At 39.7% G+C, this 72,089-nt stretch overlaps 1 protein-coding gene across 1 annotated transcript; it reads right to left on the reverse strand.

Annotated features, from left to right (window-relative positions):
• Window positions 1–27,837: 27,837 nt before the first annotated feature.
• On the reverse strand, window positions 27,838–41,096 carry Rab32 (RAB32, member RAS oncogene family). Its single transcript, XM_021174226.3, has 3 exons — window positions 40,706–41,096; window positions 33,489–33,766; window positions 27,838–29,494 (listed from the first exon to the last, which is right to left on the reverse strand). The coding sequence occupies exons 1-3, from the start codon at window positions 40,947–40,949 to the stop codon at window positions 29,345–29,347; spliced, it is 672 nt and encodes a 223-aa protein (XP_021029885.1). The 5' UTR covers window positions 40,950–41,096; the 3' UTR covers window positions 27,838–29,344.
• Between the last annotated feature and the right edge of the window lie 30,993 nt (window positions 41,097–72,089).

Here is a 72,089-nt window from a genome sequence, read left to right on the forward strand (position 1 = left end):
TAGTTCCATCCATTTACCTGCAAATTTCATGACATCCTTGTTTTGAGTAGCTAAGTAGTATACCATTGTGTAAATGAAGCACATTTTCTTTATCCATTCTTCAGGTGAGGGACATCCAGGTTGTTTCCAGTTTCTGGCTATTATGAGTAAAGCTGCTATGAATATAGTTGAGCAACTGTCCTTGGGGTATGGTGGAGCATCTTTTGTGTATATGCCTAGGAGTGGTAAAGCTGAGTCTTGAGTTAGAATTATTCCCAATTTTTTGAGAAACAGCCAAGTTGATTTTCAAAGCGGTTGTATAAGTTTTCGATCCCATCAGCAATGGAGGAGTGTTCCCCTTGCTCCACAACCTTTCTAGCATGTGCTGTCAGTTGTGTTTTAATTTTAACCATTTTGACTGGTGTAAAATGGAACTTCAGAGTCATTTTGTTTTGCACTTACCATATGACTAAGGACTTTGAACATTTCTTTTCATGCTTATTGACCATTCCAAGTTCCTCTATTGAGAATTCTCTGTCTAGCTCTGTACTACATTTTTTAATTGGATTATTTGGTTTGGTGGTATCTAACTTCTTGAGTTCTTTATATATATCAGATATTAGTTCTCTGTTGGATGTAATGTTGGTGAAGATCCTTTACCATTCTGTAGGCTACCATTTTGTCCTAATGACAGTGCCTTTGCCTTACAGAAGCTTTTTAGTTTCACGAGGTCCCATTTAGTAATTGTTGACATTAGTCTTTGTAATTGGTGTCCTATTCAAGAAATTGTCTCCTTTACCAAAGCCTACAAGGCTAGTTTCTCTTTTATTATAATCAGTGTACCAGGTTTTATGTCAAGGTCTTTCATAAGCTTGGACTTGAGTTTTGTTCATGGTGATAAAGATGAATAAATTTGCATTCATCTACATGCAGACATCCAGTTAGACCCGCATGATTTGTTGGAGATGGTTTCTTTTTTCTGTTGTATGGTTTTGGTTTCTTTGTCAAAAACAGGTTCTGTAGGTATCTGGATTTATTTCTGGTTTTTCTATTTTATTCCATTGATCAACCTGTGTGTTTTTATGCCAATACCATGTGGTATTTATTAATATTACTCTGTCATACAGCTACTGTACTCTTTCTGTTTTTATTGAGGTATGCATGTCTTTTTGTTCTGTATTAATATAGTGTACTGATTATATTGATATTTTTAAAAAATGGTTTGTTAGTTTTTAAGGGATTTGCATTGTTATTTCATCTAGCTTTTATTTCGTGTGATACCTTTGTCATTGACATTGAGAATACTGTCTTTAAAATGAATTAGAAAGTATTTTTACTTCCTGTGTTCTGGGAAAGTTGGTCCAGTGTTGGAATTAATTATTCCTTGATGGTTGGCATAATTCATCAATGAACACATGGGTCTTGTTCATAAATTTAATCATTAGTTAAATTAATTATTAATAAGTTCAACCCTTTTATATCTTATAGGACTACTAATGTTTTACTATTTATTCTTAAAATTTAATAAATCCAATTGAATACAAAGCTTTCTTCTATATCTCTGACATTCAGTTTTTATGTGGTTATTATTCAAAGTTACATTTTGTGTCCATTTACAGAGAGTTAAAACTCTTCACTTGAGTAGTTGTATTTACATTTTTTACATTTTTCCCCTCCAAGAAGGAAGAGTTATTTCTTTATACTACAAGGCCATGTCTGCAACAAATGATTTTATTCTTTATTAACACCCATCTTCTATTTTTATCTCCTGTTTCCAGACTTGTTTTTTTTAATACTTGAAATATTTATTGATTGATTGATAGTTTTAATCCATTAAAGAGGGCTACACTCAGAATCTTTGAGCCTCTGTGTCCTCACTGAGATCTGGTCACTGTTGTCAAAAAATGCGTTGGGGAGATTTTTACACCTCTTTGGTTAATATCCAATGTTTCCCCAAACTAAATTCTTGCAGTGTTACCATCTTTTGTTTTGGGATGGGGCACAACTTTAGTATGCCCTGCTCTTCCTTTTATTCAGTCAGGACATTGCTTTGATATCAGAATTTATATTTCACAAATTGACATAAATTTAATCTGAGTGTTATTTTCATAACAAAGGCATCTGCAGCCCAGAGTAATCTTGAACTTGGTTTGCAGTGGAGGATGAACTTGAATTTCTGATCCTCCTGGCCTCACTTCCTTGGTGAAAGATTACAGGAGTGAACCACCATATGGTTTTATATGGTGTTAAGAACAAATCTCAGGACCCTATGCATGGCAAGGGAAACACTCTGTTAACTGAGTCACACCCCCTGATCTTCATTCCTTTTCATTCAGCTCTTAAAAGGTTTTTCTTGATTGGTCTTTCTGGTGCCATGAGACTAGGCATGGTCCTTCTTATGTGTAGGATGCAATCCACATCCATATGATGCTGTGGATGTTCCTCCTCTCTATGGATAGCCATGAGTCTCAATGCCGTTGCAACTCTCCCAGGAGTATTTTCAGTTGTGCTGATACCTCTTGTAGAGAGTCTGCCTTTAACTCAATTGCTTTTCTGGTTCTCCATTATACAGCCATACATGGTACCTCCTGCAAAATGTTCTCCACCCTCTAAACAAAGTTTAGGTAACTCTGCCGGGTATCCAGGGAGGTTCTTAACTCCTTCAAGCATCCACCCGATAAAACTTGTGTAAAGCCTGGATGAAGGTACACATACAAAGAGATGCATCCACATTTATCTTACATTTATCTTGGCATCTAGGATGAACTGCTGGCTTGTACCTCTGGCCACACTGGCCACCCCACCTCTTGTTGGCATCCCCAGGGCCATGTGTGATTCATGCCCCCTTTTTGTCCATTTTAACTTTAGATTTTCTTTTTAATGTTGAAAGCTTTAACTATATATTTGAAGTCTCACAATTCTAATCTAGCAGAGAGAAGAGAAGACTCAACTGCCATTGCCTGGTTGTAAGAGAACACATGTGTCACTGACTATGATTTACTGACTCACAGCTGGGATTTACTGCTGTTGCTACTGAGCAAGTGTAGGGTGTATCTGCAGTGGGGCTCCTTTAGAGCATGGTTTGCTATGGAATGCAGTTACTTTGCTGCGAGGCAAAGCTAAAACGATGGTGGAGTCTGTCATTTAAAGGACAGCCACAATTTCTTTTGTTGTATCTACTACTAAATAAACAGTCATCACAAATACTTCATTGTACCAAAGAAAGGAAGGCACCCAGGTAATTCTTTGTTAACTGAAGCTGTAAGAATAGAAAACAAAATGTCTAACAGTGAGAGGCTGGAATATCAGGTTTTGAAAGATTATCATCAAGATATCAATTGTCAGTTTATCAATGCATACACTACAAATTTGCTAGAGTGTGAGATGGTACAATACATATATTGTGGAAGTAATTTGAGGGCTGTATCTATTATAGAAACATAAAAGAGTGATGCTTTACACTATCTCAATTTGATGGCATGCTATAATTAGTTATGCTGATTGCTTATTGGGTAGAGAATGTATGAATGAGTGGATCAGAACTGGCTTCATCACACAGAGTTGTTCTTGGCAAATAATTCAGGCATTAGACCCTCTGCCTTTTCAGTTCTAAGAATATTGATGCTATATACCCTAACAAGTATTAAGGGTAAAGTACACACAGACATACATACATAGATACACACACAGAGAGACACAAATGTACACGCGGATCATATAGTGCATTCTGAATGTGTTATCTCCCTTCTTTCTGACTGTGTAGCAATGGGCTTATAGTATTCACCAATTAACTTATTAACAATTATTGAATCATGTGTGTGCTTTTCTATTCAGTTTCAAAATGATTCAGTCTTGGCTGACACCCCAGTTAATAAGTACTGTTTTACAACAGCAAGAGAGACTACTTGGAAGTGTCGACCCTAGAGAGTCAGAGCCAGGAGTTTGTCTTTCCCAACTTCCTGATGTCATATGCATGCAGTTATCCTAAAGGTTTCGTGCCTCAGGTCTTTGTACACTTCTTTCTCAAAGTTAGGATCTGGTTTAGGGTTTCTTATCCCAGTATATGCTGAACTGACTGGAAAAAAAAAAGATCAACTCTTTGTTGAACAGAGGACTCTACAATAGTGCTCCTATCATCTGGCTTTTAACTTTCCAAGGTTATTGGTTTGGGGGCTATGCTTTTGGAAGGTGAATTAGTTAAGGGACAAAATATTCAGGATTACAATTGTCATGTCACTTCATTTGAGAGGTCCCTCCTGCTTCCACTGGCTCACGAGGACACACAGAGAAAACAGCTGTTAACCTGCCAAGACATTTGAATCTACTAAAGCCTGCATTGTGGACTTGCTAGCCTTCAGAGCTGTGAGAATAAATCTCTATTTTGTATAGGTCATTCAGTCTGTAAGAATTTGTTATGGTATGTTTGCCTTAAGACAATGTTATTTCTTTTGTATAGCTTGTATAGTAGGCTAGGACTTCAGTGACATTAGTCACCGTAATGCAGAAAGTAGCTATTGAGTGCAATATTCAAGATGATCCTTTTGTTTAGCATAGACCACAGTAACATCTTTTCTGTGAATTCAGAGACATACATCAAATAAGAAAGGTTTTGCTTCTAAAATGGAACACAAATGGCAGGTACTTTAGTGATCTGCTTTTAGAATAACCTGTCAAACTGTTATGTTCCTATTTAGAAAGGCTTTTTTTCTGCATAAATGCTTATCTCTGATTATGAAAATAGCACCACAGCAACATTCTGTTATTGACCCCTGAACTCCAAATTTCTGCCTTTGAAAGAATTACTGCAGGAAGCAACAGTATGTCCTGAGTTAAAGTTCTGTGTGGAAATATAAAGTAGTGTCTTCATATTTCCTTTACTTAGTGCTTACCTTAGTCAGTTAACTTTTACTGATCTGTGTGGGGTGGGGCCTGAGTGTCACTGTAGAGAAGAGGACAATATTTTGGATTCAGCCATATCCTGTTATTAAGTGAGTCTTGAACTTGTCATCAGCCTTGGTGGTAGGGACCTTTATGTGCCCTTCCCCCAGCATTGAGAAGGCTAAATAGACCGTAAGTGTTTGCCACAGTTGGTCTTCCGCTGACTTTGGTGCAGTATACCAACCTGGGTGGAGTCTTCTGCCTTGCTGCACCTGCAATTTCCCACAGGAGCAGACTGCCTGCTGAGCTTGCCTTGCAACATAATCCAGCTGAAACAAAGGATGGGTCTGTGGGCTCTCCCTATATAAATACAGTGCTAAATATTAAACTTGAGCCTTGAACAAAAACCTTTGTCTCTGCTTCATCCTTCTCTCACCTGCCTGCATTTTCATTTCCAGCCTCCCATTCAGATACCCAGTTCATCCATGGCTGCTGGACAGTTACACCTTTACCCAATGAGCCAACTTACCAGCCCTATATGTATTCTTCTGTACAGTATAAGAAATTGTATCTGAGGCCTTGTGGATGCTACACAAGTCTTTACCACTGAGCTATATCCCAGCACTGTAGTTTTAGCTGTGATAGATGTTTTTATATACATTTACATACATTACATAAATTATATACATTTTACTGGTTTCTTTTTTTTTTAAATATTGGCAACACAAGAGCCTGCTTTTTGGTTTGTTGTTGTTGTTGTTGTTTTGGTGTGTGTGTGTGTGTATGTTTTGTTTTGGTTTTGGTTTTTGGGTTTGGTTTTTTGAGACAGGGTTTCTCTGTGTAGCCCTGGCTGTCCTAGAACTCACTGTGTAGACCAGACTGGCCTTGCATGCCTCTGCCTCCCAAGTGCTAGGATTAAAGGCGTGCATCACCACTCCCTGGCTCATGAGAGGCTGTATTATCAATGTTTAGCAATTATGTATTTGTCCAACTGAACACAGGAGCATGCTATTTCAGTTTGGTTTTGAGCTTGGATTATTGAAAGCTTTATTATCTTTCCAGGTGTTAATTTGCCATTTGAATTTTCACTTTGATGAGCCATTCTTCACTCAATCTTCTGTTAAGCTTTTCCTTTGTTTCTTGGGAATTCCTTAAAATTATGAAATCTAAGTTTATCTATGAAATTGAATATGTTTTTTTCAGGATTACCTTTTAAGTTCATTTATGATGATGTTGAGCAAGAATTTATCTTCGCTTAGTTTAATAAATTTGATTTTACAGTCATTATTTGTTAAAAAAGTATTATGTTTTTATATTAAGAATTTAGGAAATATTTTTCATTTAAATTGTTATCTAAAACATATTTGTACAAATAATGATATTGGGAGATGTGGTGATTTCAATAATAATGGTACCCATAGACTCAAGTAGTTTAATGTTTAGTCATCAGGGAATGGAACTGTTTGAAAGGCTATTAAGGATTGGGAGGTGTGTCTGTTGGAGTAGGTGTGGCCTTGTTGAAGGAAATGTGTCACTGGGTGTCTCTGGCTTAGTGTTTTCAAAAGCCCATGCCAAGCTCAATAGCTCTCTCTTTTCTTGATACCTTCAGTTTAGGATGTAGAACTCTCATCTACTTCACTAGCAACATGTTTGCATGTGTTACACCATATTTCTTGTCCTGATGATAATGGTCTTTAAGCAAGCCCCAATTAAGTGCCTTCTTTTATAAAAGTTTCCTTGATCTTGCTGTTTCTTCAAAGCAATAGAACAGCGACTAAATCCAAAATCAATATATTTTCCTAGGTATATATCTAGTTACTGCAACTCGTTCTGATAAACAATCAACTTTTCTTTGTTGATTTGAAATAACATCCCATCATATGCTATATTTATAAATGGCTTCAGATTCATTTTTGGATTTTCTAACTCTGGTCTATGTTACTATTCTTATGCTGGCACCAAATAAATTTTAGTTTGGACCTATGTAGGATACTTACTATAGCACAATGTTGAATGATCCTAGCATACATCACCCCTATAGTAAGATCATTTGGTCTATGCACAAACACAAACTGTATTAACATTTTAATTGTCACAGCTGTTTTTAATCTTATTCATCCCTTCTTCATATACATTAACATTTTAGGCTGGCCTATAAACTAGTGATTTCCACAACAGCATTTTTAGAAGCCAAATCTCAGGAATTTGGCATTATATCACCAAGGAAAGGGTTCTCAGAACCTTCTGATGTTCTATTGTTCCTCTCCACTCTATTCTAATGCTAAATTGATAGTTCATGTTGACTAAGGTAGTGGAAGAGGTGAATGGTCTTTCAGCGAGTCTTCCACTGTAAGCTGTTTATGTTGTTGATGTTGCTCTTTCTGCTTTTTAGTATCAACTGGTGGACCTGCCTTCTTCACCAGCTTGCATCTACAAATGTCACCTCACATCCTGCCCAAAGAAGATGTTTCTAGAATAATTTTAGGTAGATTGTTGCCCTTAAGTAAAAGATTATTCCTAATATTGTTTTACATTTCTAGTTCATATTATTCTTTGAAGAAGATTCCTCTGGAAAATGCACACACACACACACAAATTGGGCAGTGAATACTGTTTCTTATGATAATAAAAGTGTCTTCTAACTTTCATCTGCATCTCAATTATGTGGATTCTGCAGTGGTGTCTGTGTTTGCCTCTGTGCTGTGTGATCAGATGATGTCTAATAATGCCCATTATCATGCAAGAACTAAGCACACTCCCAGGCATTTAGATCAAGTTCCTTTAACAGCAGCATTCAGTAAACTTGCTTCATCCTCCAGAAGCAATCATTGGTTTAGTAATGATGAAGGTCACACTTTACCAAATGATTCCAGGTCGTTCTAGTGTTCATTCAGATTTGTTTTTCACACAACAGCACCTACTTCACTCCAATTAAGTATCTCATGAATGTTCACAACGGGACATTCTAAAGTCTCTTCTATGTTATAGGGTCTTTGTCATTGACTAAGAAGAAGTGAAGACCTTGGCTTGTAATTCTCTGCTTCAGCCCAGTGAACCTCATTGAATTCTGCAGTGTAGTCACTTTCTGCATATAATACAGCCACACAAAATTGTCAATGTCACGAGGTCACCCCTTTGTTTTTCAGTAACATCTAGTTGAAGTCTTACCACAGTTCATAACTGGAAGAAACACACCTTTCTCTTCTTCAACTACAATAAAAATGGTAGGTAGCCCATAGCAATCTTTTCTGATTGACTTCTAAACTGTTAGGTGCCACAGAATCAGAAGTAGACAAGTGTCTTCTAGAACATTGTAGACAAGTGTTTTGTTTAGGCATGATTAATGGAGGCCTGTATTTGAATATGACACTTTTAAATAAAATTTGTTTTGGACCAGTGAGATGGCCCAGCACAGGAAGTCGTTTCTTGCCAAGCTTGACAATCTGACTTCTATCTGTAGGTCTGACATGGTGGAAGGAGATGACTGACTTCTGAAACTCATTGTCTGTCTTACATGCATACAACATTGCATCAACATGCATACAACAGTGCATACACTTTCATCATGTACATTTAATCAATGAAATCAACTAATACGTGTACTTTTTAAAAATATTTTACTTTTCTTATATAGATTCTTAAGCTTTTTATTTTATTTTATTTTTATTGGTTATTTTATTTATTTACATTTCAAATGTTATCCCCCTTCCTGGTTTCCCCTCCACAAACTCCCTCTCTCATCCCCTTTCCCCTGCTTCTGTGAGGGTACTCCCTGACCTACCCACCCACTCCTGCCTCACTGCCTGTGGGGAGCAGGTGTGGCAGTAGTCCCAAAATGGCATCTGGGACTGCAGCCAAGTCTTATGACTTGCACCTGACTTCCTCATACACCTGAAAATAAACCATGTCCATCGTGAGAGCTGCGCAAGCGCACCATGACACAAGAGCAGGCCATTTGACGAAGGCCAATGAACTGAGATTACATGGACTGGGCTGATGGGGCATGGTTGAGGGGTTATATAAGGGATTGAGATTGGGGGCTAGAGAGAGATTCCTGCTTGCATGTTGAAAGGTTCCTGAATAAACTGCATTGAGAAGAACGTTGTGTCATTGCTCTTTTCTGCTGGTCGGAGACAGAAGCGACAACTGCCCTAGCATTCCCCTATGCTGGGTCATCGAGCCTTCACAGGACCAAGGGCCTCTCCTACCATTGATGCTAGCTAGATAAGGCCATCTTCTGCTACAAATGCAGCTGGAGCCATGGGTACGCCCTGTATACTCTTTGGTTGGTGGTTTAGTCCCTGGGAGCTGTGGAGGGATCTGGTTTGTTGATATTGATGTTCTTCCTATGGAACTGCAAAACTCTTTTGCTCCTTCAGTCCTTCCCCTAACTCCTCCATAGGGGACCCTGTGCTCAGTCAGGCTCTGGCTGAGCCTCTCAGGGGATAGCTATATCAGGCTCCTGTCATCAAGCACTTCTTGGCATCAGCAATAGTGTCTGGGTTTGGTGTCTGCAGATGGGAGGGATCCCTAGGTTAAAATCATGTTTAAAATGTAGAGTGTGTGTGTGTGTGTGTGTCTGTGTGTGTGTGTGTAGATGGACACATGTGCCAAAGTATATCTATGGAGGTCAGAGAACTACTTGCAGAAATTGCTTCTTTCCTTCCACCATATGGATGGATCCTCGGGTTCAAACTCAGGCACCATTTGACTTCAGGTACCTTTACTCACTAAGCCCTTACTTAATACATAATTAATTATTACACAAAAATATTACGTAAAAATAGTTGCATAATGATTCCCCATTCTGTCTTGCTTGAAGAGTATCTATCACAAATGGTATTTTATCTGATTTTGGATTTTTTTTGTCCCTTTGATCCCACAAGGACTAAAGTTAACATTGTTGTTTTAATTTATTTATGAGAGGATCTTTCTCCTGAAGGTCCCTTATCCTAAATGGAATGTAAACAATTAGTCTATGACTGAAAAGAACCTTCCACTACTCATAGACTGTTCTTGGCCTCAGACAACCATGTGGCAGAGAGTTCATTCTGCATTAGGGTTAGGTGGCGTGAAGCAGGTTGTAGAACAGCCAACCATCAGGGTAGATGCTAAGGGGGTTGCTGTCACATCAATATTTCCCAGGAACAGTTTTCAGCTTCAAGGTCACTCCTACATGTGTTCCCAATTCCATGATCCTCTTGTTTCAGCCTCTTGAGTACCTTGGACCATAGGTCCAGTCTTTAAATGTGAGGTCGTGCTCCATTTTGTGTTCATAGCACATTTCCTTTGTCACCATTACCTATGGACATGTGACTTACTTGTATGCCTCGGCCATTTATGCTCATGCTGCAATGAGAGTACTTCAAGATTTAGATTCATATATGTGTAGAGGGGGACAGAGTGGTGAGTGTGTGTGTGTGAGTGTGTGTTTATGATATGCCTCAGAGTGTGTTTGGTGTGAGTGTATGGTGTGTGTATGTGTGTGTATCTATGTGTATATGTGTGATATACCTGAGAGTATGGTGTGTGAGTGTGTGGTATGGTATCATGTGTGTGGGTGTAATATAATACTGTGTGTATGTGTGTCTGTGTGTATATCTGTGTGTGTGTGTGTGTGTGTGTGTGTGTGTGAGAGAGAGAGAGAGAGAGAGAGAGAGAGACCTCTGAGTGTGTGTGTGATGTGGTATGTGTCGTGTGTGTGTGTGTGTGTCTGCTTTTCAGGTCTATTTTTATAGTTAAGAATGAATTATCTTTAAATACAGACATTTTTACCATTTTCACTCTCATTTAGATGCCTTGATTTCCTGCCTAGATGCTCTGGACGATGCTGAATAAAAGCATCAAGAGTTGGTATTCTGATTTCTTTTTTTCAAAAAAAAATTTATTCACTCTATACACTCTATAGTTTCTCTTCTTTCTCTCCTTCCAGTCCTGCCCTTACAAATCCCTGCCCCCTGTACTTCTTCTTCTTCTCCTCAGAAAAGGGTAAGCCACCACCCCATCATGGGATATCATCTAGTCCTAATAGGACTAGGAACATCAGTAAGGCCAGGTAGGGGAGGTCCAATGGCAGGCAACAGACTGAGGCAGTACCCCTCCCCCTCTCCAATTGTTAGGTGACCCACATAAAGACCAAGCTGCACATCTGCCATAAACATGTATGGGGCCTAGTTGGGCTGGCTGGAGGGATCAGGAACATCATAGAAAGACCTACAGAGTCAACTACCCTGGACCCAGTGTTGGGCTCACAGAGACTGAACCATCAAGCAAAGAGCATGCATAGACTGGACCTAGGCCTCCTACACATTTGCCAGTATCTTTGACTAAAAGCTTTCAAGTTACATTGTTCTGTGTCACACTAACTGTGTGGTGGTGTTCTCCATTACACAGGATGATTGGTGAAAGCAGAAGAGCCTTTGCAGAATGAGTTTAGTCTTCTCAGCAGCAGAATGGTCAGCAGAAGGACAGAAACCTGACAGCCTCCTAGAAGCTCTTTTTATTGTTACACAAAAGGCATCTTTAGCAAGTCAATTTCCACATACCAAAATGTCTTATCTGAGCTAGGGTTTCCAGAAAAGCATATCACTGAAGCAACTCTCTGCCAAAGGATACTTCCTAGTTTGCCAGGCCTGTCAAAGTTATATGAAGACTCTGAGAACCCTTCAAAAGAATAAAACCCCTAAAATCTCAGATAACAGTCTTTGTCAAAAGATTACCTCAAAGCTTAGATTCCATCACTCCAGATTCATGCCAGATACAACGGTTCTGCTAAAATCATACTACATCTGTGGGCTTGTTCTGTATCACCTTTATTAAGGAATTTGACATTTTTATGAAGGATTAATTCACCCATGAACTTGATTGTTGATTTTCAGATTTCAGTGTTTTCGTTTTGACACTATCTGAAGCTCAAAGGGCTGTGTGTGTGTGTGTGTGTGTGTGTGTGTGTGTGTGTATGTGTGTGTCTTAGATTGATCTTCTGTTATTTCACATTTGTTTGAAGAAGGTTTAATCAAAGTCTCATACAAATGTTTTTCTTCTAACACTTCATAGAGCTTCCCGTATTGGCATACAGACAATTCTGCTAGGCTCTGCATCCTAGCAACCTAGCAACAGCCTGCATCCTCCTCCTTTCCAAGGTGGAAGCTGGGTGTGGTAGCATATAAGAGGACTGCTTACTACCCTAATCCCCTTTCTTCTTCCACTTTTTCTGTTTTCCTAAGTGTTCATAGTTGGCCTCTCTTCTTCTTTCTCTCTTCCTCTCTCTTTCTTTCCTTCTCCCCCCTTTCTCTACCTCTATCCCTTCCCAGGTCCCTACCCTCTCCCCCGGCAATAAATCTTTTGTGTACTAGGTCTGTGGCATGGCTTGATTCTTCAGGCAGACCCCTTGGCATGGGCCCTCCAGGTATTGTGTTCCTCCCTCTGCATTATACTGCCTCTTACATCTCATGGCACTCAGAGTACTGATGCCTCTTAGAAGTCTGATATCCTTAGTGTGGATTCTTCTTTCTGTAATAAACCATTTTTCTTTGGTTTTATGATGCCTTTCCCCCTCAACTCCAACTTCCTTGATATTTTTGCTTGGTTTTAGTTGCCCAAACTGTGTCTTTGCCTCTCCTACTGTTATATGGGTCAAAAGCATTACTTTACTTTTAGTATGTACTGAAGGCACAGATGGCTTGATCTCAGTGCCTGCTCTTGAACACATCACGATTTGTTTTAGCACTTGTGTTTTCTCTGTCTATCCCTGTGGTTCCAGGCATCTATTCTCTTTTGTATTCCTTCCTCTGAGATCTTGGTCTTCTGATGCTTCTCCTTCGTTTTGTCCTCTTTGTCTAATGAAATGAAATGTCAAAGGAAATGAAGCCGCTGAGGTGGTGCCTTTAGTCAGTGCTCTGTTGCTGTGAGGAGACATCATGACCAGGGCAACTCTTATAAGAGAAATCATTTAAATGGTGGCTTACTTACAGTTTCAGAGGATGCTTTCATTACGATTATAGAGAAGAAGGAGACAGGTGTGGTGCTGAGCACTAACTGAGAGCTCTACAACCTGATTTAGAGCAGGAGACCGAGAGAGAGAGAGAGAGAGAGAGAGAGAGAGAGAGAGAGAGAGAGAGAGAGAGAGAGAGAGAGAGAGAGAGAGAGAGAGAGAGAGAGAGAAAGAGACCGAGACTGGTGTGAATCGTTGAAACACTGCCTGCAAGTGAGTAACACCTGCCTTCTAAAGTCCACAGCTCCTAATCATTCCCCACTGGCTAGCAGCTGGGACCCAAGGAGGCAGTTGTATGAGTCTATGGGGCATATTCTCATTGAAGCCACCACAAGAAGTAGCTCTTCATTTTCCAGTGCAACACTCACTTGGTGGTTTAAAACAATACAGTGGTACAGGGCTCTAAAGGCTGCAAAGCGAATATCAAGACTGTCACAAGTGACAATTGCTCCAGGACCTGTAGAGGAGTACTTCCTCACCCCTCACAGCATATGGAGATTTACTCACAATCGTTGGTGGGCCAGGCTTGGGGATGAAGTACCTCGTTGTCTTCACAGGGTCCTCACCTCCTCTGTGTTTCCATGTGGCCGCCATCCAGGCAACACTTCAGACAATCTTAATATTGCTGATGTCTTTGTATGAGTTCTACTCTAGTTGTAACTGACTCAGCTAGCACTGTGATTTCTCCTAACGATGAAAAGGATCTGGAAATAGAGAAAATGCTTCAAGAGTGTACAATGTGATTTTACTTTAGTAAACAGAATACTCATTTCCAATTTTGCTTCAAAGTTATCTTTAAACAGGAAACACTAACTTTTCCCCAATAGTACATAAAAATCTTGAATTAAATATAATGAATGTCAATAGTTTAGGTTGCTCCTAAAGTGAATATTAGAACAGAATTAAATGTCCATGCTATTCTAAAATATCAGGACTGTAGCAGAATAAAAGCTGTGTTTAAAGACAGAGTGTGTACTTCTCTGATAAAAGCAGGGTGGGTGTGTAGAGCTCCCAGGGAATTGACGCCTTTGGACAGACCCTGTTTCTTGTCCCTTCAAGTTCATCATCAGCCTTGGTTTGAAAAGACCAAGCTGACTTAAAAAATGAACTTACAAATATGTCATGAAATAAAAGTTAAAAGACAGACTCTTCATAATACATAGTTCTGAAAAAAATCTCTGCTGAAGATAGTCATAAGGAACTCTGTCCAACTCAAGAATAAGAAAAGAATGCATGATTTTCCTTCTTTATCTGATAAGTAAATTTCTTGCATGAGGACTCACAGTTTGGGACAGCCAACCTTGGTTAGGGTCTTTGGTTGCAAATATATGATCTACAGGCTGGAGAGATGGCTTAGCTGTTAAAAGCTCATATTCTTTCAGTTCCCAGCACCCATGTTGAGTAGCTTACAACTGCCTACATTTCCATCTCCAGGAGATACAGTTCCTTCTTCTGACCTCCTTGGGCATCTATGTGTGTATGTCTGTGTGTACATACATAAATAGAAATATATACATAAGTAAACATAAAACACACATTTACTATACAAATAATTTAATTAACCAATACATGATTTAGAAGCAAGACTACTGATTTGAGTAGATAGATGACAGTTGTTGTAGCAGACTTTGTCTGGCACTCACAAGTCAGGTCACCATGAGTGTTGAGCTAAAGGTGGAAAACAGAAGTTTATTCCATGTTTTGTTTCCCATCCAAGTACTAACTAGGCTCAACCCTGCTTAGTTTCACAGTGCACTGACACTACAGAGGATTTCATATTATTTATGCCCTTACTTTGTTTCATCTGAGAGCTTTTTGAAATCTATAGAGACTCTCTTCTTTGGTGACTTTCCCTAAATTGTGAAATGCCAAAGATAGTCTGCTACAGAGAGAAATATATATCTCATGTTCCTTCTATAGTTAAACAAGAATGTGAGATGTGAAATCATTGAAATAGACATTGTAATATTTAAATACATGAGTACTATTGGATCATAACACTTTGGATGCAGCAATGGTGACAATCAGGCTTCATCTTATGCTGCAGGATAAGGTGTTGGAATATTTGACCACAGTTGATTTTGGGTTAGCTGTTATCTCTGCTTTACAACACAGTATGCTTAGCCTTCTCTGTGCCTGAGAAATACCTCACTCTATCTCTTGGCATCAAAGTTCCATTTTATCTACAATTTGTTTCTACAGAAGGACACCATTCCCATATTGTGTATTGTTAGAAACATGCATCAAACTTATCAAACATCGCTTAATCATTATCGCCATGTTAAGTAGGAATGAATGTAAATATGTTCAAATAGTATTGCATGACACTGTAGAATAGCTGTTCTAGTTTAAAGATACAATACTTTAAAAACTTAGCCTCTGTTCCCCAAGATTAAAATCACTCTGAATCAAAGCTGCATAAAAGCTCTCTAGTACTTTATGGAACTAAATCTCTGCAGAAGGAAAGGTTTCAGATAGTATCTAAAAGCTTGTGATCAATAAAATGTGAGCTTGTGCCAACGATCAAAGAAAAGGAGGCCATGAATTTGAGAGAGAGCAGGTGGCAGGTCAGTACATGAGATTGATTAGAGGAAGAAAGAGAAGAAGGAAAAGGATGGGATTATTTTAATTACAAAATTTAAAAATTATCAGTTTGCAAAAGGACATAAAAATTAACCTTTATAGACAAGTGAAGCAGTATACTGAATTGAAATTGAAGCTACACTCAATCACCATCTCTATAAGATTCCATTTTAAGCAAATATATCTTTTTACAGCTCTATCAGCACCCAAACCATAACCTTAAAGCAGGACTTATACCATCCTCAAGTCTCAAAGAGAAAATTTTTATTAGTGTAAACTGTAAGTCTAATGTGGCCCAAAACTTCCACTACATTAGCAAGCCTCCAGAAGGCAGCATGCAATGTTGTCCATGTAATTCTACTTATTGCATTCAATACATAAGCCCTTAAGCTCTTAGAGCAAGTGTGGAAAGAGTTGGAGGGAGAAGGACAGTGGAAAAATACCATTGCAGCCGGGTGTGGTGGCGCACGCCTTTAATCCCAGCACTTGGGAGGCAGAGGCAGATGGATTTCTGAGTTTGAGGCCAGCCTGGTCTACAAAGTGAGTTCCAGGACAGCTAGGACATAAAAAGGCTATACATAGGCTATACAGAGAAACCCTGTCTTGAAAAACCAAAATAAAAAAAATTACAATTTTTTTAAAAAGTGGAATTTATTTTTTGAAATGCTGATGGGCTTGTAAGAGGGTACTAGGTAGTTTTCAAGTGCCTTCTTGAAGATGGTGGATTTAATTCATGATGTGTAGACAGGGCCAGTAATCTTTTACAGGTGTCTCAAGCCTCCATGGCACATACTTCAGTACCCTCCTCTCCTGTACATAAGATCTAAAGAATGTAGGAAGCTTCTCTCTCTCTCTCTCTCTCTCTCTCTCTCTCTCTCTCTCTCTCTCTCTCTCTCTCTCTCCCTCCTCACTCCCCCTCTCTTATGCATGTGCATGTGCCCGTGTGTGTACAGCTGAGTGTGTGTTTATAGGCATTGACATCAAGGCTTTATGTAGACAAACTGAATGTTGAATCACTAAACTACAGGCCCAGTCATAGCTTTTATAAATGTTCATCTTTCAAGACAGAATTTTACAGACATAGATAGTCCATATGATTTTATATATAAAGCCCCATTGAGATGCACAACTAGCTCTTCTTGAATATTTGTTAATGCAAGCAGTGATGACTATGTCATCAAATATATATTTACATGTTTACTTTGATCTGGACATGGCAGCTATTGGTCTTTAAGAAAGTTGACAGATTCCTGTGCACATTTGAATGCTTGTCTGGGGTTGATAGTGACGACAAACCATATTAAAAATGAAAGGCTTAATTCCTGTGTTGAAAATAAAGTGATTCTTCCTAAACCATTTTCTGAGACATTTGTATTAGGAAACTTCCAAGTTCCTTTGCTGTCTCTGAGGTTTGGGGAGTCCTTTTGTAACCAAAATAGTCTCTCACCAGCTTGCCCAAGCACCTAGGGACCATCTCTTTGAGATGTAATCATCATGAAACAAAAACAAAAACAAAAACAAAAACCCACCTTTGCCTCCCTGCTTCTGTGGCTAACTAACTTTGGTGAACATCTTGTACAAGATACAGAATTACTTGTCATGACAATATGAGATTGGGGATGGCTTTGTGCACTGTGCATTCCATAAGCAGGGATCTGGTTGCAGTCTGGACAATGACATTGTCATGATTACTGGAGCATCTTCTGAATTAATTCTATGTGATGATTGTTTTCTAACACCTCTGATTAGTTAGTAAAGTGACGATCAGCCAATATCTGGGCAGGAGAAAAGAATAAGGCAGGATTTTTGATCCCAGTAAGTGCGTTTAAAAGCAGGGATGGGGGAGAGAGAGAGAGAGAGAGAGAGAGAGAGAGAGAGAGAGAGAGAGAGAGAGAGAGAGAGAGAGAGAGAGAGAGAGAGAGAGAGAGGAGAAGGCAGAGGAGGTAGTAGAGGAGGAGGACAAGGAGGAGGAGGATGAAGAAAAGGAGGAGGAGGATGAAGAGGAAGAGGGGGGTGAAGAGGAGGAGGACCAGGAGAAGAAGAATGAGAAGGACCAGGAAGACCATGAGGTCACAATGAGAGAAAAGCTGTGAGGACAAACATGAATCAGGGCAAACCAGGGCAAGACCCTGATGGCAAGTAATGGGGCACATGGCTGGGAAGTAGTTCAGGCCAGCATAACAAGGTTAGAGCAGCTCAGAACCTGCCCAGCTAAGTGCTTGCAGCTTGTTAATAAATTTACCAGGTCTCTGTTTCATTTGAGAGCACAAGGGGTATAGAAAAGACCCCCAAATCACTTTTACACTATGAATTCATTTTTCACCTTTCAGATATAACTGGTTAATAGAGATAGTCCTCCCATTTACCAGGTAGACTTGGGATGAACTGTTTGACAAAGGATGTCAACATGTCTTGATGCTGAACTAATGTTTTTCCTTAAGGAACTGTACTGATATGTGCTATGTATTTCACTATATGAAAAAGCGAGATTGCCTTCTGTTTATTTTTTCAGTTTCTTGTGGATTGTTTGAAAAATGGGTATTGCTTTTTATAATACTTATTCAAAACTAAAAGTTTTCTATTATCAATTATAGTTTCTTAACAGTAAGCGTTTCACTTCTTGGCAGGGTGTTGACTTAGTATGTAAACTGAGCAATAGTTTTGGAAGGAAACTTGGCAGCATCTATTAAAAATAAATGCAATATAATAGCTAGGACTGCCTTATTTTTTTCATTTATCACAGCATTAATGAAATAATTTGAAATGTAACCAAATTTACACATCTTTTATTAATCTGATATGAAATCACTTTGTTTCCTTTACTAATTTTTGCATGTGTATGTAGTGTCCATTTGTGGGTATATCAGTGTTTATGTGTATAAGGGTACATGTGTACATAAAGGTGCACAGACACGTGTGTACTGCATTTGGAAACCAAAAGTTAGCACAAGTTTTCTTCTCAATTTCTCGCTACTTTACTTATTGAGCCAGGATCTCTTCTTGAGTTTGGAACTTTCCACCTCTGGCTACTCTAGCTAGCTGGCATTGGGATTCCCTGTCTTTGCATCTTGAGAACTAAGATTATGGGTTCTGGCATCTAAATTCTGGTCATCATGTTACAAATGCATTATTCACCAAGTCATCGTCCCAGATTTATTTTTTTAAGTAAATTTATGTGTATGTGAAAGTGAGTGAAATGTGTGTGTATATATGTATATATATGTATATATATATATATATATATATATATATATATATATATATATACATTGCATCATTGCATATATATGTGTGTGTGTACAATATATATATATATACCTATTCACCGTATTCTATGTCTTCCATATGGTTAGTTACCTCTCCTTCAGTTCTGACCTGTTTCATCCTTAATGTCTACCCCTTAGGCTTTTTATTGATAGGGGATGTAAGAGATTCTCTCTATATACTCTCAGAAGTCAGAGGAAGATACTAGGGAGCCTTCTACACCATGTACCACCTTATTCCTCTGAGACAGTCTCCCATTGATCTTGAGGTAGTTGACATACAGTAAGTCCTTGGATGTCCCTGTATCTACACTACACTGGGATTATAGGGTACCTCTCCCTAACCAGGCTTGTGCCCATAGCCAGCTGTTTATGTGGGTGCTTGGAACCAAACACAGAAGTCCACGCTTGCACAGAAAGTGCTCTGACTCACTGAGCACTCACTGAGCCTCTCTTCAGTCTCTGATTACTAGTATTTAACATTAACTACCATTTATGCAAAAAGTGATGATGGCTTGGGGGGTTGGGGAGATAGCTAAGTAAGTACAAATGCTTGCTGTGAACCCATGAGGAATTGGGGTCTAATCCCAGGCAAAAGTTGAACATGGCCAAAAAGAGTTTAAAGCTTTAACTTCAGGGAGAAACCCTGGACCAAGAGGATGAGGCATAAATGATACAGCAGGTCATCCAATGTCCTCCTCTGGATTATTCACAGGAATGCACATGGCTTCAGTAGTGCGCAGACACATGCAACACATACTCAGATGCTAGCTTTGAATTATTTGCACATTTTCACTTATTGTTTGTTATTATTATTCCACTTTTTAATTCCTTCCTAATTAAATAGTTGCAAATATTTTGTTTGTTGCTTGGAAGAGTTCTGTCCATGTTGTCTTTATTTATGTGCTTAGTCTATCAAATATATGCTTTTATTTTTGGCTCTTGGCACTTGAGAATGTCAAAGGATTTTCTTAGAATTGTGTTTTCCCCTATAGAACTCCTATAGTTTTTTTGTAGATTTATTTCTTTTTCTCATATTTAAGCTAATTTCAATATATCATTTGGAAAAATCGAGAAAGAACTATGATGGAAATTAAATGTCTAACCAATGTTAGCATGAATCTTAAGTGTTTATTGACTACAGTAAATGAAATCATTATTTATATAGCTAGTCCATTGTCTAAACTACCTAGACTTTATAATAATGATGATTAATCTTGGGTCCCGGGTTCCTCAGAGACCAGTCTGCACAGGTGAGAGTGCAGACTGCAGAAGCAACACAGCTTCTGGGACAGACCCCATTTTGGGATCCAGACATCTGGATACCACCCTGCCAAGGAGAGGTGCCCTCCAAGGAGGGCTCTGACTGCCTGAGCAGGGGTGAGGGAGCCATCTTGGGTCCCCGGTCCCGCAGAGACCAGTCTACACAGGTGAGAGTGAGGACTGCAGAAGAGACGCAGCCTCTGGGACAGGCAGAAGCAACACAGCTTCTGGGACAGACCCCATTTCGGGATCCAGACATCCAGGCACCTTCCCCACCAGAGGAGAGGTGCCCGCCCAGAAGGGCTCTGACTGCCTGAGCAGGTGAGGGAGCCAACTTGGGTACCAGGTCCAGCAGAGACCAGTCTGTGCAGGTGAGCATGCAGACTGCAGAGGCAACACATCTTCTGGGACAGGCCCTGTTTTGGGCCTTCATCTTCAGCCAGGAGGCAGGTCTGAATGCCAGACCTCTGTGCACCTTCCCTGCAAGAGGAGAGCTTGCCTGCAAAGAGAACTCTGACTACTGAGACTCAGGAGAGAGCTGGACTCCCAGGACTGCTGACAGAGGCTAACAGAATCACAGGAGGAACAAGCTCCAACCAGAGACAACTATAACAACTAACACAAGAGATTACCAGATGGTGAAAGGCAAACATAAGAATCTTACTAACAGAAACCAAGACCACTCACCATCATCAGAACCCAGCACTCCCACCTCAGCCAGTCCTGGATACCCTAACACACCTGAAAAGCAAGACTTGAATATAAAATCATATCTCATGATGCTGGTAGAGGACATCAAGAAGAGCATTAATAACTCACTTAAAGAAATACAGGAGAACAGTGCTAAAGAGGTAGAAGTCCTTAAAGAGGAAACACAAAAACCCCTTAAAGAGCTACAGGAAAACACAACCAAACAGGTGATGGAATTAAACAAAAACATTCAAGACCTTAAAAAAGACATAGAAACAATAAAGGAAACCCAAATTGAGACAACTCTGGAGATAGAAACCCTAGGAAAGAAATCAGGAAACAGAGATGCGAGCATCAGCAACAGAATACAAGAGATGGAAGAGAGAATCTCAGGTGCAGAAGATTCCATAGAGAACATGGGCACAGCAATCAAAGAAAATGCAAAATGCAAAAATATCCTAACTCAAAACATCCAGGAAATTCAGGACACAATGAGAAGACCAAACCTACTGATAATAGGAGTAGATGAGAATGAAGAATTTCAACTTAAAGGGCCAGCAAATATCTTCAACAAAATTATAGAAGAAAATTTCCCTAACCTAAAGAAAGAGATGCCCATGAACATACAGGAAGCCTACAGAACTCCAAATAGACTGGAAGAGAAAAGAAATTCCTCCTGATACATAATAATCAGAACAACAAATGCACTAAATAAAGATAGAATATTAAAAGCAGTAAGGGAAAAAGGCCAAGTAACATATAAAGGCAGACCTAGTACAATTACATCAGACTTCTCACCACAGACTATGAAAGCCAGAAGATCCTGGACAGATGTTATTCAGATTCTAAGAAAACACAAATGCCAACCCAGGCTACTATACCCAGCTAAACTCTCAATTACCATAGATGGAGAAACCAAAGTATAACCCTGATAAAACCAAATTCACACAATATCTTTCCACGAATCCAGCCCTTCAAAGGATAATAAAGTGAAAACACCAATACAAGGATGGAAAGTACATCCTAGAAAAAGCAAGAAAGAAAACTTCAACAAACTTAAAATAAGACAGCTGCAAAAACAGAATCCCAACTTTAACAACAAAAATAACAGGAAGCAACAATTACTTTTCTTAAATTTCTCCTAACATCAATGGACTCAATTCCCCAATAAAAGGACACAGACTAATCAACTGGATACAAGAACAGGACCCAACATTTTGCTGCTTAAAGGAAACCCACCTCAGGGAAAAAGACAGACACTATCTCAGAGTGAATGGCTGGAAAACAATTTCCAAGCAAATGGTCCGAAGAAACAAGCTGCAGTAGCCATTCTAATATCGAATAGAATTGATTTCCATCCCAAAATTGTCAAAAAAGACAATGAAGGGCACTTTATACTCATCAAAGGTAAAAATCTACCAAGATGACCTCTCAATTCTGAATATCTATGCTCCAAATACAAGGGCAGCCACATTTATTACAGAAACTTTAATAAAGCTCAAAGCACACATTGCACCTCACACAATAATAGTGGGAGACTTCAACACCCCACTCTCACCAATGGACGGGTCCTGGAAACAGAAACTAAAGAGAGACACATGAACACTAACAGAAGTTATGAAACAAATGGATTTAATAGATATCTACAGAACATTTTATCCTAAAAAAATTGGATATACCTTCTTCTCAGCGCCACACGGTACCTCCTCCAAAACTGACAATATAATTGGTCACAAAATTGAAATTATCCCATGCATCCTGTCAGATCACCATGGACTAAGGCTGATCTTCAATAACAACATAAATAATAGAAAGCCAACATTCATGTGGAAACTGAACAACACTCTACTCAATGATTCCTTGGTCAAGGATGAAATAAAGAAAGAAATTAAAGACTTTTTAGAGTTTAATGAAAATGAAGCCACAATATACCCAAACTTATGGGACACAATGAAGGCAGTTCTAAGAGGAAAACTCATAGCCTGAGTGCCTCCAAAAAGAAACTAGGGAGAGCATACACTAGCAGCCTGACAGCACACCTAGAAGCTCTAGAACTAAAGGAAGCAAATTTACCCAAGAGGAGTAGACAGCACGAAATAATCATATTCAGGGCTGAAATCAACCAAGTGGAAACAAAAAGAACTATTCAAAGAATCAACCAAACCTGGAGCTATTTCTTTGAGAAAATCAACAAGATAGATAAACCCTTAGCCGGACTAACCAGAGGGCACAGGGACAGTATCCTAATTAACAAAATCTGAAATGAAAAAGGAGACATAATAACAGAGCCTAAGGAAATCCAAAACATCATCAGATCCTACTACAAAAGGCTATACTCAACAAAACTAGAAAACCTGGATGAAATGGACAACTTCATAGACAGATACCAGGTACCAAAGTTAAATCAGGATCAGATTAATGATCTAAACAGTCCCATTTCCCCTAAAGAAATAGAAGCAGTCATCAATAATCTCCCAACCAACAAAAAGCCCAGGACCAGATAGGTTTAGTGCAGAGTTCTATCAGACCTTCTAAGAAGACTTAATTCCAACTCCCCTCAAAATATTCCACAAAATAGAAACATTCATTCTATGAAGCCACACTTACTCTGATACCTAAACCACACAAAGACCCAACAAAGAAAGAGAACTTCAGACCAATTTCCCTTATGAATATTGATGCAAAAACACTCAATAAAATCCTCGCAAATCAAATCCAAGAACACATCAAAATGATCATCCATAATTACAAAGTAGGCTTCATCCCAGGAATGCAGGGATGATTTAATATATGGAAATCCATCAACGTAATCCACTATATAAACAAACTCAAAGACAAAACCACATGATCATCTCCTTAGACACAGATGAAAGCATTTGAGAAAATCCAACACCCCTTCATGATAAAAGTCTTGGAAAGATCAGGAATTCAAGGCCCATAACTAAACATGATAAAAGCAATCTACAGCAAACCAGTAGCCAACATCAAACGAAATGGAGAGAGAAACTCCAAGCAATCCCACTAAAATCAGGGACTAGACAAGGCTGCCCACTTTCTCCCTACCTATTCAATATAGTACTTGAAGTCCTAGCCAGAGCAATTCGACAACAAAAGGAGATCAAGGGGATACAAATTGGAAAGGAAGAAATCAAAATATCACTGTTTGCAGATGAGATGATAGTATATATAAGTGACCCTAAAAATTCCACCAGAGAACTCCTAAACATGATAAACAGCTTCAGTGCAGTAGCTGGATATAAAATTAACTCAAAAAATTAATGGCCTTTCTTTACACAAAGGGTAAACTGGCTGAGAAAGAAATTAGGGAAACAACACCCTTCTCAATAGTCACAAATAATATAAAATACCTTGGCCGGACTCTAACTGAGGAAGTGAAAGATCTGTATGATAAGAACTTCAAGTCTCTGAAGAAAGAAATTAAAGAAGATCTCAGAAGATAGAAAGATCTCCCATGCTCATGGATTGGCAGGATCAATATTGTAAAAATGGCTAACTTGCCAAAAGCAATCTACAGATTCAATGCAATCATTAAGCTGTACTACAGAGCAATTGTAAAAAAAAGAAACAAACAAACAAACAAACAAACAAAACTGCCTGGTTTTGGTACATCTACAGAGAGTTAGATCCATTTAGATCCATGGTATAGAATTGAAGACCCAGAGGTGAGCCCACACACCTATGGTTATTTGATCTTTGACAAGGGAGCTAAAACCATCCAGTGGAAAAAAAGCAGCATTTTCAACAAATGGTGCTGGCACAACTGGAGGTTATCATGTAGAAGAATGCAAATTGATCCATTCTTATCTCCTTGTACAAGCTCAAGTCTAAGTAGATCAAAGTCCTCCACATAATACCAGAGACACTGAAATTAATAAAGGAGAAAGTGGGGAAAAGCCTCAAAGATATGGGCACGGGGAAAAATTTCTAAACAGAACAGCAATGGCTTGTGCTGTAAGATCAAGAATTGACAAGTGGAACCTCATAAAATTGCAAAGCTTCTGTAAGGCCAAAGGCACTGACAATATGACAAAAAGGCCACCAACAGATTGGGAAAGGATCTTTACCAATCCTAAATCAGATAGGGGACTAATATCTAATATATATAAAGAACTCAAGAAGGTGGACTCCAGAAATGCAAAATCCCCATTAAATAATGGGGTACAGAGCTAAACAAAAAATTATCAACTGAGGGATACCTAATGGCTGAGAAGCACCTGAAAAAATGTTCAACATCCTTAATCATCAGGGAAATGCAAATCAAAACAACCTTGAGTTTCAACCTCACACCACTCAGAATGGCTAAGATCAAAAATTCAGGTGACAGCAGATGCTGGTGAGGATGTGGAGAAAGAGGAACACTCCTCCATTGCTGGTGGGATTGCAAGCTGTACAACCACTCTGGAAGTCAGTCTGGTAGTTCCTCAGAAATTTGGACATAGTACTACCCGTAGATCCAGAAATCCCTCTCCTGGTCATATACCCAGAAGATGTTCCAACTGGGAATAAGAACACATGTTCCACTATGTTCATAGCAGCCTTATTTTTAATAGCCAGAAGTTGGAAAGACCCCAGATGTTCCTCAACAGAGGAATGGATACAGAAAATGTGGTATACATACACAATGGAGTACTATTCAGCTATTTTTGTTTGTTTGTTTTTTGAGACAGGGTTTCTCTGTATAGCCCTGGCTGTCCTGGTACTCACTTTGTAGACCAGGCTGGCCTCAAACTCAGAAATCCATCTGCCTCTGCCTCCCTAGTGCTGGGATTAAAGGCGTGCGCCACCATTCCCAGCTTAAAAACAATGAATTTATGAAATTCTTGGTCAAATGGATATATCTGGAGGATATCATCCTTAGTGAGGTATCCCAATCACAAAAGAACTATTAGATATGTATTCACTGATAAGTGGATATTAGCCCAGAAACTTAGAATACCCAAGATATAATTTGCAAAACACAAGAAAATCAAGAAGAAGGAAGACCATGGTGTGGATACTTCATTCCTCCTTAGAATAGGAAACAAAATACCCATGAAAAGAGTTACAGAGACAAAGTTTGGAGCTCAGATGAAAGGATGGACTATCCAGAGACTACCCTACTGGGGGACCCATCCCATAATCAGCCACCAAACACAGACACTATTGCATATGCCAGCAAGATTTTGCTGAAGGAACACTGATATAGCTGTCTCATATAAGGCAATGCCAGTGCCTGGCAAATACAGAAGTGGATGCTCACAGTCATCTATAGGATGGAACACAGTACCCACAATGGAGGAGCTAGAGAAAGTACCCAAGGAGCTGAAGGGGGTCTGCAACCTTATAGGTGGAACAATATTATGAACTAACCAGTACCCCCAGAGCTAGTGACTCTAGCTGCATGTGTAGGAGAAGATGGCCTAGTCTGCCATCATTGGGAAGAGAGGCCCCTTGGTATTGCAAACTTTATATGCCCCAATACAGTGGAACTCCAGTGCTAAGAAGTAGGAGTGGGTGTTCAAGGGAGCAGGGTGGGGGGAGGGTATAGGGAACTTTTGGGATAGCATTTGAAATGTAAATAAAGAAAATATCTAATCAAAAAATAATAATGATTAACACATGGAAATGTAGCCCTATATTTTAATAGTGTCTTGAGTATACTATACGTTTCAAACAGAGTAATCTTGAGTATACTAGTTAGCATGGAAAGTTTCAAAATAGATAGTGGATTTCCATAAAAGATGTATTTCCAAGAAACCATGTAAGTCTGAAATAAGGTTTGGGAAATTTCATTAAGGAGTTCAAATGCTTCTTAGATGTATTGAAATACATGAAACTACACATTGAAAGTCACAGTGTTACACACCGATCACTTTTAGAAACATTTTGGGGTTTCAGGACCCACACATAGAGAGGAAAATTGGCAGTATTTTGATGTCTAAGACTAATACAGGTAGGAACACACACACACACACACACACACACACACACACACATACACACACTTGGTTAATTTGCACCAGTGTCTAGACTAAGGTGTGTGTTTAAATGTATAACTGCTTTTTAAAGTGAATGAGGGAAGAAAGAGTACTTTTCTTTCATTTAGTTCCTTTTACATAATTTACCCTCAACTAATATTTTATGTTCAAGTTACAAAACAGAGGAGTCTAAGATTAAGGCAAAAGATGAACTTTTTTTTTTCAGAAATATCAACAGTACAAAGCCTAAAACATGCCACTTGACATAACAGAAACTGGTTTTATCAGGAACTGTCCTGAATGATTGCTGTAAGTTAAAAAACATTGTAAAGATGGACAAATTGAATATAATAATTCTGATTTGGAGACCTTGGCTAAATGACCTTACTTGTGATAGATTACATGGAAAACCAAAATCCAGTTGCACACACAGCTTCCATAACTTTTGATAGTGATTTAGGATGAGCCCAACATCTGGGGGTGATGACATCCGGTGCATCTTCACAGGATGTGAGATATCAGACACACTATGAAGTTGTATTTTATGCTTGGGTGGTGTTGATTTCTTAGAAAGCAAGATGTAATAAATGACAAAACCATAGGGATCGTGTTATATTATACACATTAATCAAGCCCTTGTATCCCATTCCTTCACTTCAGAAAATCCAGCTTTATGATCACATGGCCAAAGAGTCAAGATGATTTCTTTTTTAAATCTGTTGCATACAGCCACACTTATATTGCTAGGTGGGGCTTAAGTTTAGTGAAAAGAGCCTGCGAGTCCTTCTTTATCCCCAGGACACAGACTTCAGAACAATTGCATGTCTATGTTTATCTCGTTAGTGGCTGCATGCTCACCTACCATGTTAACATGATTCAGGAGACAACTATGTGCACTATTATATGTTATGTTAGCTTCAGGCTATGATACCAAGGATCTTTACATTTCCTTTAAGAGGGCTGGAGAGATGGCTCAGCAGTTAAGAGCACTGAGTGTTCTTCCAGAGGTCCTGAGTTCAATTCCCAGCAACTACATGGTGGCTTACAACCATGTGTAATGGGATCTGATGCCCTCTTCTGGTGTGTCTGAAGACAGCGACAGTGTACTCATATACATAAAATAAATAAATATTAAAAAATTTCTTAGAGAAGCTGAACTTTTGCATAATATAAACCCCTTAAATAAAAAAAAAAAAAAACCAAGGTGCTGGAGAGATGGCCCAGTGATTAAAAACACTTGTTGCTCTTGCAGAGGTGTGGGTCTGGCTCCCATCATTGCTATGATGGTCTACAGCCATGTATAAGTCCAGTGCTAGGGAATCCGATGCCCTCTTCTGACACTAGGTACATCAGGCAGTAGGTCCATATCTGGCACATAGGAGCAAATGCAGACAAAGCGTACACATAAAGTGGCAAATCTAAAATTCAACACAAAACCCTTTTATTTATTTATTTATTTTATTTTGGGAGAAAGCCTCTTGTGTAGCACAGGCTATTCTTGAACTTGCTATGTAGCCAAGATATGCACTCCCACCCTTTGTCTCTGTCTCCTGCAGGCTGGATGACAGATGTGAACCACCACCTCAGTCAAACACATTTTGTAAACCAGAAAAGTACCTTCCTAGAACTACATTCATTCAACACACAGGCTTAGGTTAAAATATTCATTCCTTTCTTTCACTGAGTTAAAGGCAATACAATATAGTGGGTCTTCCTAAGTGCCCGAGGTACTATATAGCCAGTATTCGAAACCACAGACAAAACTAGACATGGTCTACTTTCTTCCAGGTTTTACACTATAGAAACTTGGATATAATTGCATATGTTTTGAAAGAGAATTCCCCTCCTGACCATTATTATCATGACAGAACCGGAAAGACAAGTTCCTCTTAGTACCACTGTATGTTCAATATGACCCTAGGCTATAAATACAGAATAGAGGGCAGAGAAACAAAATGTTCATTTATGTTGTTTCCAAGTGGTAGTGGCAACCACACCCACCGAGAGAGGATCCAGAAGGAGACACACATAAAACAGGTATGGTGCTAACTCTTTTTGGTCTCTCAGAACTGCAGACCCAGAGTCTATCACATTCTAGGTAAGCACTCTATGTAAATGAGCCACATCCCTAGCTCAGGACTTTTTGACTAATTAAGGAAGGGGTTCTTAAAGTGATTCAGAGTGACTTCATTGTACAACAGCTATGTGTTATGGAATCATGTTATTTAAGGATGAAAATTTTACATGACGTACAAAGTTTTGAATAGGATATAACTGCATGTGACCTTCAGGTCTCTGTAGCCAACACCTTAGAAAAGAAAAAAAATGTGCTTAGGTGAGGATGTACACAGGAACAAAGTCACTAAAAAGTCACAATCACCATCACCATGCTGAGGGGACCTTTTCTATGACCCCACCTAGGACTCACACTAAAAGCTAACTTTTGAAATTCATGTACAAAAATATTTCAAAGGCTGTAAACATTAGTTTGCATTTGGCAGTATGACAAGAGCCTGAGGGGTCCTCTGGTAAAGTCACAGGGCCTCTCATGGGAACAGTTCTCCATGGATCTTCAGATGGGCGGTGCCTGTATAGCTGAACGGTAAAGCAGCGCCCCCCGAGGGAGATTCGCAGGGCACAGTGGCACCGAGGGTTGGAAAGGGGCAGCCTCCATACATGCAGGACCAAGGAGACAGCATACGGGGCACAGAGACACATCAGCAGCACTGGGACCTGGGCTTTGTTGTGGGGGGCTCCTCCACCAGTTTAATTCTGTCCAGGTCGATTTCTTCACTAGGAAAGCTTTGCTGGTTTGCAAGCATGTTTTCCACTAGGAAGCGGGTGGCCTCGTCGATGTTTATATTATCCTGTAATGGGAGCACAGGAAAGAAGGATTAGTGCTGACCTTGGAAGTAACCCTTCAGTGCAGTAAGGGGCCTAGGGAGTCACATCAAAGGACGCACTGTAAGCAAGTCGGTTACCTCTTCTTCAGTGATAGTGTCTGCTACGCTAAGAATTCAAGACACTGGTTTAATTGATTTGCTAAGTATTCTTTGAAAGCTTCACACACATGAAAAATGAATTTTAGTTTCACTTCTATGACTCTCTCTCTCATCCCCCCTCCATCTTCCCCTGGAAAGCCCCTTCTTCCCATGAAGCCTTCCGCCTGTTTTCAAGTCTTATTTTTGTGTGTGTGATTCACTGGGTTAATTAGGATTGTTGCCCCAGCTTGAGTGGGAGGTTACTTCATGAGACACAGGGAACGTTTTTGTGGTTACTATGCTTTTGTGACCCCAAGTGACATCTTGGAAAACACTGACCAGAGAAGAGCCCTCAGCCTGGGGGCTTTCTGATAGTTTCTTTTGATTAACTTCAAGTTTTGTATTCTTGGTGGGAATGGGACAACATCCCATGTGTGCAGCATGCAGGTGACACCTGGATTAAGGTCACTGCTGCCAGGCAGCTTCTTGTTAAAAAGTTACATTTCACCCTTTGGACTTGGTGACTACAAATAAGTAAAAATCCTGTTTTGCATACCCCCCCCCCCGCTAACTTTATCACCTACTAATTATCCTCTAAGCAATTATCACCATGATATACCACCAATATCACCAAGATATACCATCTTTTCATTTGTACCAGTCCTTCTGTGTTTACTAGTTAGGACTCTACAGTGAGGGAAAATGTAGTTGTCGTTAGTTTGGGCACATCATGCACTGTTATCAGTTTTACCCATTAAACCCATCACAATAATTCTTCCCTTTGTGATTGTCCTGTAATTTTGTAGTTTCTACATGCAGGCACCAACGTTCTGTGATATGTCCACACTGTTCTGTGAATGCTTTCTTTCTTGCAGGCAACACACACTATTTCAAAGATATCTTCACTTTCTATTCAAATCAGCTATGGGACCATGTCTTTTTGACAGTACTTTCATTCTGCTTGTTTAATAAATTGTATTTACAAATTGGATTGTAAGGAATAGGAGAGTTCATACTTTATAAGGTTTTATTGTCTCCTGCCCTCTTGGCTGGCAAAGCTTCTAAATATATGTACACATACACACATATACACATACGCACACACCTCTCACCTACTTATTTTTAAATATGTTTATAAATATACACGAAGATAAGTGCACATATGAACACACAGAGTTTTAAGTATGAAGCTATTTACATTAATGTCTCCAACCAAATCCAACATGGTGCAGTGCACTCTCGTCTGCTCCCTACTTGCAGAGACTTTCTCGACAATGGGACTGTTTAGGAGTGAAGCTTCTATTCAGGCTGCTTTCACGTACTAACTGCGCTGATACTCCCAAGGTAACTTTAACACAAGCAAGGGTCTTTGAATTCCCAAGTATCTTTATGTTCTTGGCATTCCCTCTCATCATTAGCTATATTTTTGTTGCTGTGAAAATAACCAACATGACCAAGGCAACTTATGGAGGGAAGGCTTTATGTGGGCTTACAAGAGGGTGACTATTCCATGTTAGTTCTCATCAGAGCTATGAAAGCAGGTGATAAGGGACCACATCATGGGGCAGCATCAAAGAGGTGAGGGGTGAGAGTCACTGGCCAAGGAGAGTCTCTTGGAGGCAGAGTGAATGGTCCTGACCATACACTGCTTTGATAAATATGGTGTCTTATGCTGTTGTTAGTTTTATGAACAGATGGTTGTGGTGGAAGATGAAGCCCAGGGGTTCTGTTACCATCATGAACCAGAGGAAGTGTGGAAGCAGGCAGGCATGGTGACTGGAGCAACTAGCTAAGAGGGAGAGATCATCACATCTTAAACTATAAGTGGGAAGCAGAGAGAGAAAACTAGACGTGATTTGGAACCAGAAAATTTCAAAACTGGTCCCTAGTGGCATATTTACTCTGAAAAGATCACACCTCTTAAGCCTTCCCAAATTGCTCCATCAAATGGATCTGTGTTTAATAGATAAGCCTGTGGAGATATTATTCTTCAAGCAGGATGGCCCTCTATCAGTGGTTACTCAGAGATGAATGGGAACAGAAACCCCATACTACAGTGAAATGAGCTGCAAAGTTTCATATTAAAATCCATTCCACGAAGGAAAAAAGACTAAATTTGTGAACTCAAGACTATCTTCTGATTATATACCCATTAAAACCACACCACTAGAATTCCAGCAAAATCACGATGTGATGTTAGTTCCTGACCATCGTAGAAATAGATCTATTGGTAGTATCTAAAGCCTCAGTTCAATTTCTTCCAAACTTTTAAAGCAAAAATGCACAACAATGTTATACTCTAGATTCTAGAGTCCAGAAGCCTCCTGAGTCACCGCACAGGAAATGAGGTGGAAGCTCTTCCTAGGCTATGTGAAGGAAGCATACAACTGGACAAAAAGGTTCCCTTACCAAATGTTCCCCCCTCTCTTCTATACGGTAGCTTGTCTAAAAGATGTAATACAGTCCGTTGCTTATACAGTGTCAAGTGATAGGTATTATGACTTTGACAATCATTTATGAACTTTACAAGCAGATTTTTGTATAAAATTAAAATTTGTTAGCTAGAAGGTCAAATAACTCCTACATATAGGAAATTCCCCAACATCGACATGTAGCTATACATATACTGCTCTCCTATGGGCAGTTAAAGCAAATTGTCCAGCGTGTACATGGGGCAGAGAGAGCACAGACTTGAAACCTTCCGTCTCCCCACGGTGCCTTTCCTCCTTCCTGCCAGGCTGAGTAACTCCTGTAACACCTCTGAGATTCGTCTTTCTTCTACCACAACTGTCTGTGCATAAAAGTAAAGGAAAACATAAGGCATAATATTAATCAAAACAATGTATGGCCAGGACCACTCACTATGCCTCCAGGAGACTCTTGGCCAATGACTCAACGCTTTGAGGCCGCCCTCATTGATGTGGTCACTCATTGCTTGCTTTCGTCATTCTGATGAAAACTGACGTTAAATAATCTCTCAGCATGTGGGTAAAAGTAAAAGCAACAGGAATCCCAGAGCCATCACTCTGGAACAATATTAGAGGAACAATAATGTACACACACACACACACACAAAGAGAGAGAGAGAGAGAGAGAGAGAGAGAGAGAGAATACATACATACATCTATACTATGCATATTATAATCTGGAACAGTATAACAGATATGTAAATTAATGTTATGTTTATTACAGAATTTCTCAAGAAGGTCCTTATTTTTTATACAAGTCTGATGGTCATTGAATCGTCATATCTAAAAATTCCATGATAAACAACCCTCCAGTAATATTATACCTTTGACCTCTTTTTTTTTTAACCTCAGTTCTCTAGTGGTTTCACATTGTTAAGCTTCTCAAAATGTATCTTAGTGTTTCTATTTTCTAAAACAAACAAAAAAAATGCATTTCCCAAAGACAGGAGAAAAAAAAATCCATTCATTTATTCATGAGGAAACACACAGTCAATGTTGACATTTTGCTCTTGCTTAAAGCTCTCAGAGCTAATCCAGTCTGTTGGTGACTGTTCAGTATGAGTCGTGCATATGACATGCATATCTTAAAGACATTTCCTCATGTTTTTTTGGCCTCTTTCAAAAGAACACCTTATCTCTCATTCACTTCAGCAGCACAAGAGAACACCTTGGTTAAGAACTGAAACTTGCAGAAAATGTCATATGATTTTCTTCTGCTGTCCTGTTCATGGCTGTATCAGGTAACTTTGAAATCAGTTCAACATCAGAGAGGGAGACAGTAGCATATCCACACTATGCATTTCTTATTCTGGACTTAAAAAACTCCTTGCAGAAATCCATCTATACACTTTACATTCCATCACAGCCTCACAAGGACACCAGAAATAGATCAATCAGCGAAGCCAGCTCACCTTGGCAGAGGTTTCAAACCATCCAGTGAAGCCATGGTCTTTACAAAACTGGTCCATCTGGGAAGGACTCTGGCTGCTGTCCTTCTTCTGGTCACATTTGTTAGCTAGGAGGACAGCAGGGATGGGGCTGCCGTTGGGAAGATGGACTTTACTATCCAGATCGTTTTTCCATTTTAGGACTGCATCAAATGTAGAACTTCTGGATATATCAAAGACTACAAATGCGCCAAGAGCTTCCTTATAGTATACTCGAGTCATGTTGCCAAACCGTTCCTGTCCTAGAGATGAATACAGAAGGAGAGCAAATGTTCATAGTGGTGACAGTCAGTCACATTTAGGTGCAGGTGCGGGTTCTACAATCCTAAAATCTATTTTGAGAAACAAGCATCTCTCACCTGACTTCAGATTAAACTGGTGGAATTAAGGACTTTCACACAGACCCAAGACCCATGGACTTAGCAGAAGTGGCTGACAATTTGCTCAACAGGAGGAACTAGTTCTTTGTAGGACACATTCACCATAAACTTCAGGATGCCAGTATGACAGGCTTGACAGATAGCCATTTCAGCTTTCTCTTCCATTGGACTAAGAGGAGATAGGCACTTTAGTAAACAGAGAGGGTAAAGTGGAAGGTGAGACAAGAATAGAATAGTCTGAAGTTTACAGAAGGCAGAGAGATGACATGATAAAAGGCCAGTCAAAAGCATCAGGATTGGACAGGAGACAACATAGCTTGCCCCTTTACATCTCTAGCTCTAGCTACTTTTGACTCAGTACCAAAGTTGTTCTCATCTTAGAAGCAGACAGTGGAAAGCATGTGCTTTCACAACAAGAAATGGCACAGCCAGTTATGTGGTTGTGGGAAGGTTCCTATGCACAGTTCTTCTAATGCTGTCCTTTGGAAAGGACTTAACTTCTGTTAAACACTGAGAAAATTCTGCTACTCAATAGAATGCCTACTGCCTGCACATCCAGACTGTCCTGCAAAGCTTCCTGTTACTATCTGCTGCCAAACAAGTCTTTATCTCATGGATTAGAAGAGACAAAGATACTTGATCCAAATCACAGTGACACTAACTTAAAGAGACAAGCCTTCTGACTCCTTCATGTCTACAGGCTTACAAGTCTAAACTATCTTGCAGTTGCCAGGAGTCCTTAGGCCCATCTTTAGGCTGTCAAATCCCTGATTAGATTCAGGAGGAAAATGAACTCAGTAAGAATCTAAGATCATCACTGTGATGTAAAACGAAGGCAGCATGGTAGGATGCTTTCTTGTTAGAACACAAGATGAGGAACAAGCTTTATCAACATTTTATTATCTTTTATTTACACATATGCATAGAATTTGCTCAAACTGCAAATACTTTGTCTCCAAATTCTATAATGCCATTATAATTTTAAACACTGCCTTGTGACTCTTCATAGGTCTAGTCATCTGAATTTCATTATAACAAATGGTCATATGTTAGGACCTATCATGTTCAAATTTATTGATAAGATACATCTAATTTTACATTATTTGTATAATTCATTAGATCATAATACTGACATTTAAGGAAACTTAGCCTGTACCTTTCTCTATAAATGTACATTAAACAATTATGCCAATATATTCACTCAGAATATTTTAACGGCCCAAGAGCAAAGACACCAATTCTTCAAAAAAGACTAGGCAGATGGATTGAAGTTGTTTGGATTTCAACTTCTACTAGTGAGCCTAAAGAAAGCCGCTGTTATGAACCTTAATTTCCGAGCACAAAATGGTTAGGGACAAGTACCTAGCCCCTCTGAGATAGTCTTAGGCTAAAAAAGATGGAAGGGTTAATGTTTCAGGGTAATAACATAGTTCTCAGTTTGACCATCCTTTGAATTTCAAAAAGATAAGGTGCCAAACTAGTAAAAGAATGGATAACTATATGTTCCAAAGAACTTCTTGAGTTTTCTTGCTTTTTTTAGTGAGTCTCCTGAAAAACTGCAAAAATAGTTTTTGTTAATCATAACCCGTGGTATTAAAAGGTGTACTCATATGCCCTTTCTGATCACTCATACAAAATCAGAAGTGTCTATGGTAAGGAATTTTTGGGGGAAGATATGTTGGCTTAGAAATGTCAGATAGATTTTCTGAGATGTCAAGACTAGAAGGAAATTCTTCCTGACAGGCCTCACATCAAAAACTATACTTAAAAATTTCTGTATGTAAAATGAAAAGAAAAAGTGTCAGTTATAAAATTAAGCAAATGAAGAGGAGGGGAACTGACTGAAAAAAAAAAAAAAGAGAGAGAGAGAACCCTATGCAACAACTTCTTTGAGCAGTACCAGAAGAGCCACTACTGGTCAAAACTGGGAGACAGATGAGAACATCCTAGTTAGTTAGTCGAGTTCTTTTATTTTACTGATGCGAGAACAGTCCCAAGGAGATACTCAAGTTCTTTGAGTTAATTGTACTACTGTGCCATCTAATCTGTTAGCTCTAATTTTGCTGGAATAGACATTTCAATTTGTATCCTATGTGGCAGAATAGATGCTTGTCCATGTGAGTCAGAGTGACTTCCTCAAGCACAGTACAGTGCTGCTTCCATGTCAAGCCCTGTCCCAGTCACCTTGTGCTTTACCACAGTAGCCGAGGAAAGATCCTCTGTCGCTGAGCACACAAGTCACTCTGCTATTAGGGGCAGCCTTTGTCATCCGCATTGCTGCTGACATCCTGACAGCACATTTTCAACAACTCTCAAAATGTTTTGTCTCTTAAACAATGTGCTACCGCCTCTGGAGGATGGGATGTGGATGATAACTTGAAAGTTTGGCAAGCATGGCAGATGAGAAGAGTAAGCTCAGAGAGAGTTATGCAGGCTCCAAAGATATCATCCGAGCTCTCACATACACAAATGCTGAAATCTTAAAATATACAAGTTGGCAAAGGATTAAACCATCTATCTTGCTGTTTGGTGAACTCCACACTAATGACCCTGAGGATGATCGAACAACAAAACTAGTGATTTTCCAGGAAAAAAAGAAAAAAACCCTACAGAATTCTTTGTCATGCTTCTTTAAAACAAATGAAAACATTAACAATAAAACAATGAATGTATCTCCATTCAGATTTTTAAAAAGGAAACACCATACTCTGGGTTTACCAGAAGCACAATTCACAGAAACGTGTTCTTGGGATTCCCATCAAGGCTATTGCTTGGGTTTTTTCTCTGTGTTATATTTGTGCTTCCCTCTTGATAAACCCAAATGTTTCTAGTAATATTATTGGAAATTCAGAATATAAATTTCATAACACAAGCCAAAAGGAAACAGAGCAAAATGGTCTATGTTTTCCCACATACAGGTACTCACCTCTTCTCCATCCACTGACAGTTGACATGAATTACCCATTAACTACAAGGTCACTTGGAAGAGATGTCCAGTTTCTGATTAGTAAATGGAAGGTCTCTTAAAGAAAACCCTTAAATCTCATGGTGCCTTTCAGAGATGAAATACTGGCAACAGGCAATCTCTGATCATAGACTTTAAAAGGATTATTATCTATGTAAATAAAAATTCCTTGCCAATTTGTGTTCAAATCCATAATAGTTTTAAGTGATGGAATTGTTCCTAACCCTTTAAGTAAATGTATTCACCAAAACCAAAAAGTATCCTGTGTCCAGATGTAAATTGTTATCCTTGTCTATAAACAAAGAGATGGCCCGATGACCCTTGTATGGAAGTGTGTGAGACTAGGGAAGTGAAGAACGTGGAAGGTGTGACTGAGGGACCACGGGTGACAAGTGGACTGTCTGATTCAATGAGAAGCTCCTAAGTAGTGGGATTGTGGGTGTGTTGCCAGGGTGTGACAGAGCCCAAGATGGAACACTGCCTCTCAGCTTTCGTATAAATCAGAATCACCCACAATGCCTGATCGATGACGACTTTCCAAGTGGTTCGAATTCTGATTCAGCAGATACACAGGATGGCTAATTGCAAGTTTCAACTCCCCTTTGCAGAATATTTTGGAGCGAGCTCTATGACCAGTTTAAAACATGACTCTTATATTTCATAGCTGCCTTTTCATCTTGACATGCCCATTGTACTAGACCACTGAAACAAATAATACAGCCTTGGAATAGCTGAGTGGTGGAAAGCCAGTTTTTGTCTATGAAGATTTTGTCATTCTGTAGACCACGCTGGCCTCAAACCCAGATCTGACAAACTCAGAGTTCTCCAAATAACAGAACTAGATTTAAACAAGAGTGCTGGAATGCCCAACCCTAGACTTATGTGTGGGAAGAAAAAAACTCTTCTACTAAACCTGGTTGGGTGGACACATTTTTCAGATAAAGCCGAGTCTACTGTCAGAGCAGATGTGAAAGAACTTGTGCATGTTACTGACAGTAGATGCTAAGGCCCCAGTGGTTCTGCAACGAAGCAACGAAGCACATGACTTGGTAAACAAATGATTAGAAATGTTGGAATGGAGGTAGTAAGGCATGGCCAATATGAGGTGCATGTTCTAATTTGGGTTCCTTCAATGTGATGAGAAATACTTTGTTGAGGCCTGTACCAGAAAGCTAGTATGGTCTTTAATTTAAAGGGCTTACATGAACCTGTTTGGCTGTCTTTATAGAAAGCATTCTGGAATTCTTGCCCATTATACTTCTCAAAGCCTTTCTGATTGTAGATTTTTTTTTATGGCCCTGTTCACCTTTAGAACCTCCAGAACAATGGTATTGAAGAGGAACTAGCAAGTGAGTCATGGCTAGTGGCTGGCTCCACCTTTTGTTTTGCAACCAGGGAATACTTTTATTCTTTTGGAACTCAGTATGATTCAACCTTGTAAATCACACTCATGCTTAGCCTTCGGGGAGTGTTTTGGCATGGTCTTCATTACACAATGTCTCCCTCATTCAAACGGTATGAGCAAAGCATGATTCACAAGTAACTCAAATGTTCAAATCAAGTATAGTTAAGGCTATAGTTCTGCAAATTTCAGTCAAATCCAAGTGATTTGTGCTTCTTGATACCTGCATATTAAGATATCTTTCCCCAGCTCAGACTCTCTGAGAAAAACCTAATAGTGTCTAGTTATTTCTTAAGTTTAAATCTAGTTCTGTTATTTGGAGTTATGCATTTGCTGAATGCTATCAGAGTTCCTGTTGAAAAGCAACAGTTAACACTAGAGATTCCTTTTGAAGATTATAAAATGTTTCTTTCTTTCCCAGTGAACCTCAGGCTTCATATTTTGGCAAAAGTGCAATCATGTGTCATTACAGCAGGCAAATGGGCTACATCTCCCTCCAGGCCATGGTATCTGTTCAAGAAGGATGAAGTTGGGTGTGCTGGCTCATTCTTGTAGTTTCAACAGTAGGGAAGTTGAGGCAGGATCTAGAGTTGAGGCCAGCTTGAGTGTCAGAGAGAGGAAGAAAAAGTGGGGAGGGCATATAAATAGCAGAAGTGATATACAGAAAGAAAAGTGTTTTGTTGTTCAGAATTTTTGAAAGAGGGTTTCTCTGTGTAGCCCTAGCTGTGCTGGAACTCATTCTGTAGACCAGGCTGGTCTCAAACCCAGATCTGACAAACTCTGCCTCCTAAGTGCGGAAGCTAATAGCATAGGCCATCACCTCCCTGAAATGGTGATTTTGTTTCCTCAATTCTCCAAATATAATTTAACATAGTTCTTACCCTACTAATTTGCACATAATTAAAGAAACTGAATTGCCATCCCAAGCAGGAATTCCAAACCATCTCTGCTACTGGTGATCACCACATGGTCAGGCAACCTTCAGGATGTGAAAGGATGTCGAGAAGCAATAGAATGCCCACTCGTGTTCTGGGCAGTGGGACCAAGTGTTGCAAATGAAGCCTCTGGCTTTAAAGGGTGACATTTGAAATACGTTCTTAGTTGTTGCAGGGGAAGAAAAAAAGAAAAGAACAAAACAAGCTGAACCCAAGGCGAAATAACTTTGAAACGTTGCTACTGATGTGCACAAATGCACATTCTTCTTCTCCATGTTAGACTCTGCTCACAAATGAGTGTAACGCTTATAAATTCTTCAACACTTCTCCATGAGTGGCTAGAAAAGAACACAGCACTGACTGACTACCTGGCAGGCAGAAGTCATATGTCCCTCTAGGCTACTGCCAGCTGTGGGATAACAATACCCTCCAGGGACTTTGGGGTATGCACACAGAGGAAAGGATGCTAAGGTGTCCTCAGGTTTTAAAGAAGCTCCCATTCAACAGAAGGAGCTCCTGAGTGTTTCCAATGATGCAGCAGGTTAACCTTTGCTACCATTTCCATTAAACGTCACCAAAGTTCACCGTATGTTGAACACCCATACGGCACCGACCACAGCAGCTAGAACCCAGATGTCCATAAATCCCCTCAAAGAAAATGGTTCTTATATTCCAGAGCAACAGTTGGAAGCAAAGGAAAACAATTCAGGGTCTGTGGGAGAGAGAGGTGCCCAAGAGAAAGACATGAAGTATTCGCTTAGGGAGGAGAAGCCTTCTGGAAAGTTTCAGAACTTTCCATCCCTTCCCCAGGGTCAGCAGGCCTCCCAGGTGAGAGGAATTTCAGGAATGGAGTTTCCCTTCACAAAGCCTTGGCTGGCTTCCAAGATTTTCTCACTCACAGCTCCAACCCCTCTTTGTAAATTATAAGTTTGTCTGTCACCACAAGGAAGTAAAATTTCTTGGCTCTGGAGAGAGAAAACCCTTACACCAAACAGGCAGAGACCCAAGTCAAATGGGGGTGGGGGGTCGGGGGTGAGGAGGAGTGAGGGGGCGGGGCGTGGTTGAAAAGTAACTGGGCTTTCTTGGTTTTAGTTGTACCACTAAGGCAGTGGTTCCTCATGTTGTGGTGAATCCCAACCATAACAATTGTTCTCGTTGCTATAACTAATTTTGCTACTGTTATGAATCACAATGTAAAATCGGTGTTCTCCAACCTTGCGAATGGGGTTGGATCTAAAGATTGAGAACCGTTGCACTAACCGGTAGTGAAACTTCAGGCAAGCCCTTTAGCCACCAAGGAGTTCAGTAGGAGAGGGGTTAGGCCTCCCAAAGTCGACTTTCCAGTACCCTTTCAGCCCCTCCAGGCGTCCCTCGTCTTCCCGTTCTATTTGTTCACTTTTAAAAGCGCAGCTGACAGTTCAGGCAGAGAAAAGGACAGAGAAGAACCGGGAGACAGAGAAGAGTGAGAGTCTGGTGATACCGGGACGCTGCCCTCTTACCCGCGATATCCCACAGCTGCAGGCGCACGAGCGTCCTGCTGTCCCAGTTGAGAACTTTGAGAGCGAAGTCCACGCCAATGGTGGCGCGGTAGTGCTGGGAGAAGAGCTGGTGCACATAGCGCTTGATGATGCTCGTCTTACCCACGCCGAGCTCGCCGATGACCAGCACCTTAAAGAGGTGCTCTCGGGTCTCAGGCGCCGCGGTGGCCGACGCGCCCTGTTGTCCTAGTCCCTCTCCCGCCATGGGTGCCACGGCCTAGGGAACTTCTTCCCCAAGGCCGACCTGACAGATACTCTGTCCGCGCAGTCACGCAAGTCACCGGACCCGGAACCTACTGCGCGCTGCTGGCCCAGAACAGTCTGGGTGCACCCTGCACAGGGCGAGCCTGGTCCCGGCACTTCCTCTTCCCTGGCTACCCTGAGCGGTCCACAGCGCCCCCTGCTGGCCTTAGACAAGGGGAGCCTGGAGGTCAGTGCCAGGGCTGGTCCATGATGTCAAGTAACCAGGGGTAGTGGTCAGATGACAGAACTTGCAAAGGACTAAGGCTGAGTACTCTGATAAATCTAGTTTAACTTTAGAGGAAGCTTCATGCTGCTTTCCATGACTAGAATTTCCATCGTCTGCTATGCTGTGCAAGCATTCTCTTTTCTTCACACCTTAGCCAACACTCACTATGTCTCGCTGTTTTGGGAATAGCTATCCTGATAAGTGTGAGGTTATTCCAGCATGGGGTTTTGATTGACAGTTCCCTGATGGTTACTGATGTCAAGTTCTTTTGTTATACACACGTTGGCCATCTGTATATTCTCTTTAGAAAAATGTTCCTTCAGATCGTTTTGCCTATTCTGTATGTTTGTTTTGTATGTTTGGTGTCCAACAATGTGAACTCCTTAATGCTTGGATGTGCGGCTTACATATATTTACTCCCAGTCTGTAGACTTCTTTTTCATTTTGCTCCTGTGGCCAAAGAAATTTCTAGTTAGTGAACTTCCATTTGTTTGTTTTAGCTTTGGCGTGATTTCCAATATCCGTTGCTAAGCTCAGTGCCAACATGTGACCCAGAAATACATACTTTGAGGATATACCCCTTTTTCACTCCTTTTTTATTTTTATTTTTTAAACTAATATAATTTATTTTAAAATACAAAACTCATTATTGACAATTTTTTAATCATCAAAATTATTTATTATTATAAATAATTATATATAGTGTATATATAATAATATATTATATATTATTATAAATGCCTTTTAAATATACATGATATCATCTGAGGTTAAAGTAATATGCACTCAACCAGTTTTTAAAATCTATTTGGAATATTAAACATGATAGAAGTTGAAGAAAATCTCTTATGATGTCCTCTATGAAAGGAAATTGTGGCAAGTTCCTAATTAGACAGAAATGGTTCAATCTCCAAGAGAGAATATGCCACATAACTGTGGCTTCATAGAATGAAATGAGTAGTGTTACTTCTGTTTCTAATTTGTGGATAGTTTGAAGAGTATTGGTATTAGATCTTCTTTGAAGGTCTGATAGAATTCTGCACTAAACCTATCAGGTACTGGGCTTTTTTTGATTGGGAGACTTTTAATGACTGCTTCTATTTCTTTAGGGATATGGGATGGTTTAGATGGTTTATCTGATCCTGATTTAACTTTGGTACCTGGTATCTGTCTAGAAAATTGTCCATTTCATCCAGATTTTCCAGTTTTGTTGAGTATAGGCTTTTGTAGTAGGATCTGATGATTTTTTAAATTTCCTTGGTTTCTGAGGTTATGTCTCCCTTTTAATTTCTGATTTTGTTAATGAGTACTGTCTCTGTGCCCTCTGTCTGGTTAAGGGTCTATTTATCTTGTTGATTTTCTCAAAGAACCAGCTCCTGATTTTGTTGATTCTTTGTATAGTTCTTTTTGTTTTCACTTGGTTGATTTCAGCCCTGAGTTTGATTATTTCCTGCCATCTACTCCTCTTGGGTATATTTGCTTATTTTTGTTCTAGAGCTTTCAGGTGTGCTGTTTAGGTAGATGCTAGTGTACGCTCTCTCCAGTTTCTTTTTTGAGGCACTCAGAGCTATGAGTTTTCCTCTTAGCACTGCTTTCATTGTGTCCCACAAACTTAGGTATGTTGTGCCTTCATTTTCATTAAATTCTAAAGTCTTTAATTTCTTTATTTCTTCCTTGACCAAGTAAGTTATCACTGAGTAGGGTTCAGCTTCCATGTATATGTGGGCTTTCTGCTGTTTTTGTTGCTATTGAATACCAGCCTTAGTCTGTGGTGATCTGATAGGATGCATGGGATTATTTTAATCTTCTTGTATCTGTTGAGGCCTTTCTTGTGACCGATTATATGGTCAGTTTTGGAGAAGATACAATGAGGTGCTGAGAAGAAGATATATTCTTTTGTTTTAGGATGAAATGTTCTATAGATATCTGTTAAAACCGTTTGGTTCATAACTTCTGTTAATTTCAATGTGTCTCTGTTTAGTTTATGTTTCTATGATCAGTCCATTGATGAGAGTGGGGTGTTGAAGTCTCACACACTATTATTGTGTGAGGTGCAAAGTGTACTTTGAGCTTAGTAAAGTTTATTTTATAAATGTTGCCATTGCATTTGGAGCATAGATGTTCAGAACTGAGAGTTCTTGGTAGATTTTTCCTTTGATGAGTATAAAATGTTCTTCCTAATCCTTCTTCATAACTTTTGGTTGAAAGTTCATTTTATTCAATATTAGAATGGCTACCCTGGCTTGATTTTTGGGACTATTTCGTTGGAAAATTGTTTTCTAACCCTTTACTCTGAGGTAGTGTTTGTCTTTGACACTGAGGTTCGTTTCCTGTATGCAGTATAATGCTGGGTCCTGTTTAGGTATCCAGTCTAATAGTCTATGTCTTTGTATTGAGGAATTGAATCCATTGATGTTAAGAGATATTAAGGGATAGTTATTGTTACTTCCTGTTATGTCTGGTGTTACTTTTATGTTTGTGTGGCTATCTTCTTTTGGGTTTGTTGAAAGAAGATTACTTTCTTCTTGCTTTTTTTAGTGTGTAGTTTCCCTCCTTATATTAGTGTTTTCCATCTATTACCCTTTGTAGGGCTGGATTTGTGGAAAGATGTTGTGTAAATTTGTTTTTGTCATGAAATATCTTGGTTTCTCCATCTATGGTAATTGAGAATTTTGCTGAGTATAGTAGCCTGGGTTGGCACTTGTATTCTCTTAGGGTCTATATGACATCTGCCCAGAATCTTCCAGCTTTTATAGTCTCTGATGAGAAGTCTTGTGTAATTAATTCTTATAGGACTGCCTTTTTGTTACTTGACCTTTTCCCCTTACTGCTTTTAATATTTTTTCTCTGTTTAGTGCATTTGGTGTTTTGACTATTATATGATGGGAGGAATTTCTTTTCTTGCCCAATGTATTTGGAGCTCTCTAAGATTCTTATATGTTTGTGGGCATCTTTTTCTTTAGGTTAGGGAAGCTTTCTTCTATAATTTTATTGAAGATATTTACTGGCCCTTTAAGTTGGGAATCTTCACTCTTTTCTATACCTATTATCCTTAGGTTTGGTCTTCTCCCTTGTGTCCTGGATTTCCTCGATGTTTTGGGTTAGAAGCTTTTTGCATTTTGCATTTTCTTTGAGTGTTGTCTCAATGTTTTCTATGGTGTCTTCTGCACCTGAGATTCTCTCTTCTATCTCTTGTATGCTGTTGCTGATGCTTGCATCTTTGACTCCTGATCTCTTTCCTAGGTTTTCTCTCTTCAGGGTTGTCTCCCTTTGTGATTTCTTTATTGTTTCTATTTCCATTTTTAGATCCTGGATGGTTTTTTTTTTCACTTTCTTCAACTGTTGGTTGTGCTTTCCTGTAATTCTTTAAGGGATTTTTGTGTTTCCTCTTTAAGGGCTTTTCTACCTGCTTACCTGTGTTCTCCTTTATTTCTTTAATGGAGTTATCTGTGTGTTTCTTAAAGTCCTTTATCAGCATCATGAGATATGATTTTAAATTAGAATCTTGCTTTTCTGGTATGTTGGGTTATTCAGAGCTCACTGTTGTGGGAGAACTGGATTTTGAAGATGCCAAGTATCTTGGCTTCTGTTGCTTATGTTCTTGCCCTTGCCTCTCACCGTCTGTTTATCTCTGATGTTAGCTGATCTTGCTGTCTCTGAATGTGGCTTGTCCCTCCTACAAGCCTGTGTGTCAGTACTCCTGGTAGACTAGTTCCCTTCTGGAGGAATTTGGGTATGGAGAGCTGTGGCACAGGTTCAGCTCTGGGGTGCAGATGGAAACCAGAAGGATCCTGTCCCTGGCTTTTCCTTGGTTTCTCTGTCCTGATTGTTCTGGGAGGGTCCCTTTTGGGACAGAAATTTGAACAGAAATGGTGGTCTTACCTGTGCTCACATTTCTGGGGAATCTGTGTTCTCCTTGTAGTAGTTGGGTTTGGAGTGCTGTGGCACAGGATCAGCTCTGGGCACTGTAGCTGAGGATATACCCTTAAGAAATGAAATCAGCTTCTACACAGAGGTGACTGCACACCTAAATTCATAACAGTATTATCCACAATAGCCAAGAATGGAAGCGTCCATGAGCAAAAGAAAGAAAACTATATTGAGTAAGTATACATATATTTACATTTACAAAAATGTTTGTATACACACACACACACACACACACACACACACAATGGCTTACTTTTTGGTCTTATAATGGATGTAACAAAATGGGTGAAAACAGAGGTCTTGTTGCTAAGAGAAGTTGGCCTGGCCTGTAATGAGATGGTCTACACTGAAGTGCTTATTGTTAGATCCCAGGTGCCTCCCTAGTAGAGGGATTAGTCGTGTCTCCCACTCCTGTCCCCTGAAACATATTGACCTTTTCAGGCCCTTCACCAAGCTGCAAAACTAGGTGCTCCAAGACAAGACAGGGCAATAGGTTTAGTTTGCCTAAAAGGGCCAAGGCAACCTAAGTCACAGCATATCCTATCAAATACCTCCACAAAAGAGATAAACTAAGATCTCCATCCTTTAAACATATATAAAGGTGAGAAATATCACGTGTTCTATGGGATACTGTCCTCCATCTGCTTCTTCATCTGTTAGTGGCACTCACTCACACCCCAACACCCAAACATTCACACATCCAGCTTGGTTTTGTTCCTCTTGCATAAGTACCGAGGAGTGAAATTTCTGGATCATGTAGCACTGCTATTTACATTTGGGGGATCAGCATCATACTATCTCCCACAGTGCCTGTAATATTGTCATTTGCAAAGATCCAGAATTTCTAACAAAGTCCCAGGTGCTGTCAACACTGGGACCATACTTTGGTTTAGAGTTGAGTCATTTCTGTGTCTGACTTAACCAGAAAGCTTGTTTTCTAAGGAACTCAAACTTTCTGTTTAATCTTTTAGAAGGAAAAACCCTGGAATCTACATTTAGCAAACAGAGCTTATGAGCTTGAGGCACATACATGACTTAAAAATGAAGACTTTCATAATCCCAAGTAATGTAAGCATTGAACAGTATCTGAGTTGTGGATGGTTATAGATGGAGAAAAATCTTATAATTCTGGATTGGTTTAATGGGGTGTGGTGGTTTGAATATGAGTGACACATGGAGTGAGTGGCACTATTAGGAGTAGCCTTATTGGAATATATGAGGCCTTGTTGGAGGAAGTGTGTCACTGTGGGAGTGGCTTAGACCCTCCTTCTAGCTGCCTGGAAGCCAGTCTCCTGTTTGCCTTAGGAACAAGATGTAGAAATCTCAGTTCCTTCACTGCCATACCTGTCTGGATGTGTCTCACCATTTATGATAATGAACTGAACCTCAGAACCAGTAAGCCAGTTCCAATTAAATGTTATCCTTTATAAGAGTTGCCTTGGTCATGGTATCTCTTTATAGCAATGGAAACCCTAACTAAGACATGGAGAAACAGTTTTTGTTTTCATATATAACAAAGAAAATAATACAAATATTCTGAGACTTGTGACTGAATGGGTTCTTTTACTTGAAATAAAATTTCTATTTACTACATTTTGTTTTATCCTGAATTTCTTTTTTTTATTGGATATTTCCTTTATTTACATTTCAAATGCTACCCCCTGTCTTAGTCAGAGTTTCTATTCCTTCACATACATTATGACCAAGAAACAAGTTGGGGAGGAAAGTGTTTATTCAGCTTGCAATTTCATACTACTGTTCATCACCAAGGAAGTCAGGACTGGAACTCAAACAGGTCAGGAAGCAGGAGCTGATGCAGAGGCCATGGAGGGATGTTCTTTACTGGCGTGCTTCCCCTGGCTTTCTCAGCCTGCTTTCTTATAGAACCCAAGACTGCCAGCCCAGAGATGGCACCACCCACAAGGGGCCTTTCCCCTTGATCACTAATTGAGAAAATGCCCCACAGCTGGATCTCATGGAGGCATTTCTTCAACTGAAGTTCCTTTCTCTGTGATAACTCCAGCTGTGTCAAGTTGATACAAAACTAGCCAGTACAATTGACCCCTTGTCAACTTGACACACAAACACATCACTAGTAAGCCTCAACCCTTACATTCTTATTCATCCCCAAGATCTAAATAACTTTAAAAGTCCCACAGTCTTTATATATTCTTAAAATTTCAATCTCTTTAAAATATCCATCTCTTTTAAAACCCAAAGTCTTTTTATAATTAAAATTCTGTTAACTGTGGGTTCCACTAAAATAGTCTCTTCCTTCAAGAGGGAAAAATATCAGGGCACAGTCACAATCAAAAGCAAAAATTAAACTCCAACTGTCCAATGTCTGGGATCCAACTCACAATCTTCTGGGCTCCTCCAAGGGCTTGGGTCACTTCTCCAGCCCTGTCCATTGTAGCACACACATCGTCCTCTGGGCTCCAGATGCCTGTACTCCACTGCTGCTGCTGCTCTTGGTGGTCATTCATGGTCCTGGTATCTCCAAAACACTGTATGACCCCTTCAGTCCTGGGCCATCAATTGTAACTGAGGCTGCACCTTTACCAAGTCCTTCCATGGCCTCTCACAGTGCTGAGCCTCAGCTCCTCTGCATGACCCCTTCATGCCTTCAAAACCAGAACCACCTGGGTGACTCTTACACATTACCAAGTCCATCCACAGCACAAGGTACAACCTTGGCTATCTCTGGAACACAGCCTCTGTGCTCTCAGAAAACACTTCCCAGAAGATGTCACCTCAGTGATGCTGGTCTCTTCTTAATCACCGCTAATTTCTTAGCTCCAGCTAACAAGCATCAATAGTCCCATTAATGGAAAAGTTTCACTTTAGTAGTTCTGGTATCTTGTTAATCACAGCTGATTCTTCAGCCCCAGCTAACCAGAACCACAGAATCTTCACAATCAAAATAGCAATGGCCCTGAAAAGAGTCTTTAATCTTCCCTCTGAAATTACACAACCCATGCCTCCATCTTCTGAACTGTTCTCAACATTATCTTCCAAGCTCCTACACAACATTTGACAGAGCTCTTAACAACAAATGGATCTTCAAGCCCAAAGTTCCAAAGTCCTTCCACAGTCCTCCCCAAAACATGGTCAGGTTGTCACAGGAATACCCACTTCTGGTACCAATTTGTCTTAGTCAGGGTTTCTATTCCTTCACAAACATCATGACCAAGAAGCAAGTTGGGGAGGAAAATGTTTATTCAGCTTGCAATTCCATACTGCTGTTTATCACCAAGGAAGTCAGGACTGGAACTCAAGCAGGTCAGGAAGCAGGAGCTGATGCAGAGGCCATGGAGGGATGTTCTTTACTGGCTTGCTTCCCCTGGCTTGCTCAGCCTGCTCTCTTATAGAACCCAAGACTACCAGCCCAGAGATGGTCCCACCCAAAAGGGGCCCTTTCCCCTTGGTCACTAATTGAGGAAATGCCTCCATGAGAAAATGCCTTACAGTTGGATCTCATGGAGGCATTTCCTCAACTGAAGTTCCTTTCTCTGTGATAACTCCATCTATGTCAAGTTGACACAAAACTAGCCAGTACACCCCCTTTCCCGGTTTCCCTCTCTCCAGGTAACACCCTATCCCATCCTCCCTCCCTGTTTCTATTAGGGTGATTCCTCTACCCACCCACCCACTCCCACCTCCTCACCCGTGGTTCCTCTACACTGGGCACCTATCAAGTCTTCATAGGACTAAGGACCTCTCCTTCCATTGATGCATGACAAGGCCATCCTCTGCTACATATGCAGCTGGAGACATGTGTATTCCTTTGTTGATGGCTTAGTGCCTAGGAGCTCTAGAGGTGGAGGGGGCAACCTAGTTGGTTGATATTGTTATTCTTCCTATGGAATTGCAAACCCCTTCAACTACCCTTCAACTCTATTAGGGGCCCTGCACTCAGTACAATGGTTGGCTGTGAGCATCCCTATCACTAGAGGTGGGCTTTGAGGTTTCAGAAGCTCAAGCCAGGTCTAGTGACTCACTGACTCTGTGGATCCAGATGTAGAACTCTCAGCTAACTCTCTAGCACTGTGTCAAACAATTGTATAAGCACTGATTCAGTCATTGTAACTAGTGTGTCACTATGAAATAATAATAACTAGTGTGGAATATGAAGGCTAGTGTCTCCACACAATTTGTAAATTCAATACCGTTTAAGAATTATTTTTGTCAAAATAAATTGTTGGATTTAGATAACTTCACATCTAAAACTGGGTGGAGCTGAGAGATGGCACAGGAGTACTGACTGCTCTTCCAGAACACCAGGGTTGAATTCTCCACACCCTTATGGCAGTTCATAGCTGTCTGTAATTACAGTTGCAGGGTACCTTTTAGGATTCTGTGGGTACCGTGTGTGTGTGTGTGTGTGTGTGTGTGTGTGTGTGTGTGTATCACCATACAGACACAAACAAATAAGCAGGCAAGACATCCATACATGTAAAATATTTTAACTGGGTTCTGTACTTTCTCCATTTTTAATAAACAATACTAGAAGTCCTTGGAAGTGAAATAAGATAAAGAACAAATTAAACATATAGATATTGGGAAGTAAAAGAATCAATAAATGCAAATAGACATGCAATATGATTCTAGAAGCAAATGGTTAAAATTACACTGATTAAATCTTGAATCATTAAATATTTTGAAGAATGTGACCAACAGAAAGGCGAGGGACAAGAGCGAGCAATAGAAAAATGGATACAAAGTACCTTATATGTGTATATGTGTATAATTGCTTTGGAAAAGTACTATAAATGTGTGAAATTTACAACCTCATTTTATTATTGAAAGATAACAGTACTTGCATTATTATAATGGTGCATCACATTTGCATCATATCAATATATTTAAGGACTTATTGTTATATCGATTTTTCAATTCTCCTCAAACTAATCAGTTTTACTCACTCTAGTTCCAACAAATTGCCTGACAGTGTGTCTGCAGAAGCTAACATTAGAAACCAGAATGTTTTTTTTTTTAAAGATTTATTTATTTATTATATGTAGCTGTCTTCAGATACTCCGGAGGGCGCCAGATCTCGTTACGGATGGTTGTAAGCCACCATGTGGTTGCTGGGATTTGAACTCTGGACCTTTGGAAGAGCAGTCGGGTGCTCTTACCCACTGAGCCATCTCACCAGCCCGAAACCAGAATGTTAAAGGCAATTTTGAAGGATTATAGATTGTTCCCAGAAACATACATACATATTCATGCACATACACAAACATACCTATACGTACACATACAAATACAGACTAAAGAAGAAAATGGTATGGTTTAGAAGAAATTTTATAACAAAGATACAGTATCCACATAAGAATTGGTGCAAGTCTAACACATAAGCCAATAGAAGAGGAGGCAACACAGAAACAGACCCGTTTTGATGAGAACCTGTGAACTAAGAGAGGGTGGGCAGCCTAGAGCACAGGAAAGCACTGTCTTTTCTATTATCATCCTCAACTGGCTGACTTTTAATGTGGGCATTAAGAAAATGTATTTGAAACCCATTTTCAATGTTTGTTTCAAGAATACCAGTAGAGTTTTAGTTCCCATCTAATGATTATCTCTAAATGACATTTTATTTTATCATAAAGTGCACATGCAAAAAAAATTATCACCTTGTTTGGAAATTGTTTCTCTAGAACTCACTCCAACACGGTGTTCTCAGACCAGGAACTTTGTCCAATCTGTCTTTCTACCTCAAGTGTCTGAAAATACTTCTGGACACAATTGCAAGCTTTTGGATCAATAAATTAACATATATTCCTACCATGAGTGACAAGATCAGGCAAATCTTTTTATCTAGCATATAAAGATTGCAGAGAGTTTGGAAAAGCCTGAGATGACTCACCTGTGGGAAATAGATACCAAATGAAAGAGAAAGCAAACACAGAAGGAGAAGCTGTGTGGAAAGGCTGGGCTAGAACTTGAGAGCCTAAAGCAAGAATATCTCAAGTTCAAGGTATGCAGTAAGACCCTCTTTTCAAAACCACAAAAGAAACTTATGAGAGAACATCAAGTGAAGCCTCTTTTAAATGTAGTAAATATACCAAACTCAGACACTACTGTGGATGTCAAGAAGTGGATGCTGAAAAGAGCCTGATATGGCTGTCTTCTGAGAGGCCCTGCCAGAGCTTTACAAAAAAATGGCCACATCCCTTTGGGCATCTGGGGACCATTTTTATTCAAACCACTATACCTATTCAGGATACCGTAGTAAATTTGGTCAACATGTTAAGTATTTTTATTCCTAACAGATTTTCAGTCTTTGGCTGTTTCTAGTAAGCTTGATGTTTCTGAGATGTGTAGTCTAGCTACAATGGCGTCCCACAGTGAGGAAACACTGGACCAAAGCAAAACAGGAAACCAGCTGGGCAACCAAGCTCTGCATCTCCATGTCTGATGTCAAAGCACTCTTCAGATCTTCACCTCCTTTCAGCTTTGTTAAATGCAACCCACTTCTTTCTTTTATGTTGGTACTACTACTTGTTAACAGTCTTCCTCAGTAGGTTTGTCATGCCTCTGGAATCTCCAGCATCTTGGGGTCTCCAAGGCAATTCAGGCTTTACCTTCACAGCATTACACAATGCCTTCTCAAGCTTTTATGCAAGGACACTCCTGACACACACCTGGCTTCTGTGAGTTTCTTTAACTACAGAAGGATATTCAACAATCCCTCTCTTCTGTCTTTGACTCTAAAGTGAAAAACATGTGGCTGAAGCTGCTAAGTTCTACTGCTTGCTAGGGTTGGACCATGGCCCACTCATTTAATTATATCTTTACCATCTTTCACAGTGAAAGCTTAACTGTTCTAGATCTAGCTCTTTAGACTAGGGTGGCCTTGAACTCATAGATCCACCAGCTTCAGCACTATGTTTTAAGGTGTGAACCACCACACCCAGTCCTAAGCTTTCCTTTAATATTCCTTTTCACAAGTTGGAAGCTTAGCTGGGTGGGGTTTTGCTCTGAGCTCACCACTCTCTTTATTCTTCCTGCTAACATCAGGTTTTTCTTTAATCTGTTTACACTTGTTCTTACCCCTTTTCTACTCAAACTGTACATTTTGTACTTTTCCTTGCTCATCTTGCTCCTTTTAATTATAGATCTGCGTAAGTGCGGCTACCCAGAAACAACAATACTAGGCTGTCTGGAAATCGCCTCCACCAAAGCTGTTAATGCATGACTCTTCTTTTTTTTTTTAACTATATTTTTTATTAGATATTTTCTTTATTTACATTTCAAATGTTATTTGCTTTCCTAGTTTCCCCTCTGAAATTCCTCTACCTCTTCCCTCCTCCCCCAGCTCACCAACCCACCTACTTCCACTTCCTGGCCCTGGCATTCCCCTCTATTGGGGCATAGAACCTTCACAGGACCAAGGCCCTCTCCTCCCATTGATGATCAACTAGGCCATCTTCTGCTACATGTGCAGCTAGAGCCATTAGTCCCATCATGTGTTCTCATGTGTTCTCTTTGATTGTTGGTTTAGTCCCAGGGAGCTCTGTGGGTATTGGTTAGTTCATATTGTTGTTCCTCCTAGAGGGCTGCAAACCACTTCAGGTACTTGGGTACTTTCTCTAGCTCCTTCATTGGGGACGCTGTGCTCCATCCAATGGATGACTGTGAGCATCCACTTCTGTATTTGCCAGGCACTGGCAGAGCCTCTCAGGAGACAGCTATATCAGGCTCCTGTCAAAAAGCTATGCTGGCATCTGCAGTAGTGTATGGGTTTAAAAATGAGGTACAGAGCTAAACAAAGAATTCTCAACTGAGGAATACCGAATGGCTGAGAAGCACTTAAAAAAAATGTTCAACATCCTTAATCACCAGGAAAATGCAAATCAAAACAACCCTGAGATTCTACCTCAAACCAATCAGAATGGCTAAGATCAAAAATTCAGGTGACAGCAGATGCTGGCGAGGATGTGGAGAAAGAGGAACACTCTTCCTTTGCTGGTGGGATTGCAAGCTTGTACAACCACTCTGGAAATCAGTTTGGCAGTTCCTCAGAAAATTGAACAGAGTTCTACCAGAAGATCCAGCAATATCACTCCTGGACATATACCCAGAAGATGCTCCAACTTGTAATTAGGACACATACCCCATTATGTTCATAGAGGCCCCCATGGATCCCACAAACAATGCATGACTCTTCAATTTAGCCTCAGGCAGAATTATTAGGCAAGGGCAGAAAGCAGCCGCATTCTTTATCAAAATATCACAAGAAGGATCTCTAAGTCACATATTAATATGCTTCTCTTCTGATACTTCTTGAGCCAGGCTCCCACAGTCATACCATTCTCAGCATCACTGTCTTCCATGTTGCTATTAGTATGACCCACTAAACCCCACTTAAATGTCCAATTGCTTTTCCAGTTCAAAGTTCCAACATGTTACGTATTCTTCCAGGGAAAAAACATGGTCAGGCCTATCACAGCAATATCCCAGTCTCTGGTACCAACTTCTGTCTCAGGGATTTGTTGGGATAATGAGCCACTTTGCCACAGCAACTCTTATAAAAGAAAGCATTTAATTGGAGCTGGCTTACAGTTCAGAGTTTTAGTTTATTATCATCATGGCAGAAAGCATAATGGCATGCAGACAGACAAGGTGCTCTAGAGAGCAGAGAGTCTTATATCAAAATCCTCAGGCAGCAGGAAGGGAGAGTGACACTGAGCCTAGATTGAGCATTTGAAACCTCAAAACCCACCATTGGTGATCCACTTCCTCCAACAAGGCCATACCTAGTCCAACAAGGCCACACCTCCTAATAGTGCCACTTCCCATGAAGGGGGCATTTTCATTTAAACCACCACAGAGTATATAGCATCACAAGGTATCTCAGATTAAGAAAGATAAATGTGCAAGTTCAATCACATATGTTGAAAGGATGGAAAATACAGCCCCAACTCCAGCCTCCTAAGAAGCCCAAAATACCACAGATTCCAGACCCTGCTCCCTGCCAGTATATAGGTAAAAGGTCACACTTCTTGCTGCTTCAGGGCCTGCTTTCTGTGAATACATGATCCTAGTAAGATAACAGGAAATGAGTTGACTAACCACTTATCTAGCTTCTGTAAACTGCTTGCACCATAGAAGGAAAGATTTGTCACCCCCACCCAGGAACCTGCACAAATGCAGACCTCTGAGGCTATAGGAAACTGATTGGCCCCCAAAGCATGGGCTTGATGATTTTAAATGTTTAGAAACTGTAGAGTGGTACAAATCAATTGGCCTGCACTGCACGGGCTCTACACTATGAAATGATTGGTTTGCCTAGCGCAGGCTTTGTTGTAACCCCATAAAAGCTGTCCCAATTCTGCACTTGTGATCCACAGTCCTCTACCCCTGCGTGGTGGACGACTGTGGGCCCCAGAGCACACCTGGGATAAAAAGTCCTCTTGCAGTTTCCATCAAGGCCATTTCTTGTGATTGATTTGGGGTGTCACCTCTCCTGAGTCAGAACATGTGGGAGTCCTCACTTTTGGGTCTTTCAATGTGTTTCTGTAGATGTATGAGGGTGTGGGTATGAGTATAGGTTATGAAACTAGAAAAAGGACTATGGAGGAGGGAAAGAGGTATTGATGGAGAGAGAGTAAAGAAGCTCAGATGCTATCAAGGTGGAAAAGAAGCTTTTGAGGATGGGAAGTTACCAGATGAAGTAGAGGTGGAGAAGAGGGGAAACAAGACCAAATAATTTCACACCTGTGTGTGTGTGTGTGTGTGTGTGTGCATGTGTATAATTCTTATTTATTTATTTTTTGGATATCTTCTTTATTTACATTTCAATGTTATCCTCTTATCCAGTTTCCCTCCCTCCCAGAAACACCCTATCCCACCCTCCCTCCCCCTGCTTCTATGAGGGTGTTCCTCCACTAACCCACCCACTCCCACCTCTCTGCCCTTGATTCCCCTACACTGGAGCACCTATTGAGTCTTCGTAGGACCAAGGACCTCTCTGCCCATTGATACCTGACAAGGCCATCACCTGCTAGATATGATGCTGGAGTCATATGTATTCCTTGGTTGATGGCTTAGTCCCTGGGAGTTCTGGGGGATCTGGTTGGTTGGTATTGTTCTTTCTATGGGGTTGCAAACCCCTTCAACTCCTTCAGTACTTTCTCTAACTCTTCTATTGAGTACCCTGTGCTCAGTCCAATGGTTGGCTGTGAGCATCCGCCTCTGTATTTATAAGGCTCTGACAGGGCTTCTGAGGAAACAGCTTTATCAGGCTCCTGTCATCATGCATGTCTTGGCATCCACAATAGTGTCTGGGTTTGGTAACTTATATAGGATGAATCCCCAGGTGGGACAGTCTGTGGATGGCCTTTCCTTAAGTCTTTGCTCTGCACTTTATCTCCATGTTTGCTTCTGTTAGTATTTTGTTTTCCTTCTAAAAAGGAACGAAGCACCCACTCTTTGGTCTTCCTTCTTCTTGAGCTTCATGTGATTTGTGAATTGTATCATGAGTATTTGGAGTTTTTGTGCTAATATCCACTTATCAGTGAGTGCAAACCATGTGTGATTTTTTCTGATTGGGTTACCTCACTCAGGATATTTTCTAGTTCCATCCATTTGCATAAAGATTTCATGAGTTCATCGTTTTTAATAGCTGAGTAGTACTCAATTATATAGGTTCTATATTTAAGTGTAAAGGCATTTATTTATTGACCTCTTGCTAGCTTTGAGCATTGGTCTATGCATAATACCAGTCTGATTGGCAAATCTGTATATACAGTTTCTCTGGAATGTTTGGTCTTGAGAACAACAATAGGTTCTGCTTTTTAATGAAAATATCCAACAAGAGGTTTACTGCAAAAGACTGCTCAGATTCTTCTTTCTTTGCTTCCTCCTAATGATTAAGCTAAGGAAGCAGCAGGGAGGGGTAGGTCCCTATTTGTGCAGCACTGGCCACTAGAACAGCCCCACAAGCTCCTCCACTGGAGATGAGCTTGTCAACATTGACATTGGCCAGGGTCTGGCAAACAAGCTGGCCACAAAGATTTGGCACTGAGATCACCTACTTTAACCAGGACATTGATCTATCTTCCCAGGATGACACACTGTTATGCAAGATGAAAATGGAGTTGATACAAGTGATCTAAGAGATAGAGGTCAGCATGTTGACTGCCAGGCATCAAGGCCCTCACCTCAATGTCAGTGCCCCCTCAGCTTACTGAGAAGGGCTAAGGACTATAGAGGCAGCTGAAAAGGGGGTTGGAGGTTTTGTGATTTTCTTTATCCTTGATGTTCTGAAATAAGTTCAGACTTAGTGTGGACCTTCTTGTACTCGCTGGACTTGTACTAGTCTGTCTTTCTATTTCTATTGTTGTATCAAAATACCCAAAACAACAACTTGAGGGAGGACCTGATTTATTTTGACTCACTGGTTCCGAGATTTCAGTCAATGTGATAAGGAAGCCATGATGAAGGATAGCTCACATCATGGTGGTCAGAAAACAAGGGAAGAGGGAGGGCTTATGATGATTGGCTTCTTGCCCCCTTTCATTCCACATAGGCTAACAGCCTATGGAATAGCAATAACCACATTCAGGGTAGATTGATCCTTCCTGGAAATACTCCATAAAGAAGTCAAATTAATACAGAAAAATCCACTCTAAAGCAGATCTTACTTCAGACCATAAATGATAAAGAATGATAAAGAATGGGAGGAACCAGAGGCATGTTGTATTAAACTTTTAGGCATCTCTCCGTTCAATCCCATTAACAAGATTAACTTTCACAGGACTCTCAATAGAGAATTTTATATCCATAATTTCTAGAATGTGCCTGAGGTTATATCATTTCTAATGCCTTACCTTTCACTTTCCTGAGTTTCCCTCTTTGAAATGCTTTTTTGCTGTTTTATTTTAAGCTACATCCTTTTTTTAAGTTTGTGTATTTTTGAATTTAATTTTTGTTTTTGTGATGGCTGAGATAAATTTGCAAAGCACACCTTTCCAGAGTTCAGTTTTGTATATAAAGTGGCTCTTGTTTAGTTGTTCATCAGACTCCAGTTGGCTGGCTTCCGTGTGACTTGGCTAGGTCAGCTAGTTCTGGCATCTCAGGGGTATCTGCCTCGTGTATTCCTCACTTTGTTTTGTGCCTTTTAAGACTTTATTTTGAAGCTAGAATGTTTTCTCTTCTACCTGCAGGAGAGCTTTGTGCCTATAGCTCAACATTAATAGATTGGATATCTTCAAATCTTTGGGGGAAAAGCAGTAGATATTCTTTGAAAAAATAATCTATCTTTTGCTTCTTTTTTTCTAGATGATTTTAGAAAAACCATCTTTTGAAATTTTATTATTTCCAAAAACTCATTTTTCCTTTTATTTTTATTTCTTTTTACTGAAAGTGCCACTTCTTAAGCAAACAAGCTTTTTTCCAATCTCTTCTGGACCAAAGTTTTCTCTTTTAAAATATTTGTCCTCATCATTAAATTTCTTCATTTTTGGAAATTTCCATATTGAAATTGTTTTTAAATTTTTATGAATATCCATGTACATATGTGCACTAGTTATGAGTCTGATGCCTGTAGACACCATAAAAGAAGGTCATATGCTTTGGACCTGCAGTTATGGATAGTAGTGACCTACCATGGAGGTGGTAGGAACTGAACCTGATCCTCTGCAATAGGAACAGGTGTTCTTAGCCATCCAGTCATCTTCTCCAACCTCGAGTTCTTCAGTCTTTATTATGTCTTGATCTTTTATAGGAGAAGTTATTATTAGCATTCTCATATTTCTCCAATTCAAAAGTAGGACAGTAAGGTTTGTAAACAATGCCAAGGGTTGTGTGTTTCACTGAGGGTAAGTAGGGGAGAGCATGTTGCTCACTCCATAGCAGTATCTGTGGCTTTCCCCTGGCTCCTCAGTTTCTCTAGAAAAGCATTTTTTTGTCTCCTATCTGAGAGATCTGAGAGATATGAGAGATATAAGCCAGGGTGTAAGATGAAGGCATGATTTTTTCTTTATCTAGTCTCTAGAATTATCTACACTCTGCCTTTCTGTATGGCTTTATATTTTACCAGGCATCTTTGCCAGTGTAGTAAACTCTGATAATAATCTTTATGCTGTTTACAGGAAGATGTGAGGGGGTGTTATACAGGACTGTAGAACTTAAAGTAATGTTAAGAAGTTAGAACAATTGCTAAACAATTAAGGGTACTTTCTGGTTTTGTAGGGATACCCATGTGGGGTAGCTCAAAACTTGCCTGTAGCTCTAGATCTAGGGAATCCAACATTTGACTCCTCTGGCTTCTTAAGCTACTTGCCCACATCTAAATACACACAATACACATACATACATACATACATACATACACATAAACACACACACACACATACTGTGGTGGTTTGAATATGTTTGGCCCTCATAGATTCATGTGTTTCAATACTTGGCCATAGGGAGTGGGAGTACTGGGAGGTATAGCATTATTGCAGGAGGTATGGCCTTGTTAGAAGAAGTGCTTCACTGTATCAGTAGGCTTTAAGGTCTCCTATGCTCAAGCTCCACCCAATGTGGAATGAAACTCTTCTCCTGGCTGCCCATGGAAGACAGTCTCCCCCTGGATACTTTCATTAAGATGTAGAACTCTTAATTCCTCCAACATCCAATCTACCTGCATGCTGCCATGCTCCTTGTGATGATTTTGATGATGATGATGAAGAAGAAGAAGATGAAGATGAACTAAATCTCTGAAACAGTAAGCCAGCCTCAATTAAATTTTTGCCCTTAAAAGAGAGTCCTTGGTCATGGTGCTCCTTCACAGCAATGGAAATCTTTACTAAGACACACATAGCAACATACATAAACATACATGAGCACACACAAAAAACATGTGCACACATGTGAGCATATATACACATAGACTAACAATCACATATGCAAATACACATATAAAAATTTTAAAAACAAGTACATATTTAGAGTATCTTTTGGTATGTGAGAGTGTAGCTTTCAAGGGTAGCTGCACTTTCAGTTCCTGAGTGTCTGTAGGTTACATTAAACCATCATACTCTCAGATGCCTCTCAGTTTCTAAAGCCTAATCTATGTGTCAGTCAGTAATATTGTGGCTAGCCACCTTCAAAACACCTATGGTGAGTTCTTACTTCCTGTTTTCCTCTCTTTCACTCTATTTTAGCTTTTGAATTTTCCACTTTTTAAATTAGTGACTTTCATGCTTACAAGATTTAGGATCAAATAGAGATTCATACAACTATTCAACTTATCATCTTTAACTAGACGTCAGAATGATTTAATATCTCTCAATATCAATGGACTTAATTCACTTGTACAAAGATATAAGCTAACAGACTGGACACACAATCAGGATCCAGCATTTTGCTACATTCAGGAAACACACTTCAATAACAAAGACAGACACTATCTCAGAGTAAAAGTATAGAAAAGGCTTTTCCAAGCAAATGGTCCCAAGAAACAAGCTGGAGTTGTCATCCTAATATCCAATAAAATGGACTTTCAACCAAAAGTTATCAGGCATGATAAGGAGACACTTCATATTTATCAAAGAGAAAAATCCACCAAGAGAACGTCTCAATTTTGAACACCTGTGTCCTAAATGCAAGGTCATCCACATTTATAAAAGAAACTTTACTAAAGCTCAAAACACACATTGAACACCACACAACAATAATGGGAGACTTCAACACCCACTCTCACTAGTGGACAGGTCATTGAAACAGAAACTGAACAGAGACACAGTGAAACTGGTAGAGGCTATGAACCAAAAGGATTTAACAGATATCTACAGAACATTTCACCCTAAAACAAGAGAATACACCTTCTTCTCATGGCACCTTCTCCAAAATCGACCATACAATTGGTCACAAAACAACCCTCAACCGATATGAGAAGAGTTAAATAATCCCACGCATCCTGTCAGATCACCATGGCCTAACGCTGGTCTTCAATAACAACAAAAACAACAGAAAACCCTCATACATGTGGAAACTGAACAACTCTCTACTCAATGATAACTTGGTCATGGAAGAAATAAAGAAAGAAATTAAAGAGTTTTTGAAATTCAATGAAAATGCTAATACAACATACCCAAACTTATGGGACACAATGAAAGCAGTGCTAAGAGGAAAACTCATATCACTAAGTCCCTAGTAAACAAACTGGAGAGATATTAAACCAGCAATTTAACAACATACCTGAGAGCTCTAGAACAAAAGGAAGCAAACTCACCCAAGAGGAGTATAAGGCAGGAAATAGTCAAATTCAGGGCCTAAATCAACAAAATAGAAACAAAGAGAACAATACAAAGAATCAACAAAACCAAAACTGGTTCTTTGAGATGATCAACAAGACAGATTAACCCCTTGCCAAACTTACTAAAGGGCCCAGAGGCAGTATCCAAATGAACAAAATCAGAAATGAAAGGGGAGACATAACAACAGAAATGGAGGAAATTAAAAAAAATTCATCAGATCCTACTAAAAAAAGCCTATACTCAACAAAATGGGAACATCTAGACAAAATAGATGATTTTCTAGACAGATATTACATACCAAAATTAAATCAAGAGCAGGTAAAGTATCTAAACAGACCCATATTCCATAAGAAAATAGAAGAAGTCAGGGCCAGATGGATTTAGTGCAGAATTCTACTAGACCTTCAAAGAAGACCTAATACAAATATTTCTCAAACTATTCCATAAATAGAAACAAAAGGAACACTACCTATTTCATTCTATGAAACCACAATTACTATGATACCTAAACCACACAAGGATGCCCACTCTTCCCTTATCTATTCAATACAGTACTCAATGTGCTGGCTAGAATAACATTTCTAAAATTCAAATTGAATCATATTTTTGTGTTTTTAAAATACCATAATTGCAAAGAGTAATTTCCTTGATGAGAGATGAAAACTATTCTTATCTGAGGGTATAAGAACACAAGATTATACTGATAAACAGTCTAAACTTGATGGGGGCGATGAAGCCCATGAGGTCTTAAACCCTACACAGAGAACTATAAACAACTTAGAAATGCTTGGAGGGGAAGAGGTAGCCCTTCCCAGGAACGAACACACCAATTGGTTAGTCCTGAAAACATGAATCCAGGTAACATTATATAGAGTGAACAGTTATATTGAAGACTATATAGCTATATACACATACTTATTCTTACACACACACATAGTATAAAATAGAAAATAGTGGAAAAAAAGAGGTCATGAATTTGAAGGAGAGTGGGAAGGTATATATGGGAGAGTTCAGAGTGAAGAAACAGAAGAGAGAATTGTTGTATTTGTATTATAATATTAAAAATAAAACATAACAAAATTCCTCACTGACATACTCTAGAATGTGGGCATCTCATGTAACTGAGACTTGACATCACTGGGCAGTAATTTCTAATTCTCTCCCTACCTTCTGGCAATGTTCTGTTCTCTACTTGTATACATTTATTTTAGACACTTCATATAAGTGATAATATGTAGTAATCACCCTTCTCTGACTGGTTAATTGGAGGAATTCCTTATTTTTATAGAGTGCATAATACTCCATCGTATGCATTAATCACATTTTCTTTACTTAGTCATTCTTTCCTTGAAAATTCAGGTTATCACCATACCATGTTTAATCAGAATTCTGCTACAGTGAATAAAAAGGTGTTTTATTGCATTAAGATCTTTATTTTGGTATTTGTACATTCATACCATGAAATAGTAGTGGTAGGTAATATAGCAGGTCTGTTTTATTTTTTTTTTGAGTAATCAACATAAAGTTTTGTCCAATGAATGCAACCTTCCAGTTTCCTATCAAGAAATATGAATGTTTTGACGACCTCATCACACTATTTCTATGAGTGCAAACATAGATATTTAAAAGGCGGTTTGATCCTACATCTATTTAACTAAACAGTAGTAAGCCCTCTATGAAGATCTGTGACTTCCTAGCCATATGTTTGTGACTGGATATACAATATATGCACTAGTTTTCTCCTGGAAAGTGAGGTGCACATGTGGCTTGTTTCTGCACTCTCCTGCAGAAGTCCCCTTCCCCCTTAAGCTCTCTCCCAGCAAGCTTGGTGAGGGTTGCTTCTGTGGCTTGCCTCTGCATTTTCCCTCAGGAACTCTGCTTTCCCCCTCTCCCCACCTCCAGCCTTGCAACAAATGTGGGGTTTCAGTCCACCTCTCTGGCCAAAAGTCATGGGTGCCAGCCTGAGTAAGACAAATTAGAAAAACTCCTCAGCTTCAGTGGTGCCAAGGCTAGCACTCTCCCAGATAACCAGGTGCAGATGGTGTCTATCCTTGAAGAAAGGCGATTAGGGTCCCAACGCTTTAATCATGGAAAAGAGGTCACAGGCAGTTATGGCCAGCCATAAAACTAGTTCCTGATAGATTGAAAAAGAGACAATCTTTAATCTCACTCTCAGCCTTGTGGTTCCATCCTACCAAATGGTATCATATCTGAGTTATGACTTACCTCACCCGCCTTCCCTCCCCCTTCACATTACGCCTTCAAGGCATTTCTAACTATGCTGTATATTAGTGTTAAGACACCAGAGCTTGGGGGCGCACTCCAGACCTATGCTGTGGGGAGGTTTGCGATCCTTGTCAAGACTAGAAATAAAGGACTCTTATGCAAGTTACAGCGGACTTTGCAGTTCTTGAGCTCTCCTGGATTTTCCCACGGAATCTGGCATAACAAAAGCAGACCTTGAATTGGAGCATAGTTGGTGATCTGCCCCACAGTCACGCTGTATTTGCATGAGTGTCTCATCTTGCCTGTCATGTTGTGATTGAACTCCGTAGTGTTCGCAGCTGGGTAGGGACACTGGTGCCTTTTCTTCCCCAGCAGTTTAAATAGCACCTCTATCACTATAAAAGCTAGATAGTAGGGAAGATGCTTCAGCTTGTTTGCTCTTTATCTTTCAACTGAGGCTCTTTTTAGGTTTACTAATATCTAGCCTAACAGGAGTCCTGTGACAACACTTTCACCTGCATTTGACTGATGATCACTACAATTATGAATCTTTTCTTGTATCTGGTGGTCATTTGTGTGTTCTCTTTGGCCAAATAACTATTCAAGACTTCCCCCATGTTTAAACGGGTAATTTATCTTTGTGTTTCAAGTTCTTGGAGATTCTTGGATAGTTTGGATAATAACCTTTTATTGAAGAGTTTGCAAATATTTTCCCAATTTAGTAGCTTACCTTTCTATGCTTTTAATTGTTTTCATTTGTGTTGTAAGAAACCTTTAGCTATATTTAATAGCCCTTCCTCATTTAATCATTTAATGTTTTGATGTCAAAACCAATATTTTATTGCACATACCAATATAAAGAAGATTTCTTTAAAGGTTACATTTTCAGGACTTGCATATTTACAGTCATACATAATATATAATATTACATACATAATACACAGTACTTATGCACCTTAAAATACATTAAGAGACTAGGCCTTATGTGAAATATTCTTTTAAAAACCAAAATACCCATAAAAATTATGAACATGAACAATTTGGAACTATTTGGAAACAAATGGAAATGTTTAATGCTTTGATTGGGATAAACATACAAGTATTTATGTGTATAGGAATTTATCAAAATGTACACATTAACTATCAATCAAAATTTAATAAGATTAAAAGAAAAGGAAAATTGACCAGTGGTTTCTAACACAACTCCTTCTGAGGTCTAAATTTTGTAAGAAGAGACTGGTTTTTATGGGAACTTTCCCACACATCCTAGTTCTAACAATCTACTATAGTAACGTTAAAGTTATTCAGTTCTGAATCCAAGCCCCATGCTCTCAGCAAAATATATTTACAAATACCTTAACCATACAGCTATTCTCTATTCTGTCTAGATCATAATTAAATAACCCTACATTCTGCCACATGGCTATGCTCAGATACCATGTGTCCATTGCTTCACATTTTGTTCAGAAGTCTTCTGCTTGTATCTCTCCCAGAATTCTTTCTGCTTCCCAGATGTCCTACCTCCCATTTCCTGCCTAAGTCATAGACCATAGGCTTTTTAATTGACAGGTGATGCAACCATACAATATATAAGATATTCTCCCAACACAGTTAAGTATTTTTTCTTTTGCCACAGATCCATGGACTTACAGAAGTCTTCCTTTCCTATTCTTCTCTTTGTCCATCTTGTAATCGTCTTTAGCTACATTAAATAACACCTGCTTTATGCACTTTTGTGACCTTACCTTTTTCCTCTTTTAGGAAGCATCTTGTGGTTACATGTACATTGAGTGTTCCATGCTCCACTTTACAGTTCGGAAGAGACTACAGGAAATCCCAGTTGTACTACTACAGTAACATACATAAATTTGCACAGTTATATAGAAGGTATTCATTAGGTATTTGACAAGTCACTACTAAGTGAATCCAATATTCTATTCCAGACCTGGCTTTACATTTGGACTTTAGTCATTGACCACCTTTATATCCTTTAAATAGAAACGGGGCTAAGGATTTAGAGTTGTCTGAGCTCAGTTTCTGGCTCTGCTGCTGCTTATTTGACTTCAGGAGAGCATTGCCTTCAATTTCTCATTTTCTCAACTAAAATATGTGTGTTTTTACCACACAAAATGATGCTTAAGTGATATTCATGAGCGTAAGCTTTACAAATGTATAATGCACTAAGAAGTCAGTCACACTCTGAGAAGTGCTTGGATATCCAGTACTTACTCTCTCTCTCTCTCTCTCTCTCTCTCTCTCTCTCTCTCTCTCTCTCTCTCTCTCTCTCTCTCTCTGTCATCTAGTACTTTGGTTTAGACAGCAGGTGACTTTCATTATAAGCAAATCTTTGTAAAATAATATAAATGGAATTTAAGTTATTTATGCTACAATGAAGGAAGTACTAGACTTTAAAGGATGACAATTTGGTTTTTCTACAGTAGCAAGACGGCCATTGAAATTAGTCTCTGGCCTGTTCCAAAACCCCCATGCTTTCACAATGCACTTAGCATAAAATAAAACTTTCTTCTTACACTTGGAGATCAGGGCTTCTTAAAACTTTTCTACTCACAACTTCTTTTGCATGAGAAATGTTTATATAACTCTTGATATATAGTTGTATACAAATAGACTATTTACTGATAATAAATCTTGTTTTTCAGGTGTGTTGGGGTATCCAGGACTCACTGTGTTGGAAGTACTTGGTTCTGATGATGCCAAGTGGCCTTGGTTTCTGTTGCTAAGATTCTTAAGTTTGCCTTTTGGCATCTGGTAACCTCTGGTGTTAGATATTCTAGCTGTCTCTGGCTGGAGCTTGTTCCCTCTGTGAGTCTGTTAGCCTCTGTCAGCACTCCTGGGAGACCTGCTCTCTCCTGAGTCCCTGTAGGCAAGCTCTCCTGTGGCAGGGAAGTAGCACAGAGGTCTGAGGATCAGCTCCACCTCCTGGATGAGGATGAAGGCTTGAAGGGACCCTGTCCAAGAAGCTCTGTTGCTTCTGAGGCCCTCTCCTTTCCTCTATGGACCAGCCTCAGAGAGACTCGGGACAGAAAATCAGAACCTCTCATTTTTAAGTGTCTGGATAACTAGATATGAATACGAATAAAAGGAGAGAAATACTTCCATTATCAGTGTAATTTTAAATAATTATAATAAATGTATTAAATATTTTAAATGTACTAAGCAATTAAATTTTGCAATAATAATTTTCAGAGTCCATACATTCTTATTAAACCATTTAATTTTAAACTATTTAAATTTTTTTTATTATTTGTGTGTGTATATATGAGAGAGAGAGAGAGAGAGAGAGAGAGAGAGAGAGAGAGAGAGAGAGAGAACAAGAGGGGATCAGATGTCTTCCTTTATCCCTGTCTACCTGTAACTTTGAGGCAAGGTCTCTCTATGAACTAGGTGTTAGCATTTTCTCAGCTAGGCTGGAAGCCAGCAGGCCCCAGGAATCATCCAGTCTCTTCCCAAGGTGGCTGGGGTCACAGACGCACTCATTTATTCCCCGTCTTCTTATGTGATGCTGGGAGCTGAAATCCAGTCCTCACAATTGTTTGACAAATGTTCTGAAAGCACTGAGCCTTCTCTCTAAAATCTGGCCATTTAATTTAAAGTCTATGCTTTTGCCACATATTTGTGGCAGCTCAGCTAAAAGAACTTAGCAAACTCTAAATAAATAAATAAATAAAATTAGAGCCAGTTTGGACAAGTTTATTTGTTGCCTTTTGCCACTACAATATCCCAGATAATCTAATATTCTTGGCATCACTGAGCTAAATACAATGATATTAACTTCACTGTTTAAGATACGACCTTACATCAATGTTCTATTAGAGGCCTAACAATTGTGGAAGATGGTTTTTAAACTTCTCTGCACAGATCTATATAACATAATTTCTAGAGAATGTACAATAGCTATTGTTATGATTTATTCTCATATTAAATTAGCCGTCTTCTACTGAGCCACCAAAATAATTTTTAAATCAATTTGTTTGGATTTTATCTACAATATGAATTCCACATCCAGATTTTAAACTGCAATGTTTATTCAATTGCTTGGATATTGGAAAAGTAAGTGGAAAAGGTTAGAGAAAAAAATTTCAAGATACCTCTTTTCTGTGCTAGTCCTTTAAAAATATCATTTGCGAAGATATGAGTATTTGCCTAACTTTGATGGACTGATGTGATGCAGTCTGTGTAAAGAACACATCACCTGGCAGGCATATTTTAAGATGGGCTATAGTCCTGTCTTAAGCTATTAGTTTTACCTTTTCAAATTTAATTTGAGATATTAGTTGGTAAAGCACATATTCACTTTAAGAATAACAATGACTTGCCTCATTAATGTGAATAACACCAGAAAGAAATTATAGTAGATAATAGTTCAGAATCACTGGAGATAATATTAGATATCATTTCATGAATATTTGCCATGCAGCACATATTATTTTAAACCATGTGCATGGATTAAAACAGTTTACAGCCCTTTAATATGGACACTGAACCCCATGATGACAGGAGATGGCAGATTTCAGACACCAGTTCAGAGACCTAGTCTTGCGTTCCCTGACCTTCCTGGTTTGGAGGAGCTCGGTATTCATTTATCAGTAGTTTAAAAGGCACTGGGAGACTGCTGTGTATTTATTATCCAGGTATAATAATTTGTGGACTGGAATTATCTGTCCTCAAGAGGGCAAGCTTTGCAAAACCAGACATGCTGAGCTGTGACAGAAAATATCCTGTGATGCATAACTAATTTACCCAGGCATTTCCCAGCGAGTAAAGGAGCATGAAGCAACCCCCTGGGGATTTCCAGTGAGCATGGAGAGGAGACTTGGGGGTCAATAAGCTCAAGTGGGTTTCAAGAAGTGGTGCATCTGATTTAAATTAATTGGTGACTTGTATATTCTATATGACAAAATGCTTCTGTCAAATGGTTGTCATAACTGAACAGAGGAATTGTCAACACTTTCTTTATCTAAGTACTCTCCACAAAAGATTAAAATACATTTTACATAATTTATTTCCTTCTTATGTGTATGGGAATTGTGCATGCATTTTAGTGTATAGATCACCATGTATGTGCCTGGTGCCCAAGGAGAGCCTCTCAGATCCTCTGGAATTCAAATTTCAGATAACTATGAACTGCCATGTAGGCTCTGAGTATGAAATCAAGGACCTCATTGAGAGTAGCCAGAGCTATTAACCCCTGAGCTATCTCTCCAGAACCAAAGGATTAAAATACTTTAAAATATCTATCATATCCCAGAGGCTGTTCAATATCTATCACACCCCAGAGACTGTTCATTCTATATTGATCATATCCCAGAGACTATGAGGTACACAACATAGCTTGTGATGTTCTCCTTTCTTGTGGAATCATAATTGAACTAATTATTAAACTTCATTACAAGCAATCCTACCACTGCAATGTGTTTTACTTGGGGCCATGTCAATCCTGATGTTGGCTTGGGCAGTACTCTAGACAGTCATGTACTGAGCAAAGCTCTGGAATCTTGGCTGAGTCTGTTCTGTGGTGACCCCATGTCCATGTCTGCTTCTCCAAACACTGAACCAGAGCTAGGCAGGCCGGGCCAGCCTGCACCAGCTTTAAACATTCTGGCAAGGAATTCACACACATCACTGCTAGTCACAAGGATGGTTAGTCACAAAACCTAGTCTACTGTTTGGAGCATGGTGACATATAAACTCATTGGGTACTTAGAGAGAAAGGAGACTGCCCTATGTTATGGCTGTTTCTGCAAAACCACAGACAGTAAACATTTATATTATGAAAACCGAATTATTCCAAAACTTACAAGACAGTCAATAGGATGCCCCCAACTCATATACAAACAACTAAAATCCAGACAATTTCATAGTGTAAAATAAATTCAGAGGAGTGTTTTCCCTGCTATGTATTTGTAAATTTTAAACAGGCTCCCTAGAGCTTCTCATTGTTGACAATTCTTTACAATGAGGAAATTTCCTGTTCATTAAATACTATGGACTGCATCTCTGCCCTCTAGCCTGGGACTACCAGTAAGCAACCCTTTTTCCATTCCATCATGACACTGCCCAATGTCTCCTGAAAGAAATGTGGGGAAAACTACTTTAGGTAGAAAAACCACTGGGTAGAGATATCCACTATAATATTGTCAGCTACAAGAATTGAAGTTAACATGCTAAAATATGCATGCCCATGAACTTTATATTATTTTTATAAAGAATCATTTCAACTACTAAAATAAGTAGAAAAGTTATTGCATTTAATGGGTGAGGAAGCCGATTGGAAATGGTGAGATGTTATATTCCTAGCCTGAGTGTGTAGTAAAGAGACAAGAGAGTCTGGCTAATATCACTTGGAGTCACAGGTGTCCTCCACAAGGGTTTCCCAATTCCCTTCCATTAGACAGGCACTGCTCAAACTAGCAAATACAATAAGAAAAGATTCCGTAGTTCTCTGGAGACTCAGAGTATAGTGGATATAAAAGAGACACATTAACACATTTTTATTGGCACTAATTAAGCTGAGTGTTGTGTTGGAAAGGCTCTCAGTGTTTTGGAGAGAGGCACTTGACCACAGCATGTTCAGCAAAGCAATGGAAAAACCTTAGAACAAAGGAAGTATCACAGGAAAAATAGAACTAAAGGTGTGTTGAATTTTATTTCTGAGTCATTGTAAAAAGTGAAAGAAAATATAGAGAATTGCAAGGCAGATCAAGAAGAGAAGAGGAGAGGAGAGTAATATTCTGAACTGAGAGAATTATGGGATGGATTATGAAAGGCAGCCAAGCTCTGAAGAATCAGAAACTTCTACCCATAACAGGATGCTAAGCAATAGATTCCAATGGCTCTTATCAATATGAAGGAGAAAAGTATTAAGAGTAAGAAAATCAACTCAAATTGTATGTACCAAAATTAAAATAAAGCAAATGGGCAAGACTTCGATGTGTGTGTGTGTGTGTGTGTGTGTGTGTGTGTGTGCCTGTGCATGAGTACACTTGTGCATGTGATATGGTAAGCATGTGTGTGTATGTGTGTGGTGTATGTATGTATGGGATGTATGTATGTGCCTACGTGTGTGCGCATATTTTCATGTGAATATGAAATCTTCCCATAGGCTCATGTGACTCACAGCCCTTACTTGTTGGAGCTGTTTGGCACTGTTGTGGATTGTTTAGGAGGTGACCTGGAGAGAGGATGTGTGTCACTGAGCATGCGCAGTAAGGCTTTACAACCTGTCCCCTTCTCCTGCTCTCTCTCTGCTTTCTCAGAGGGAGAGCCACGTGAGCAGGCAGCTTCCTTGCCTGACATCATGCCTTTACTGCTTGCTTCCGTGTCTTCATTTCATGATGGGCTGCACCCTTCTGGAACACTGCAATCCAAAATAAATTCTTTCCTTTTAAGTTGTTTTTGTGAGGATTTTTTTTTATCATAGCACAGAAAAGTATTTAATTAGTATGTATACATATATATGATAGGATATACATGATAAGCAATCTAATTTCTCAGAATGTAGTCTCCTTGAAGGGTCAATGTACTATCCAGCCACTAAAGGCTTGAACTCTAGTGGTGGAGACCCGACGTCTTTGACCTTTGCTTTTACTTTCCCCAAGTATAAAATAAACTTTAACACCTCTTTTATCCTTTTAGTTTAAGAAAGATATTTTTTAAACAAAGGGATTTGTTAGTACATTGTGGTTTTATCTATGTATGATTTAATAACGTGGCCAATTAAAAAACATTTAAGATGCATAAAATGTGCTTGACAGGAGCCACTGATTAAACTCCCACTCAGGATACTGATGACTTTTTGAGAAAACCCTGTTTTAAATCCCCTGTGTGAGAGCTAGAGTGTTAAAGACAGTTTTCCCTAGCGCGTGTGTCTTGACCCTCCAAGTTCCTCACTCCTGAATGTGAATCTGCTCCGTCCTCTCTCGGCAGCTATGCATATCTCAAGGTTCCCTTTACCACCAATGACCACAGACACTGCACAGCAACTCTTCACTTCCCTAGCTCACCCATTTGGAGTCACTGGTCCTCTAAGCTATGACCCTACTATCCAGTCAGCCACTTGAAATTCTCTTTGTCCTCCTCAAACTCTTATCCCATCACCTGGCATCATAATTGGTCCATTTTTTACTATCCTCACTTTATCATAGCTCACCATTAGTTGTACTACTTCTTGCTGTGGGCAATTGAAGTGGGGGTTTCCTCTAATTATTTGATTGGCTAATAAAGATGACAAGAAGACAATCACTGGGTGAAAATAAGGAGGCAGGCTTTTCTAGTCTGAGAGAATAGGAGGAAGATGAGAGAGAAAAATGGGGGGGGGTGCGCTTTTGGGAGAAGTGGTGAAAAGAGGACATGCAGAATGTAGGCCAGGGAGATGCTAGACCCGATGGCAGCCTCCACCACCAGAAGAATTCCAACACTGAATAGTTATTGAGTTTAGAACAACAGATTCCCCACCCAGTGGTTGTGTCATCTGGTTGATTTTAAATATTAAGATTGTCTGGTGTTTTCCATTTGAGATGATTCAGGTGGGCAAGTGAGAGAGTGAAGCCACATTACAGCCATCAGCAGAGCCTCCAGCAGGAGTGGATGGATGCTGGAACGTGATCAGAGGCTCCAGGCCTTCTCAGGAAAAAGACAGGTTTGGTCCACTTGGCAAGCCAGCCTTGGGAACTAAGGCCAGATAGCCATTTGTGGGGCAAGCAGAGGGTGGAGACCAGGAAAGCCGGCCATGGAGGCTGAGCGAGACCGCCATTGCCCGCATCTAGCTGGAACAAGTATGGGTTTTGTTTTGTTTTGTTTTGTTTTGTTTTTAATTACAGGCTACAAACAATAATTCTCACTTTAACTCACACCTCATTCCAATATTCCATGATTGATCTGGAGTAAAAGGAACAGTGGGAGAGAAGCACTTGCCAGCTCTGTTTATCCAATTTTGTAGGAGTCAAATTTGAAAAATTCAACAGATAGGAAGGCTAAGGTGAGGAAGAATAAGGAGGAATAGAAAACTGGGGGGGGGGGAGGAAGTGAGAAAAGCCTTCATTTCTTCATGCCTTGGGCATGAGGCAGATGCTTGCAGCTCAAGAAAGACATCAGGGGCTGGGTTGAGAGTCCAGTGGAAGTACCTGGACAGTAGCCAGGTGACCTCTTTTTCTGCATTCCATGGAGAGGAGTGTTGGATGTTGGGAAGAGGTAGAAAACAAATGGCTGATGCTTAATAGTGTTGGAGTTGGAGAGCTGCACTTCTTAGCCAGGAGCAGTGTCAATGATCTGGAAGAGCAAAGCAGGCTCAGCTGGCATTGAGGACTCTGGATCATGAAACCATAAGAACTAAAAGTATAACCACAGTATTGAGTTTGGCAGACAGAATGGATTCAGAGAGCTTGAGTTTGCCACTAGCTATACCATCTGGGAGAATTCCTATGTCATGGCTTGATTCTAACCA

The sequence above is a fragment of the Mus caroli genome, unplaced genomic scaffold, assembly GCF_978045245.1.
Source record: "Mus caroli unplaced genomic scaffold, Mus_caroli_1 scaffold_9, whole genome shotgun sequence".
NCBI classification, from domain to species: Eukaryota; Metazoa; Chordata; class Mammalia; order Rodentia; family Muridae; genus Mus; species Mus caroli.

Coding starts and splice junctions, on each gene's coding strand:
- Rab32 (XM_021174226.3), bottom strand. CDS start 40,949: ATGGCGGGAGAGGGACTAGGACAACAGGGCGCGTCGGCCACCGCGGCG. Junction 33,767..40,705: donor GCAGCTGTGGGATATCGCGG/GTAAGAGGGCAG, acceptor ATTCATCTCTAG/GACAGGAACGGTTTGGCAAC. Junction 29,495..33,488: donor GGTTTGAAACCTCTGCCAAG/GTGAGCTGGCTT, acceptor CTCCCATTACAG/GATAATATAAACATCGACGA.